The 72089-nt window shown below is 38.5% G+C and overlaps 2 protein-coding genes across 2 annotated transcripts; both read right to left on the bottom strand.

Annotated features, from left to right (window-relative positions):
- Window positions 1-1393: 1393 nt before the first annotated feature.
- Window positions 1394-8485, bottom strand: umps (uridine monophosphate synthetase). The gene is made up of 10 exons (XM_005801245.2): window positions 8214-8485; window positions 6436-6589; window positions 6160-6284; window positions 5867-6054; window positions 5046-5143; window positions 4816-4976; window positions 4624-4741; window positions 4351-4526; window positions 4162-4276; window positions 1394-3795 (listed from the first exon to the last, which is right to left on the bottom strand). The coding sequence occupies exons 1-10, from the start codon at window positions 8361-8363 to the stop codon at window positions 3617-3619; spliced, it is 1464 nt and encodes a 487-aa protein (XP_005801302.1). The 5' UTR covers window positions 8364-8485; the 3' UTR covers window positions 1394-3616.
- A 913-nt stretch (window positions 8486-9398) lies between these two features.
- LOC102230011 (fibronectin-like) lies at window positions 9399-41533 on the bottom strand. The gene is made up of 49 exons (XM_005801227.3): window positions 41233-41533; window positions 40387-40512; window positions 39232-39366; window positions 38822-38950; window positions 38466-38603; window positions 37790-37948; window positions 36595-36792; window positions 36263-36445; window positions 35923-36099; window positions 31999-32154; window positions 31772-31900; window positions 31116-31259; window positions 26960-27081; window positions 26673-26841; window positions 26363-26548; window positions 26140-26268; window positions 25966-26055; window positions 24891-25085; window positions 23531-23812; window positions 23163-23426; window positions 22949-23043; window positions 22227-22395; window positions 22046-22132; window positions 21753-21944; window positions 20744-21016; window positions 19943-20057; window positions 19760-19836; window positions 19582-19671; window positions 19200-19466; window positions 18997-19113; window positions 18347-18505; window positions 18091-18246; window positions 17779-17892; window positions 17425-17694; window positions 17083-17294; window positions 16670-16757; window positions 16390-16575; window positions 16210-16299; window positions 15028-15219; window positions 14832-14921; window positions 14049-14163; window positions 13713-13932; window positions 13112-13282; window positions 12886-13024; window positions 12622-12789; window positions 11861-11986; window positions 11657-11763; window positions 10851-10970; window positions 9399-10614 (listed from the first exon to the last, which is right to left on the bottom strand). Exons 1-49 carry the CDS (start codon window positions 41354-41356, stop codon window positions 10546-10548), a joined length of 7509 nt encoding a protein of 2502 aa, XP_005801284.1. The 5' UTR covers window positions 41357-41533; the 3' UTR covers window positions 9399-10545.
- Between the last annotated feature and the right edge of the window lie 30556 nt (window positions 41534-72089).

The raw sequence follows: 72089 nt of genomic DNA on the forward strand, positions 1-72089 counted from the left end.
ACATGAAGAAAGCTAATGTTAACACATATTATGATGTAAAGCTAAACATCACAAATTAATTATCAACTATCAGACTGGAAACCTTTATAAAGACATTTCTAAGGCTTTACGATCTTTGGCTGGCAACCCACACTGATAGCCATTACCCACGAATGAAGAAAATATGAACATTCACCAAAGGAGCTGGCCTACAAGAATTTCTCCAAGAGTTCAACAACTTATCCACGAGATCATAAATAAAGTCAGAATGTCTTAACCACTTGAGGTCACACTTTGCGCTGTTAAGAGTTCAGAATTCTCCAGTAAGAAAGAGACTTGGCAAGACTTACAGTTCCAAGATCTGAACTTTCTGATCTTAGAAAGTAGAAAGACCAAAAATAAAACCATCTTAATGATCCTAAAGGTGTTCAGTCCCCATTGGCTTACTGGACTGGACAAGCAAATAAGCAACAAAAAACTCAGTTGTGGCCATTGTCTTCCTAAGCAGTTGTTCTCAATTCTCATCTCCCTTCAGTGCTGAGTCTGGGATGTCTCCCATTGAGCTTGATTTCTCCAGTTGAATTTCAAATGTGTCAATCACTGAATAGAAAAATAAGTTCTGAACAATTGACAATGAGTTTTTGCAGTGTTTTAGAATTGTAGTTTGTCTATGGTTATAGTTTGGCAATGGCAGCAGAGGAAGTAAATTAAAACATTCAATCCATGTTTTCCACAATTCCAAATATTGATCAATTAAAGTTTTATTGCATGCAAAGATTTTGTGGGCCTTATCCACAAGGAAATGTTTACAGTCACACAGTTTCATCAAACTGCCGCGTTACATCCGTCATGGCCAACAGCATTTGGGTAAAATCAGAACCAAGCCCTTAAAACTTCAATAGAATCTACGTCTCCAGCAATCAATCGTTCTCAATAGACAAGGGTCCAGACTCTGTGAGGGAAAGCACTGAACAAGGTGATGGTTTTTACCAGTCTACTCAGTCAAGATGCAACTTACAAAACCTTCTCTTTTATACACCCCAAGACTGAAGGGTACCCAGAGCAGGGAGCCGTATTACTGATGTCAAAATGCACAACTGGCTACAGATAATTCTTCCACAAAAGAAGATCACACAGCACGCTCACCAGACAGCTAGTCAATAAGAGATCTGCATGTCTGCTGCAAATTGGCAGGTCACTCCTCTAATGTATGGGTTAGTGGGTTGTACATAGTAAGAGAAATGCATTGAATTAGAGAGTAAACATACCCCCAGGGTATTTTTAAAATTAGATTTTCTACTAAAGAGTAATTTGCAGTTTGAATTACAGGAACAGATATTGGGGGAAAACTATGTGAGGATAACATGAGAATAAACACATATATGCATATATACTTGTTATAATTTTTTATTTCACAGACATTTTACCAACAAAACATACAAAGACTTTTTTAATTCTAAGTGTAAATAAAATACCTTGTAACCAAATATACATGTAAATACATCATTTGTGTGGTGCCTGTGAGTCTGAAAAGGAGTATGATGAAATGTAACTTATATAATCATACTCCTTTTAAATTCAGTAATTCCTAACATAAATAATCTTCCAATTTCCCGTCTCCCTTCTAAAAGAAAAAATATATATTTCCTCAACCCCTCAGAGCAGCATCTCCTTTAGAGATGCTGGGTGGTAACTTGTAACAGCTTGCATTTGAAAAAAAAAAAAAACATCTCACACCTTAAAGTGAGGAGTGGAGCAAACTTTCCTTATAAAAATGCCACAAGCTTTCAGATGCCTAGAAGCATCTCAATTAGGTAATTTCAGCCAAAGTGTGTTACTTATTGCTTATTCTACAAAATGCATTTATGTTCACATTAGATTAGCTAAAGAGTAAAAAAATGTTAGTAGTCAATTGCAATTAATCCATTTTTGATAGCAGAGGTAAAAAAAAAGTAGATTAAACATCAATATCTGAGCATGATTTAGTACGGTACTCTAAAATGCATAATGTTTCCACAAGGCTTATTATATACAAATGTGAAATGCAAAAGAAAAGATGTTAAGATGCCATGAAAAACTGAATTTACTTATAATCTGCAGCAAATGACTCATTTGAAAAGCATGTAGAAATAAAATCTACAGTTTAGAAAGTTTTTAAACTTTTCATATATTTGTCTTCCAACTCAATTTTCTCTAGATTTTGCCAATCTGAAGAAATTTGTCTCTCTAGGTTACAAAATAATTTTTTTTAAAAAGAACAGAATGTCAAAAGCCACTCTGGTTATTTGTGGAAATCAACATTTATTCATTTTGTAATACAGTTTGTTTTTAATAGTTTCGTAGCTTTGGAAAGCAATTAAAGCAAATTGCAAACATTTCCTGTATGTATCAAAATCTTGAAATACAAAGATCCAACACCAGTACTGTAAAAATTAAATTTATCAAGCAAAGCCCATAGAAAAACACTGGCCCTGTACAGAAGCAGCTACAATACAAAACTCAATTTCTGTCTCATTTTACAAGCAGTTTCAATGATTTAATGTGTCGTAGTTTAAACACCTATCAAATCAGGTCGCAACTCATGAGCTGCCTAATTTTACGTTATATTATGAAGAATGGATGGCAAACATTGGTCCTCAATACAGCAATAAATCAGGTTCTGTTCACTTCGGCTCTTCAATCAATAGCAATTCGATGTCGTAAAGCTGTCCTAAAACACTGTTAGATTGAAAATACAATTATTAAGCAGAGCACACACTATAAAAGTTGTTCACATTTCTAGGAGTGTTCTTAGATATTTCTGATAGTAACCATGAAAACAAAACATTTTTGATCAAACACATAGGTGGCCAAGTTCCAATTTCATCTAATACTTTATGAGTTTGAAACACATAAAGTATTAGTTTATAGTTTTTGAATTACAACAAATACAAAGATGACAAAGGTTCTGCGTTTTAAGCTGCCATGATACCAAATCAATGTATAACCATAGTCACCTGTGAATACTTGTAGCAAATCAGGGTAAATCTTGTTGGAGCAACAAGAAATCCTACCAAAGGAAGGTGAGAGAAAAAGAGGTATTTTGACCAGCTGATCAAATACGAAAAAATAAAATAAAAAATTTTCCTAGTGATTGAATGCATCAAAACTAAAAACTTCCACCACTTTCAGAATATAAACACAACAGGCAAAATGCACAGCAATGCACTCTATTGAGGGATGTTTAGTTTGATGCACACAATAAACTCATTATTTTTTCAATTTAGATGGATTTAAAATGACTACATCTATCAAGCAATGTGCTGTAGAGGTTACAGCACATTAATACTGAAAATCGATATTGGCCAGGAAAAGCCTGATCTGTGATCTCTACAATTTTGCATTCCTGCTTTAGCAGCAAAGCCTTCAGGATCTTTCACAAAACTGAAAATTGAAGGGTGATACATATTTCACACCACTTGCATAAAATCACTCTGATAAAAAAAAAACCCACTTTCTTTAGATAGGCATGTTTCATACAAAAAATGAGATGTACCCATGTGTTAGCAATACCTGTTGGTTGAAATGTCCCTTGAATGTTTGCTGCCCACCTACACAGACAGTTGTAGTTCATCACAATGATGAAACTCCTGAGATCTTACTGGTCACTCTGACCCGATCTCCTCTTGTAGGCATCCCAGCCCGACTTTCTATACGACTCGGCAGCCTCGAGCCAATCAGACGCCTCCAAAATGCCTCGTCCCACAATGATGACGTCTGAACCTTTGTTGTAGATCACGTCCTCTGGGGTTGTGTACTGTTGGCCCATCAAATCCCCTGGATGACAAAAAAAACACAGGGAGATCAGGAAAGTTGTGAATAAGAAAGAGATGAATGACAGGGTCAACAAATAATTTCTAAAGCAACAGCACCACCTTGTGTTGGGAAAGTGTCATTAAATCTATCATTAAATCTTTGCAATTTACAAATACAAGACTAAAAACATTTTAAATTACCAGCAGTTAAGGTTTTATGATCATATAATTGTATAAACTACTAAAAGAAGTGTGAAAAACAATGCTATCCATCAAACATCTCTACACACCAGAAAACCTAAATCATGGTACCTGTTGAACAAAGAAATTCAGATCCTGGCAGTTTCCCACAACAAAGAAACAAAAACTGACACGAAGTGAAGTTTACCTCCAGCCTTTATCTGCACACCAGGAGTCATATGGAGAAATTCTGGCTTTTCAGTGATCTTAGAGCCACAAATGAACCCAATTACAAAGTCCGAGTTTTCCTCTGCCATCTTAACCTGGAGAGAGAAGAAACAAAGCTGCAGTAAACCCTGAAGCACCCTGAAGAAGACCTCAGCAGAAAGGTGCTTACCACAGCTTGTGTGTATTCACCAGTAGCCAGAGAGCCTTGGGAGCTCATCTGTGCAATGAGCAAACAGCCTCGGCCCAGAGGCTTCCCCACAGCACTCAAGCCCTTCACGACCCCGGGCCCCGGCACAGCGTGGGCGTTGACGATGTGGGACCAAGACGAGATCCGGAACACACCGCCTGGAGAGAACAAACATTAATTCAGCTCAACTGTGAAGATATTTTATACATCTGGTTGCTCTTTCGGAAAAGGAAGAACTGTCTAACATGATCTCACCCTCATACTGATGCTTGACTGTATTTCCAATGTCAGCAAACTTGCGGTCTTCAAAGATGAGAAAGTTGTGTTGTTCAGCAACAGCTTGGAGTTTCTGGCTGAATTCTTCTGTGAAATCCTGATGGTACACAAAAAACATGAGTTTAAGTGATTCAACCACATTCTTTAAGCAACAAAGTGCTTCTCTTCTACCTTCAGGATGTCACAGTGAGTCTTCAACATGCAGATCTTTGGACCGAGAGACTCGGCCAGCTGGAGCAGCTCCTTGTTGCTCGTCACGTCAGCGGAAACACAAAGGTTGGACTTCTTCTCCTCCATAATCTTGAGCAATTTAGATGCCAGGGGGTGAATTTCTGCAAACCAACTGATGTTAACATACCAAATGAGCAAGCCATTTGATTTAATAGATAGATATTACATACTTGGCAGCTCTGCTCTGTCTGCATAGCTCAAAATTCGCTTTGGTTCCACACATGGCTTCTTGGGAGCTGGAGCATCACTGCCGTTTGTCTTCTTATGCCTGAAAGACATACAATAAACATGAAGCTAACTCAGTGTGACTTGCAGAAGTATTTAGATTTTTATATCTTGCAATAAGGCAACCACTAGCTTCATTGTATTTTGGGGGGATTTTATGTGATAGACCAAAATAAAGTAGAGCATAGTGGAAGAAAGAAAATTATAATATTTTCAAATGTTTTTGCAAAAGAAATATATTGTTTTAAGTCATCTATTAAAAATTCTGGTTGATATATTTTTATTTTATATATATAAATATATATATATACACACTATATATATAGCTATGCTTTCCTATAGCAAAAAACCTGGTAGTAAATTATGTAGAGAGGATATTTTGAGTTTAACTGATGAAAGATGAAATAGGTCAAGTTCAGCAGCTTTTTGTAGCTTTAAGGCAAAAGCTAAAGGCATATTTTTTCCCAACCTCTGTCAGCTTTTTTAATCCATTTTGAACTATCTTCCCACCAAAAACAGCGCTACAATGCAACCATAGAACTACCAAAAACAGTGCATAAGAGCAATAAAGTCAGAACAACAAATCACAGAAGAGATTTGATGTTGCCAGCACATATCTCAAAATGAAAAAAACAAGAGTTAATTAAGCATAAATTGAGAACCGGAAAACTAGGTATATTTATGTTTTTTTAAGGCCCAAAGGTATGACTTTCTCAGTTCTGACAGCCACCCAGCAGAAAACAAAAAAAACAACCTTTTTCAGTACCTGAAGGTGTTGTTGTCCAGGATGAACTTGCGGACACTCTGGGCTGTTGGGGCGTCGATGCGTTCAGCTGCAAGCAGCACATCAAGCAGCTTAAACATGGAGATGATGGGCAGGAGGCGAATTCCCAGAGATGCTAACATCTCCATGCCGCCTTGCTCTCTGTCCATCAACACAATGGCATCTGTCACCTTGAACATGTGGAACAGAGACATCCTATAAACATCACTCCGTTTAGAAGAATTTATTTGAAAAAGCTTCATGTTGCAGTGTTCTAAACGTCAGTGATTGTTCACCTTCAGCCCCTCTCTATGGAGAACTTCTGCCGTCTCCAGGATGCTGCTGCCGCTGGTCACTGTGTCCTCAATGATTAAACACGTATCTCCCTCACACCATGACCCCTCCACCATTTTCTTAGTTCCTACAGGAAGATTACATAAGAAAGATGTAGGGATAAACTGACTGCCAGCTGGGCCTTGCTATATAAGAAAACTAACCAAAATAGTGTATTTCTGATTAGAAACTAGCCTGACTCTGTGTTTTAAGAGCTTGATAAATTGAGATGGGCTCACCATAGTCCTTGGCCTCTTTCCGCCTGATGAGCATGGGCAGTTCGTGTTTTGAGCAGATAATTGTGGCCAGAGGCAGGGCCGTGTATGGAACCCCACACACCGAGTTAAACTGAAGGTTCTCTTCCTGCGCTCGTTGGTAGATGACACTCGAAACCTGTGAAGAAAAGCGAAACAAAAGGTGTTTGGTGGCCTTCCCTAAAGCTGTATCCTCAGTTCTCCGATCTGCATATAAAGGTCCCACATCATTTTAACAATTGCTGAAATGTAGCTATAAGTTTCCTTCCTCCACAAACACAAGAAAAGCTAAGTGGAAAAGGTGCAGTCATAGGTGTAACACAGATCCCCTCTCATGCCTTCAAGTCATTTACACAAGTCCCTGAAAAAACCAGGGAAACTTGAATGTTTTAACTGCAGATATAAATGTTTAGAGTCTGTTTTTCTTCTAATTATAACCTTGTCCCCTCTTTGAGCTGCACTTTGTTCACAAGGATAGCGAGTTTACAATCTTTTTTGAGACTAAACGGTAGTGGTCATGGCCTAGGAACCTTGGTACTGTGGGTCACCTGGGTGATTAGTTAACTGCACTTCTTTCCAGCCATGACAAAATTAAGGAATCGCAACTAGATTAAATATAATGCATAAACTCAGACAACTTAATCGGTACACAATATCAGTACTGGTTAGATCCCCACTTGCTTTCAGTTTTCTAGGTATAGATCCAATAAGGTATCAGAAGCAAATTTTGTATCATATGGTTGCTGCAGATTTTTTTAGCTGCTCCATGTTGGGAATCTACAGTTCCACAAAAGGATCTGGACTTAGGTCTGAGACTGTATATATCCTGGTGGTTGCATCATATTGCATCTTCTGGAGCAGAAGATCCTTTAAATGCTGTAAAAGCAGATGTTCTGCCAACATCGTTGTGCCAGAAACCACAGCACACCTTCAGGAGTCTATTAGAGTCGGTGCCTGATGGGTCACATGTACACTGGTAGCAAATGGGGAACAAAGACACTGTTATGGTTATAATGTTATGTCTGACTGGGAAATGCTATGCAGAGCAGGAAAGTATAGCATCTACATATTAATGCAGCTTTTTCTTTATTTATATGCTTTATTTCAAACAAATACCATTCCATAGAGGACCTTTAATACAGTTACTGCAGCTTCTTCTGCAATTCAATATTTTGTTCATGCAGTTCAAATGCGTCACTAATTCAAAATGTATATTTTAAACAACAGTTCCACCTACCTTTTAACATTTCTCCATGTTTACTGCCCTTACAGAAAAAAATTACCATGTTGAGCCTATCAGATCAATTAAAAAGTTGCTGCAATGTAGTTTACAAAGAAGAACAGCTTTCAAAAATTATAGATTTTTTTTTTAATTTTCAGTAACAGTTTTAGCTGAACTCTTGATTATATTTCATGCATTTGCATAGATAACATTGCTCTCTGTTTCTGAACCAGATCAATACAAACAGGGTCAAGTCACCACTGATGAGCAGTTTCACAAATCCTTAAAGTCTGGAAGATTTCGATAAAGCCAGTGATTTACTGAAAACCAATCTATTAAGAGGACTTTGTCGCACTCGTGTAGACAAACCAATACCAACAAAGATTAATTTTGATTATCCTGCAAGTTTTTACCCTGGAAACAAAAGCCAGGCGAAGTTTTGTGGAGTTTATGCCATATTTTAATAGTTTCAACCCCAAGCATGCTCTGTTTAGGTAGGGGAAAGGACTCTACACGTGCGAAGGACTCTACACGTGCTTACCTGGTTCATCAGAGCAGGGTGGGAAACCAGAACCCTCAGGTCGATATAAATCGGTGTCAGCAAGCCGCTCTTTAGCTTGTACTCTCCGAACTTTACTGCGTTCACATCGTGCAGCTTCAGGATTAAACTGTCAATAGAAACATCCGCCATTGTTGGGTGTTCAAGAAATGCTTCTCTCAAAACTTGAAACTCCGGGGTCTTCTTCTTCTTCTTTAGATTTTAACGACAGCTTGCATCCATTTACGTTGCACTACTGCCCTCTATTGCCTCCTACCACCTACACCTCAAATTCTCTTAAAAATCCCAGTGTTTAACTCCGGGGTCCTCCCCTAGGAAACGGCTAAAAACAACTTCCGTGTCAGATAAAGTATCAAGAATATTCGACACAGTGAGCAGTAAGTAGATAAACTACAAAATAAATTATGCTGCGTGACTAAAGTGTTTATTTTTTTTAGTATTTTACGACCTATATTTACAAAACCTACGGTTGTCTCGTCTTATACGATAAATACTAACAATGGAATGGTTGTTTGTATTAACACTCAGGATTATTTATGACACTATAACAATCAAAAATGGTAGAAAGGAACATCTTTCTCAAGTCCAAAATAAGCTTTTTTGAAACATATTTCAAGGTGCTTGTTTTATTCTGAAAACCTCTATGCTAAAAATATGACGCCATCTTGCTCAGGGCAAGAATGGAGCGAAAGACATTAGAACTCCGAATTATGTACTAGAACCCTTGATTTAAAGTTCTCAGAGTCCGTGTGAGCCTATAAGAGTTAAAAACTAGCTACTAGCATAGCTACTTTAATTGCTCAATTTGTTATTCAGTAGACTTTCTACTTTTCCCTTATTGCTGAGTAGAATTAGTGAAATCAGCTTCCATTTCTTTTTAGATAATTAGGAATTAGATCTTGTACTAAATAGAATCACTTAATTATTTTTAGTTTAACAATTTATGTTAATATATATGCAAAATCTTGCTTCTTTATATATAATGAACTTTAATACTCCAAGACACGTAAATAATGCATCCTTCAGACAAGGAATTGGTAAAAAATGCGATAGTTAAAAAAAAACTGATTAAGACTACATTAACATAGCATAATCACACCACATACACAGTATCTATCTGTAGTCTGCAGCATGTACTAATTTTCTAAAGAGAAAATGACAACCACATTATTTTCTTTTGGATTTATTAAAAAGGTTCGGTCCACAGTAGTTCAGAGTCTGGCAACAACATAATTAACAAAACAAAAGAAAAACCAAAAACAGTAAATAAAAATAAAGTTTACACCCCAAAAATAGCACTGAGCAAAATGCCTAAGTAGAAAGGGATAAATAGAAGTAAAGACTTTAAAAATACAAACATGGAATTTAAACAGATTTCGTTTGCAAATTTATCAACACTTTTGGTCAGTGAGCTTTGAGTTTAATTTTTTTTTAAAAAAAAAAGGTTATTTCCTTATTTTAAGAAAATACTTATTGTCAGCTACAGATAATGTCCACATCTGATGAATTAAAAAAAAATGTACACAGTAAAAACGGCTGGTAAATATAATACCACATCAAAAGTAACAGTGCTTATTTTTTAAAAGGAAGTTTGTTTAGTTCATTTTTTTTCTTTTCATTTAAAAAGCAGAGTAGGCAAATGAATTCCTAAACTGCCCAACAGAAAGCAGCACACTGACCACAGAAAGACAGAACACCTGAAAGTAATTTTAAGAAACACTAAAATACTGCATGGCTTTGCAATTCTTTTCATAAAAATATTTCTGATTTGGAAATATTTTGGCATTTGAAAAATGCAAGTTTTTGTAAAATGTTTTTTTTTTTATATTGAATTAATTTGTTTCAGTGGCACAAAAATAGGCAAGATGTAAATTGCTAAAACAATTTAAAAATGTTTTTGTATATTTTTGCCTATCTACAGATATATTTTTGTTTTAGCAGGACAAATAAAACTTTTAGAATTACTCCAAAACCCCTTGTTTCTGTGTGCAGCGCAGTATGTTTTGTGAATGCGAGTTTAAGGTGACGTTGCAGGAGTATTTGTGCTATGAGAGATTTGTGTAAAAAATGTAAAAAAAAAAAGTGTTAAACATTCTCCACTTCTGCTGGAAATTATAGAGAATCAAATCGCTCCAGATCTTTGATAAGGCACAGAGTTCTTTAAGGCACAAAATGTAGGTGCGGTGAAAATCCTTAAAGCACAAATGTGATGGAAATGTTGTTTCTTGATGCACCAGGAGGAAACTTCCTTCTTGAAGTGATGACATTTTAAAGGGTTTCACTTCACGATTCCTCCTTTCTTCCCACTCCTTTTCTACTCTAAGGGGCTTTGCGCATCTGCTAGCAGCTCTGGATTTAAACATTCAATTGGACACTGGATGTTCTGAAAGAAAACAAGAAAATGGGTTTGAATGCTATCTGGGATGAACAGAATCACAAATACATTTTTAAAAGGTACACAATGCAAACCTTTTTTAGCTAGCATACATATTTTTATTTTGCACTAAGCATCTAAGAAATGCCCAAACCATACATATAAAAAGTTCACCAATCATCAGAAAATGAGTTCCTTTATAGATAAACTCAATATCCCTTCTAAGAGCAAAAACATCCACTGACCAGTTTACGTAGAGCATTTTCCCGGTAGCGCTGGAAGGCATCTAAGCCACCAGGCTGCAAGACCTCAGCCTCCACATTGGTTTGTCCTCCAGGCCTTCTGCAGTTCTCACATCGCCAGCCCTTTACAAGGAGTTAAACAACACAGTCAACACAAAAATAAAAGCTTTCAGGCCATCAACTGTATAAATGTTATGATGGAAACTGAAATCAAATTTCAGGTTGTCCAGCCTGATTAGTGACCAGCTGGTGCCTTTTTGTGCATCCAGACCAAACAAAGTCCAGCAGACACAAACAATCAAAGAAAAGTTCATACAGTTTCCTTTGAGAGTTTTTTAGACAATGCTAAATTATGCACATGAAAATGCAAGATTAAAGAGTGCTGTGAAAGATTTGAAAATAAAATTTTCCAATCAAAATGTACACAGTAATTGCTAAGAGGATGCTAATAAGAATATTCTTTTTTGGTGTGGACACTTACAGTAAAAAGCAGCCATGATGAAAAAATGAAAGAGCCAGACACTTTAAAAATGCTGAATCATTGGTTGCTTTAATGATTCTCCCTTTTCTGGAGAGCAGATCTTTGACCCAAACTCTTTTTTTCAGACAAAAAAAAAAAAAATTATATTTCAATCAGTACCTGATTGAAATTTTTTTGTCCTTTTTTGTATAACTCTAAAAAGCCATACAGTTTTTATCAAACTGATCGGGGAATATAAATATTGAGCTGGAATAAATCTGTTACATAATAACAAGGCTCAAACCCTTTGCATTACCACCAGGACTAAGGCATTACAGCCTCATCTCACCTGTTGTCCTCCATAGCAGGTACAAGTACAGATGGCACCCATATATTCCTTCTGCCACTGGTTCCCAACTTGGTACATTTTTCCATCATCATAGCAAGTGGACCCATCTGGAAAATAAAGATCAACAAAAATCAGTGTACATAATAATAAAGCGGGATTATATCATAATCTGAGATTTACAGAGTTAAAATTCTGAGTACTTACGTGGTTCGCATTTGAACTCTCCTTTGCTGTTGCCCAGACAGGTGCAGCTCATCATATGACCGTTCTCAGCACGACGATCCCACTTTTCTCCAATGCGGTAATTATTGCCATTGTCATGGCACCACTCTGTGAAAGGGAGTGGTGGCAAACAAAGGCAGAGAGATTTAGAAAAGAGAGAAGGAGAGGATATAGTTGGAGTGAAGAGGCAGATAAAAAAGTCCAATACATGTGAGAAGACGCTCTTTAAAGACAGCATTTATTTATATTAAACAAATATAAAACTCTCAGTGAATTAGACAATTGTCTAATTGTAGAATAAGCTTTTTTTCCCCCAGAGTAAAGTACCAAATATAATCCAGTGATTCTGAGCCGTAAATCGGCAGATGATCCCAGTTCCTGGTATTGTCATGTTAGCTGTTAACTGTTATGGACAATACAAGTAACGGAGTTCTGATGCTTAGACAGAGCAGAGGGTTTGGCATGGGCAGCCTTCAGACGCACTCAAACATCTAAAATCTGTTCAAAACACAAACCACGCATGAATATCTGCAGCACATAGAGCATTCCTCTGTCAGCTTCTATGGCATTTAATTCACAGCTAAGGAATTTATACTGAGGATAGTATTTCATGTTTATTGCCAGCATTTAATCTCAGTTGGCCGAGCAATACTACATTAATAAATTCCTTTTGTGTAAAAATGCTGCAACGAGTTATTAAGTGTTTGCAAAGCACTGCAGAGATGGGTTAGTAAGCCACTCACTGGATGAATCACACCTAAAGTGACCACTGCCGAGCCCCAGGCACCGGCACCACAGCTTGAAGCCCGTCTCGGACATGCGCTCCCATTCAGAGCCCATCTGGTGGTACGTGTGCGTGAATGTGTCGTAGCACACGTCTCCAATGGTGGTAATAGGATTGTCATCTGGAACTTCAAGAGGAATACAAAAAAAAAAAGTGAATTCATACAGTCTTGCTAAAAATTTAGATGAAATGTTAACATGGAATTTAAAAAAAAATTCTCTACCTGCATTGCCAACAGTAACAACTTCCTCCAGAACCGTCTGTTTGTCTCCATCCTTCACAGCCTCTACGACAACATTATAGGATGCTCCAGAAGTCAGTCCGATCAGGGTGGCGCTGTTGGAGGTGCCTGGCAGGCGCATCTGAGTGTCAAACAAGAAGGAGGCTTAGCTGTGATCACTACTTTAGATTTCATGTATATTAATATAAAGAAAAATGTCCATGGATACCTGAATGCCTCCTTCCTCCAGGTCTGTAATTGGGCTGCAGGACACCTCATACTCAGTGGTTTCAGGGACAGGTTGCCAGGAAATGGCTGTGATTGTCTTTGCTTCTTGGGGTAGCTCCGTTTCGTTGTCAGGGAAGCCGAAAGCGAGACCAGGCAGTGGGGTGTCGCTCACCTACAGGTTCCAAAATAGGGCACAAAGGCAAAGTTAACTCATTAATGAACAGAAGACAAACAGTTCCAGCCACATTTCATTTCTAAATATTAAAAGAAAATACATATGATCGTACATGGCAATAATAGTCATTACTATGAGCAAATCTTATGCTTAACATATTTGACCTTAAATATTTTGCACCTTAGAACTGAAGTATAGTTCTGATTAGATAACCAATTGCTGTTAGAAAATGCTTAAGGCTATTTAAAATGTAATCTTGGTCATTTAAAATAGTAACACAACATTAGAATTTTCTAAAACAGCAAGTCTAAGTGTTTCATCTAAAAATGTGTTTTAAAACTAAATTCTTTTAGGTTGATTCTTAGTCTTGGTTGACTAAATATATATTATGGGATCAGATTAGGAACGTAATACAAATATTACACACCTTGACCAGGGGTACTCTGTTTCCATCAGGACCGGCTACAGGAATATAAATCAGGGGCTCTCTGAGTGTGGGTCTCTGGCCTTCCTTGGGTCCACCATAGGGGCTAGGAAGTCCAACATTTGGGCCCAAGTTCTGATACTCTGTATAAATGTGCTGCCCCTGCTGGCCCGGTTGGTTCTGACCACTTGTGCCAGCCAGATGGACATAGTTAGAGTCAAAACTGAAAAAAAAGAGAAATACATGCAAATGAGAACAAAAAGTGTACTGAAAGGTGTTTTAGAATAATCCCAGCTATATGATCAAATCATTTTAATAAGGTTCTTTTTTATGCCTCACATCTTTTCGTTCAAGGTCTCTGGAACATCCAAGATGTCGGTGCTGGGCCGATGGGGAAGTTGTGGCAGTTCAGGCACCAACATCTGATGAACAGTGGAATAGTCTGCAGCTGGCTCTGATTTTACAAAGAGACACATAAACATAAGAAGGAAATACTTTAACCAACTTTATCTGAACAACATTAAAAGCTAATTCTGGCCTAAACTGCTCCAGTAAAAATAGCGCAACTAAGTATTTAAGATATACAAACATGTAAGATATAGTTAATCTGTCTTTTTCATTAAAAAAAATCTGAGCTATCCATATGATTCTAATACGCCTTTCTCTTTTCTTTTTTTGCTAAAGTCATCTGCTTGTTGTGTCGTCATTTTGGTCATGACAATCTGGAATTTCACTGCCTTTTGAAGATGCAATTTCAAAAACCGACTAGCTGCTTAAATACATTTTAAATATAAAATGTTAGATGGAAAAAATATTCCATTTTATTTGTTTAAACACCACTTGTTTGTGTGATTACACGGCAGAAATCACCAAAAAGATCAACAGTTATTCTAAACCACTAGAGGGCAACACCAACTAGATAAAAAATACACTAGGTTAAACTACAAATATAAGACAAGACACCATTAAGTTATGTCTATTATAATGTTTTATTTATGATTTTCAAAATATATTTACTAATAACAATTATGTTACATACACAACAGAAAAGCTACCATCTTGCAAAATCTAAAAAAACTATAAAAACAAAAAAATATAAATATTGAGCTATGTTGCACTTACGGGTTCTGGCCTTGCCCACAAGCGGTGTGCTTCTCAAAGAGTTCTGCAGTGCCACAATCTTAATGACATACTCCGTTCCTGGTTTAAGACCTAAGAACAAATCAAAGCACATAATTAAAAGTTTTTTTCAACATTTGCCAAATTTAGTGAAATATTTATAGAATTTGTATTTAGCCTTTTTCATTAGCCCACTCACCATCGACGGTGGCAAAGCTCATGCCTGCGTGAGGTCTAGGAGTCAGCTCGCGAGGCAAACCCCCAGCCTCCTCATAAGTGACATAATAGCCGGTGATCCTCGGACTGTGTGATGGCTCCCACATGAAGGAGATGCTGGTAGGATTCAGTGAGGTAAAGCGAATGTTGGTGGGAGGAATGACTGTTGGTTGAGCTATAAATCAAACAAACAAAATATTACTCAGAAAAACTTGTTTTCTCATTAATTTGAACAGCATTTCTTGATAAACAGCTGACATCTAATCATGTTTTGCTACTTATCAATGTCATCTTCCTGCAACTGCAACAACCTAAGATTTCTACACTCTCTATGCTATAAACCCACAATCTTTTAAGGTCACAAACAAAAATAATTTAGATTGAAAAGTCAGGATTAGTAGAAAGTAAAAAAAAAAAAAAAGCTAACCGAAGATGTAATAACACAGCTGATGTTTTATTTTTACAAAGTTTCACAAATACAGAATTCACACACTAAGAATTATAATCCAAAATAGACAACAGACAGATCAGTAAGACTGAAGATGAAAGGACTGAAATGCTGGTTAGTTCAGTCCTGGAAACATTATGGAGGACAAACTGTTTGCATTGCAGACATCCTCAACTGCATAATTCAAACATCAACACCTATCTTAACTTAGCTTTCATGGTACACTGTTGAAATGAGACTGCTGACAGAGTGGTAAGAATAAAAGCAGAATAATTGAAAGGCTTTTGGCGTAATCCTAAATGTTCCTGTAAACAATGACCTGTAAACCACCATTTTCAAACATTAAGCTGTATGTTTTTGTCTTTATTTACCAGGTAAAGTCACGTGGAGTTATTTTTAAAGCTGTACATAAATAAATGATGTTTTCAGGGCAGCTAACGCTAGACAACAAACCTGACAACCTCTTTTGTAAACATAGAAACAAACTGGAGATTTCTACCATGCTTCCCTTTCTCCCTTCAAATTTCCAAGTTTCTCAACAACTCTACCAAAACAAATGAACAAAACTGACAGTTGGAGAGAGGTATTTCCTCCTTAATTTATTTAATAATGACAGATTTATTTACAGCAACAATAAAATTTCACTGTGGAGTCATAATTAAAAAAATGTAATTCTGAATATTTCCTTTGTGTAATACATCACAGGTGACTGATTACCTGTGGTAGCAGTAAGTGTAAAAGGTATGCTTCGTCCATTGCCCTTCAGTGTATAGAGATTGACCTTGTAGGTGGTACCAGGCTCCAATCCTATAAGTGGAAATAAACAAGTTATCAATGTGAGTCTAAAACCAAAATTAGAAGCTTTTTTCATTCTTGTGATTTGAGAAACTTGTCTACCTGTGAGAACGTATGTGCGTGATTCAGGCCCGATTGTCCTCTGAATGGGAATGTTGCTTGGAGAAGTGGTGGTGGGCGTGGCTTCGATCAAGAATCCAGAGATGGTGTCGCCCTTTGTCCTCCAAGTGAGGGTGATGGAGGAATCTTTAACTTCGGATATACGCACACGTCGAGGCGGGCTGATATCTTCACGAGAGCGAGTAAAAGAATAAAGCATTGCTTTGTATAATGTTACACCAAAAACTGTCAGTCTTTCAAAATGTCAAAATTAGAGACTAACTTTCCAGAGTGGTGACCTCTCCTTGAACTGGTCTGCTGGTGAGAGAGTTCTTCAAAGCATACACATAGACTTCATAGGTTGTTGCAATCTAATAAGAGATAAATGAACAAAATAAATTACAGTAGAGACTGAGACAGTTTTGTTTATGAACCTGTTTAGTCACAATAACAACTAACTGTGCAGATCGCCATCTCGTTAATTATTTTGTATGCAAGCAGAAAAAGATGAAACACTTCACATTAGAAACATTTATTTTGTAAAGTAGTTTGAGATGATATTTGTTGTGCATTGGTGCTGTACAAACAAAGTGATTGAACATTTTTATCAGCTAGCTCACTATAGTTAAGCATTGTATTCATGGCAGACCCTAAATACATTTCAAGTGACTTCTAGTGGATTTCAGTCACACTCACCATGAGTCCAGGGATATGGGCCTGAGTGGTATCTGGAGCCAGGTTGATCTCTTTGGTGGGTCCACTCTTCTTCTTCGGGTTTACTACAACACGATATCCAGTGAGGCCCGGAAGACCAGTAATCAGATTTCCCTGACCGGGCGCAGTCCAGCGCATGGTAAAAGATGTTGGACCAACATCAGAGAACTGGAGGTTGGTGGGAGGAGAGATGGCTAGAAGGAATTAAAAAGAAAAAGAGTAAGAAAGAAATAATGATCTCTGTTTCATGAGCCATAAGTTTTAAAAGAAAAAGATAAAACAAGAACTGCAATGCCGAATAAAGTAGTTGTAAAAATGTCCTACCTGTAGCTTGTGTACCGATCAGAGGAGTACTGGTTGTACCATCATGCATGGCAATGACCTTCACTGTATATTCGGTTCCCGGCTGTAGTCCTCTGATAATGGCTGACTCAGCATCTCCTCTTGGAGATGGATACAATTCTCTCTCGCCTTCCTCCGAACTTGAGTACAAGACACGGTAAGATGTGACAAATCCCTCTGGACTATCCCAGGTGATCCGCAAGGAAGTGGAATCAACGTCTGTGAAGGTAAGGTCCTTGGGACGGTCCACATCTAAAAAGGTCAGATTTGGGGTTTTATTCCTGTTTGTGCATGGTAAGTAACAGTTATCGCTTCTCTCTGGAGCAAAAGACTTACTTGTCACAGCATTCACCACCAAAGGAGAGCTCTCGCCATTTTGACCGAGGGCATTCACACTAAAAATGTATTCTGCAGTCGGCATCAGGCCTGAGAAAGTGAACTCGGTTTGATCTGAAGAAGAAAGCCAAAACGTAGCAATTAAGTCTCAACTCATGCTAAAATAGCACATACCATGCAAAGGTATTTCTGGAAGTTTTCCATATTTTGTCAGGTTTGTGTATTTGTTATGATGTTAAGCAATAGGCAAACACAGAGTCTTGTTGCAAATACATTTGGTAGGTACTGAAAAAGTGAGTTCAAACACTATACCTGGAGCCACCACTTCAGTGAATGACATCCCTTGTCCATTTCTAGGGGCCCCAGTCACCCTGTAACCTTTGATTGGACCCTGAGCCGGACTCCATCTCACTGTGATGCTGTTGTCATTCACATTTGTCACCTCCATTTCAGAGGGAGAGTCCACGCCTAATAAAGAAAAAGAAAGAGTTAAAGAAAGAAAGACAGGGCCTCAACCACAAAAAGCTTAATTGCCACTCATGTTAGTGTGTCTGGTGTGTGTGCATACCAGTCCTGTGTGTAACGTAGATGGGAATGCTAGAAGCAGGGCTGTCTCCTCTACCTGTCACAGCATAGACTGTGACAGTGTAATCAGTACCAGGCCTTAAATTGCTGATTGTAGCAGTTGACTTGGTGCCAGGCACAGTAAACTCCTTAGTGTGACCACCTGAGGAAAGCAGTGAAAGTGTCAGACAATTTTTTTAAAATATGCAATTTTATCTTCAGACCTTTTTGTCAAGCATATAAAAAAGAAAGACTAATTAGAGACGTTCATTTTTCCTGATTAAATCACTTTTAGGTATGTTCTCTCATTTGTTTAAACATTTCGAACTGTTGTGAATTATAATGAAAACTGATAGTTACTTTTAAAAAGTAGAAATGTGTAACACCAGTAACTGCGTTTATTTTAAAAGACTTCTCTCAGTAATAAATCAAACTCAATTTTTACGGCAAAATAAGTAGGTTACATATTTGCTGCCTAAATACTGGCCTGCTTTCTTCAGTTCTTGAGAAAAGACAACTCTTTAGAGCCCTAATCCAAGTTGGGTCTGAACTCTTAGTTTTTGTAACTTTATTCCAAGTGTGAGACCCCAATCAGCATCTCTGCTACTAAATTAGTTAAAATATGCAATCTGTTTTTAATCAATTAATGGTCACCTGACTCTCCGTGAGTAATCCTGTAGTAGCGCACTGTGACTGGTGGTGCGGCCCAACGAACAGTGATACTTGTCGGGGAGGAGTCAAGCACTTCCAGGTCAGTTGGAGCATCAGAAACTGGACAAACAGTAAAATACTACTATTAACATCTTTGTGGCAATGTGACCACTTAAAATATAATAAAGTACATCCTGGATCCATACTTGTTTTCTGTGTCCCACTGAGTGGGAGGCTCTCTTGTAGTCCGCTCACAGCATAGATGCTGACCAAGTAGTCAGTATCCGGAGTGAGACCAGTCATCGTAAAGTGGTTTCTTGAAGGTGGTAACCTCTCATCCTTGGCTCTTCCACCACTAACCATCTGATAGCGAATTCGGTATCCAGTGATTCTGCTTTGGGGAGGTTGCCAATGGATGGTGAAGGAGGTTGTCATGATTTCAGAGAAACGCAGGCCAACTGGTGAATCCAGAGCTGAATACAACAAAGGACGGATGGAGATAATAAGAAAAAACATGTCCATTATGCTTATGCATAAGACAGGACACAAAGGACACTGGGAGTTTATTTTTTTAGAATCTCAAGTTACCTGTTTTCTTGATACCAACAGCAGGTGAGCTCTCTCTCTGCTCGTAAACACACACCACTCTCACCAGATACTCTGTGTTAGGCAGCAAATCTAAGAATAGCAAAAAGATCAAAATTAGAAAATGCGTCCACTTCTGTATTTGCATGTTCTTGCATCATCTGCGCTCAAAGCAACTTACTTCTTAGCACCACTCTATTTGTATCGCCTCCAACACTGGTTTCTGTAATTTCATCTTCATTATCAATGGGGTGGTATCTAAATAAAGAACAGTACAGTGGTGAGGGTACAAAAACAAATGAAAAGGCCTGAGATATGGTAAAATACTGTTCAAAAATGCTCAACGTCTTATTTATTCTCATACCTAATGATGAAACTGTTAATGTCGGAGGTGTTTGGAACTTGAGGAGAAACCCATGTGACCTCAAGACTGTCTGGTCTGATTTCACCAAAATTCAAATTAATGGGGGCTGGTACAGCTATTAGAGAGAAAGATCAACTTAATTCAGAGTATAGCAAAAAAAAAAAAACCCAAAGTGAACACAGAATCTGTTGTTACCACTAGTCAGAAAGTTGTGTTTTTAAAAAGTGACAACAAAAAATGACAATAACAAAAAGAAAATGCAAGCGCAAGAGTGAAACTATGACATTATCATATTTTGTCATATGAACAACAGAGTTTATGTGTGAGTCTGACATTTAACAGCCTGTTTAAATTTAAAGACCAAGAGGTAATAAAAACGTTTTAATTGAAGCCAGATGGTTCACGCGTACATAGAGACACAAAAGCTTATTAAACTAACAACGCAGCATATAAAGCATATAAAGCAATTTCCCCAGAAACTTAAAAGGTTTTTCGTTTGAAGTTCCAGAAAATTAAAGCTGCCTAGAACATATTTCAATCTGAATATCTATTACTTTTAAAAAAAATATTGTTCATGCTTAAATATAGTGCAGACAATTATTTTCTGAACCTGGAGATTATATGTTCACTAAGCTTTTGAATGACAGCTCAAGTATTTAATATTACAAAATGGGCCTTGCATAATTTAGACTAAAGTTGGTAAAAAATTATAGTTAATGTAACAAATACTGGATTTAGAGAGAAAATCTGTCAAATAGGCAGAAAAATCTGAGAAATCAATACATAAGCAGGAAATCTTACAGGTTTGTTGAGTGAACGTGGTGGGTTCACTCTCGCCATGCTCCGTTACTGTGGTAACGCTAATGTCGTAGTCGATTCCAGGTTCCAGTCCATACACCGTGTACTGGCCAGTGGTAGGCGTGACCATGTCTTCAAAAATGGGAATGCTCTCACCAGCTGCAACGACTGTGATCTTGTACCCCCTAACGACAGTGGTGTCGAGCGGCGACCAACGGAGACTGATGGTTGTGTCAGTCACTCCTTCGAAGGTGAGGTCGGTCAGTTTTGGGACTTCTGGGTGGGTGGGAAGAGGATTTCGGAGAGGGAAAAGAGAGAGCCACAAACAACAGGACAATACAACAGGCAAACATAGACAAAATGGGAGAGATTTGAGAAAAGGGAAAGAAGAGAGCGCAAGAAGCGGAGGTTAATGTGAGTATCAGATATTCTCTGCTTCCAGCATTTTGATCCAGCAAACAAATCAAATGGATGGAAGAGCTAATGCAAGTCAGCTTCTCCTCATATGTACTAATGATGCAATGCAATTGCCTCGGAAGTCGGAATTCAAATCTTGGAGAAAAAAATTCCTCTCAATCAAAATATATTTCAGTTATACATCCGAAAGCCAGCAGAAGTGGTCATTTATTTTGTTCATGGCTAACTCCAGTAAGAAAGGCAAGACATTAGCAATGCAATTCTCAGAGTTCTGTGCATGGCAGCCATGTTGGATCTTGAGTTTGGGGATTGTAATTAACCTCAAAGTCTCCAAGCCAAATTTTTAACTTTATAGACATTTCACTTCCTAGAAATTCCAACTTCAGAGGATAAATAGAATACATCATTTATCCTTAAGGCTACTCAATGAAATAACTTCATTGAACATGTAGTAAGCAGCTTTTATCGTGTGTTAAATGAAAAGGAAGTGGTATTTTAATAAATCTTGCAAATGAAAAGAAAAATAGAACTTAAAAGAAAAGGTACTAAATTCTGAGAAAGCTTTTTAGGACATAAGGAATTTTTAGAAACGGACCTGGGGTAATGACAGTTGAGACAGGAGTGCTTTCCATGTCATCCTTCACCGTGACAACACTGACATTATACTCCACCCCAGGACTCAGGTTTTCCAGGGTGCAGGAATTCTGCCCAGCTTCCACAAATTCCTCCAGGCTGTTTCCTTGTTGCCCGCTGGTGGGAGTGCATTTCACTCTGAAGCCTGTGATGTCTAAATGGGAAGAAAGTTAAGTTCATATTTGGAAACAGATCTTAAAGCATGTTTCTCATCTGACCAATTGTTGGTTTAATTTCATGGTTTTCAGTGTGTACCTGGTGTGTTTGGTCCATTCCACTGGACGGTAATGTCACTGTTGGCTGGGTTGGACTCCAAGTTCAGATTAGTAGGAGGAGACAGAGCTAGATTTAAAGGGAAAAATATGTTTAAGTAAAATAAAATGTGGTAGAGGAACACAAAACAAAATTGGAAGAGTAAAAATTTACGTATACATACGCGTGACAACATGTCGAGTGATTGGGGTGCCTTGCTCTTGACCATTGAAAACTGGCTGGACACTGTAGGTGTACTCCACTCCAGGAGTCAGACCAGAAATATAAATACTTCCTGATTCAGAGATGACGTCTCTGGGAGCTTCCCCTCCCAGACTTGGTCGGACTGACAGCTGAAAGAAAAAATGCAACAGGAGTCAGGAACACAGAGGTTAAAGAACCAAAGGTTGGGGATGCGAGAGGTAAAGGTCAGAGATCAGCGCTTTCCCAAGCAAACTGAAGTCAAATAAATATTCTCATTTCTGTTGTAACACGTTCTGACCAATCAGATACATTTCTGAGCTCCAAAGCATTGTGATGTAAAGATGATTGCAGTGATAGTGATAACTGGACTGCACTTTCCAAATGTAATCTAAAGCCTTTATATATATATAGTTAACCCCAAAACCTGTGGTTGTTTCTAAATAAATGGAACAACAGACTTCTAAAACTTTTAATTAAACATTAAGTGCTGTCCATCATATATAAGTAGGATGTATCCAAAAATAGATATTCGGGACGCCCTAATATTTTTTTAATTAAGGAAAGGTGGACATATTTCAGCTAAATGTTGAAAAATAATGTACATCTGCTTTTCTATTTCCAGTCATTCCGCTAAATCTTGCACCCATTTAGTTGATTTTGATAAGAAGTAAACTGAGCATTTTCTAATAACATGGCAAATACCTTGTATCCGATGCGGGGAACTGGAGACCAGGAGATTACTATGGAGGTATCTGTGACATCTGTGTTAAACTGAGGGGCATTACCCATTGCTGAGTCTAGAAACAATCAGAAGGAAAGTTTGTTAAACCTTTATTCAGATATGATGAAACAACAATAGTTTACATGTCAAGAATCCTATCATTAATGAAACAAATACAACATTTCCAGTACTTACTAGTAGTGAAAATGGCAGTCTCTCCAACACTCAGTGTATTGTCTTGCTCTGAATGCAGCGTGACTTTGTACTCTGTGTCCGGTCGCAGGTTAGGGAGGGTGTACTGTGTCAGGTGGGCAGGAAGGCGGAGCTGTATGGGATTTGAACCTTCGACAGTCAAGAAGAGAAGATATCCAGTAATTTTGGCGCGCGGTGCATACCACAGCACTACTGCTCTATTCTCTGTAATGTCGTTGAAGTGAATGTCTGTGGGGGCATCGGGATCTTAAAAGAGAAAAATATGAGATGTCTGTAAACATTGTTGGCTTTAGAAGCACGGATTTAGATGTCTTTCAAAAGTTTTTCTGAGTATGATTCATCAAACTCACTGGTGGCATGTTCCCCAATTAGTGGTACGCTCTCCTTTCCGTTGTAAATGGTGTAGACAGTGAAGCGGTAAAGTGTGCCTGGATTTAGGTGTGTCACTTCAATGTAGGTGTTCTGGTGCACAGGCAAAGTCATCTCACTCTGTGGAGAGCCTGAATCATCAACAGGCGACACAGTAACCCGGTAACCCGACACGCTTCCGGTTGCTGGACTCGACCAGGTCAGAGTGATTTTCTTGTCAGACACCTCAAAGAACTGCAAGTCAGATGGGGAATCCACTTCAACTGTGAATTAGAAAAACCAAAAAAAATGTTTTTGCATTTCCCAATCACATAAAACCCTGCTGGTCTATTTCTTAAAACAAACCATTTGCAGTTTTCCAAATCAACTAACACTTGTGCAGTGACACAGTGAGTCTAAACCCTTAGCTTTAGATGTACTATTTGTCGTAGAACATTTCACTAATGGTTTCACTAAAACAAGTTGCAACACTGGTGAATTTGCACAAGCTAAATGATTTAAATTCTTGTTCCATACATGATATCACACTCTCTCAACTAGGTCAAGGATTCTCAGTGCATCACACATACAAGCATTTTCAAACTTCTTCAACATCTGGTCCAAATGCATGTTCAACTTGGCAGACTGGAAAGTTTTACACAAATCCATTGAAGCTGAACAACCATGGAACAGCTGTGAACTCAGTGCCTTCTCTTTGCATTTTAAAACTCTTCCCAAGTCATGTCCTGACCTTAATACTTTACAAAATAAATAAAAAAACAGCCACTAAACAGACCACAGAATAGACTGCAGATTGATCCAAGAGCAATAAATCACATTTACAGTTTTTTAGACTCCCCTCTGTGTATACACAGGAAAGACAACATTCCTTCACAGTTAAGCATTTTTGGAAACGTCACACTAACTTGTGTTGAAAAAGAAAGATTAACAATTTTCACCATAGTAAATTCATTTAAAATACTCAATGTGTGGTAAGGACTTTCAGTGACCATTTGTAGAGAAATTAGGACTAACATCGGTATTGGCCAATGCCAGTCAGTTTTAAACACTTCAGTATCAGTCCCACAACTAAAACTAACCTTATATTACTAGTATTTCTATCTTGTTGCAATTATCAACCATTAGAACATTATTATGATATTAATATTGGCCAAAATCTTCATAATGGTGGATCCCTAACAAATGCTGAAATGGAATTTAATTGATTGATGCATATTTGGAGGGTCTTCGACCCATTTCATTTACAATTACACAACAATCTCATTTTTCACATATAGAGTGATTTCTAGCTGTCTTTTAAACAATAATTTTAAAATTGGTAATACATCGTGTTTTCTTAACCTGGCAGTGGTTCCCCAGTAGTGTTGACTTGAACAAAGAGAGGTTCACTCTCCAAACTGTCTTCCACAGCATAGATGCTGATGTTGTAGGAGATTCCTGGCAGGAGGTCACTCAGCGTCACAGACGTCGCAGTATCAGGAAGGGTCAGCTCTGTGCTTTCACCCTCCTCTGATGGCATAAACACGACACGATATCCTGCAAATAAAAATAATATAGTTGATTTATGGTAAGAAAACTGACCCACAGAAAAGTACTAGACTCAATGAGGTTTCAAGATGTACTGCAGTCTTAAAACATCATGTTTAGTTTAAAACCATCACTATTGCAAATATATACATAGATCTTTCTTTTAAATACAATTTTTTAAAATTATCTTCTTGATCACAGTTTTCTGTTTTGCTTTCTATAAATATTTGGTACTGTTTGTAATTAAATCAAGATTCTCAAGATATTCACAGACTAATGCTTTTTTTTAAATTAGGATGCACTGAATTCATCTTGAAAGCTGGAGCTTGAATCTGTAAATGAAACCAGACCTAAGATGAGCACATTATAGTATAAAAACCAGCTGTATTGTTTCGGTGCCAACTGCTGGGATCAGCACAAGCCAATAACAAAATTTTTCTCTGTTTCATGTGTTTCATCGCTAAGGGAACATGAACACAAATAGAGCTTGAACTGTGCTATGAGTGCCTCTAGTTTAGAGAGATACTTACTATCAAAAGGGCTGATAAAACATATCTGCAGCTTTCATTGTTTATATTAAACAATCAGCCACACTGTGAGCTGAACTGAAAGACCTCAAAATTAAGTCAAATTTCAAAATCTATCTTCATTCTTGATGCATGTCTGGGAATTTGGAAATCTGTGTACAAATATACGGAATATCTGAGGCTGATCTTAAATAGTGAGAATGCCTATATGTGCCATTTGCTTATGTTTGAATCAAAATAAAAAGTGCAGGAAAACAGTTTAAATATTATTGTAGTCATATTGAAAGTCAATATTGTAAGATAAATGTTCTTAACATGTAATTCCATCAGAACCTCATAGAAACCCATGCCCTATAACATACCAGTGATGGGAGCCAGGGGTCTATCCCAACTGATCACAATGGAAGTATCTCCAACCTCCTCTACTTCATGCTCCTTTGGAGCATCAGGTGCTGAGTAATAAAAACAAATCCTTGACAACCTGATATATATAAGATCTGAAAAAGATGTCTTGCATGTTGCCTGACTCTACCCACCAGTTGTTTGTGAAGTAGTAAAAATGAGGTTAGTCTCTTCTCCCTCTGTGACCTCGTAGACGTTAACATTATATTTCCTCCCTGGCAGAAGCTCATTAATGTTTACTGAGGTGGCTGAACGGGGCAAATCTGAGGGGAGGGAAAAACATATGGCAGTGAATTAAACTGGATAACTCTACCTTGAAAGGGTTTTAATACAAACAAATTTTGTCATTCCACTTACCTAGGACAAAAGGTTGTCCAGTTCCTTGACCGTGTTCAATCAGCTCATACTCCACCCTGAAACCGGACACGGTGTCGGAGGCAGAAACCCAGGAGACAACGAAGCTGTTGGAGGTAATTTCTGTCACTGATTCGGAGAGCTCAACTATGGGGGGAGGAGGGGTGGCTTCTCCATATGATGGAATCACTAAAACAGAAGAAAAGACTTGTTTAAACATTATTGTGGCAAATGATAAATAGAAACTAAAGAAAAAAATGCTATGGAGTTTTACACATTCAGTTATCACTGAGATCCATCTCCTTTAACTCACATGATCCATAGGTAGTGGTGAAGTCGAAGCGCGTAATCTCTCTGTGTCCAAACCGAAGCACACTGATCAGCTGGCCCTCATATGTGATCCCGGGTTTGAGGCCAGAGATGGTGTAGGAGTTAAGATGACCAGGAATCGCAACCTCCATCCAGGGGCTAATTGTGTCTTTCTGTATTAGAGATATTTTAATCACAACCCCAAGTTAAATATATTTATACGTAATCAAGCCCATTAGGTTATGAAAGTTTATTTTTGTGATTTCCTTTGCTCAAATGGAAGAAACTCACCACTCTCCATTTCAGGATGTACTGGGTAACATGTGCTGATGATGGGGTGTTCCACTGGACAGGATGGGAATTTTGTTGGCCTCCAGACTCTGCAATGATTACCTGAACAGGACGATGGCCACCTGGGGTAGGAGGAGTGCACAGAGAGGTGTAAGCAGAACTGCTCTTGTTGTTAAAATACAAATCAAGAGGAATTACCAGCGACACATAGGTAAAAAAACAGTAACTTTATGTAATGCAGCTAAATCATATTAAGACATTAAAAAGGGGAAAATCTACTGTATAGTGGTATCAGTTAATGTCAAACACCAATCATTTTACTAGACTGCAGTCAACACAGAGTCAACCAGTGTGCAGCTGTGTTTTCCTGAACAAAAAAAAGTAGCAGGCTCCCGTGAGATTCCTGCACAGATTTCCATTCCTGGAGGAGAAAAAACTTCTGTCCCTCTTGTTCTACTTTATCTATTTGGAAACACAGATCAAATGAGAAGAATTATATCTAACAATTTACGATTTGAAAAAGGAGTATTTTTAAAGCTTGTTCCTAATTTTTTTTTTGACGCAATATCTTTACATCAGACTATTTAACTCATACCTTCTGAAGCTCATCAATCAACCATTATTCAACTATTATTCAACCTGTGATTATTTATAGCACTAAAACACATACATATTTCAGAAGTTCTTGGGGGAGGAAGTTTCCAGTTTATCTATGTCCAACTTGCATGTTAACTCTGCAAAGAATTGTTGAAAATCTATACCAGAAAGACATGTCAATATTCGTAGGCTTTTCAAAAATGAAGTTGTATAAGTATAATTCTTTTATTTAACTCATTGAGATTTAAAATCCTGATAATCTAAGGATGATCTGGACAATATCATCGGAAGCAGAAAAAATGTAAGAAGCTATTTATTAAATTCATTCAGGATGCTACTTCTAAAATAGAGACTTTATCAGATAACAGGAAGATCCTAATGTACAACTGTAAAATGTGCTGTATCTTGTCCTTTCTAACTTAAGTTTCAGGCTTACGCTAAGGATCAACATCCTCTAGGAAAAACACACAAAGATTGATGATAACAATTGCTAATGTTAACCACACTAAAGCGTTGCATAATATCCTGAAGACAGTCTACCATGTCAATTGTGTGATTCTGAATCAGTTTTCAGATACAAAAACATAGTAAAAGTCCACTCTCTCAAATGTCATATCAACTCTACTTTAAATTTATGGCCACATAGTTTTCAATCCTGTTAATCTCAAGTTTTGAAAATAAATCTGTAAGACTGGAGATAAGAACTAAGCCACAGCACTGATTGGTGTGTCTTTATTGCATAATTTAGTCTCTAAGTTCAAGCCAAACAGACCTAAACAGCATTTAACAGCTTTTCCAACAAGGAGAGCCTGTGGGAAAACCTTTTAATTGTTGGTCATTATTCCACCTGATAGCACTCTGGAAGGATTTGTGGTCTGCTTTCCAAAACAAATGGCAGACCCAGCTAAGTTGACAGAGGAACCAACTTGGTCAACTTGATATCCCATGATATCATGTTTCCTCTTTGGATATAAGAAATGAAACATGATATGAGAAGCAATTTCAAAACTGCAGCCATTATGAATAACTAAAAGGGTATCAACTTGCTTTTAATGCAAGCAGAAGTCATGTGTTCAACAGACTCCTGACATAAGCTGTACAGATACAATCTGGTAGCTTCTATAAAGAACTGGGGTTTTCTAACCATTTTTCCAAACAGCAGACCTGTAATAAAAGTTTTTGAGCAAGTGGCTTGGTTAACCAGATGCTGCTAGCAAATACACAAACCTCAAAAACAATCTGGGACCAATTACTGCCTATTACAGACCCACAAAGCCACTGGCCAGGGTAAGGGTTATGCAGAATCACATGGAGGACGGCCATTAAAACAGATGCTTGCTTGCAGCTGAGATACAAAATTTCAGGCACAGTTTCCCAGAGTTGCTTGTTGTGCACACCTTTGTAGTGCACAAAGATACACTCTTTGCATCTTCACTATCCTCCTGTAGACAAAACATTCACCCTTGATATTCAGGCGGATGAACAGCGTGCAATGATAAGGAGGCAGTAAAAGGAAGCGTTAACGGAAGTCATCCTGATAATAAAAAAATGGTTTGAAGATTAAAACCACCAGAGGCACGAAGAGAGGAACAGATAAAAATCAGCAGAACATTTTAAAGAAGATTGTATCAACCTGCTCAATTAGAGGCTTGTAAAAACTTGCAATGTGAAATAAGAAAAACTACAACTTTGGCTTCTTTTTTTTTTTTTTACCTTTTACAGTGTTTTGCTTTCTAAAGCGACCAACTTACGGTCTGGAAATCTTGCTGCCTTTAAATCTGCCCATGCTGTATTTTCCTTTGTAGCACACACACACACACACATACACACACACAAAAAAAAACCCACACACAGCACAAATTTACAGATGGTTGCTATTATGGCCACTTGTGACAGAGAAGTGGCTTACATTTTGCATTTGCCTTCAACCTGTTTCAGCAAACAAGTAAATGTAATATTTCTTCACTTAAGACCCAATAATTTAAATCTGAATTTGCTTCTTCAACTTTTACTACTTTGTGTGGTATTTCCATTTTACTCACACTTTTGGAACAATTTTGTATATCTAAAAGAATAAATCTATACAACAAAACAATCCAAGCATCTTCTTTTTTACTGTCAGGAAATATGTATGATAACATGGACAAAGCTACCCAAACACTGAGAAAAATGTTAGAAATGTAAGAAATCAAACCACGAAAAAGACACTCTAAACTGAACTGTGATACTTGAGATTCAATGTTATGTGACTCCTGAACAAATGTGTCGATATTGAAGATTTGAGGGTACCACGTGTGGTGTGGTTATATCCAGAGTCATGGACTGGGGCGTTTTAGTACAGCTGTGGCAACAACACAGGCATTGAACCACATGCTGGCAGGAACAAAAGCTCAAAGTAGGGGAGTGTACTTGTAAAAGAGGAAATGACACCCCCCTCCTATAACTGTCTGCTTCACATCAAAGTCAAGGGGTTCATATTCAAGGTGGCTGAGACAAACATTTTTTCTGTGTTAGAGTTCAGTTTGCGAATCTGGAAAAGAATTGTGCTAAAGGTGACTTGGGTAAAATTGTCTGATCTGTCCTAAACCATTTCAAGAATGACATCGAGACAAGTCAAAATAAGTAATTAATAAATTAATTGCATACAAATTTAAATGAGCTTGATCATTTCCATTAAGATGACTAGCATTTTTGAAGGCCAATTTTATGTGCAGAAACATCATGATCCCAAATAATATTTGGGATATTATTGGAGGAAACTGAAATATCTTCCAGTTCCAGTGTGGAACTGGAAGATAGTTTCTGTGTAAAACTATTTTTGGTTTATTGGTATTTGAGAGGGCGAACTTGCATTATTATGTCATTATTAATAAACCAGTTGAAAATAGTCTGAGACCAATATGATACATTTATCACAAGAATTTCTAAGAAAATTTATCTTCCAGCAACGCTTGTTATTATGACATGTCTTCATGCGTATGCATGTACGATTTGATGTTTTTCTACATTTTCATGTACTTCATGTCAGAGCATGCTTTACTGCAGATGTGCTATTGCAATTAAAAAACTAAAAGGTGAAAATGTCCGAGAGCAAAGAGCTACAACAGTGTATGTCTACACAAATGTAGCTGACAAGAGAGTGACAGCTGCCTCATGATGTAGCATGACATGTAGCAAACTAACCCACTTCACACCTATTCGTCAACTCAGCTTAGCAACACAAGCTGACACATCCTTAGAAACACAAAGCAACAGCAGCAGGTTGACTTTGAATTACAATGCACCCCCCATTGTCTGCATACATCACACCAAGTCAAACGAAAGCATCTCAGCATGTAAACATGAAAGCATTACGCGACAGAGGTAAGCGACAGAGGTAACTCCCATCTGACCGTCTTACTACTAAAGTTTAACCAAGTAGAAAATCCTTGCAAACATGACACACATTTGTCTTCACTGACGTCATCCCCACACAGCATCTGAAATACATTACAGAACTACAGTGTGTGTGATAAAGTGTGTAAAGCATAATTATAAGGCTTTGAGAGAAATATCTTACCGGGATATGACAGCTGGGGCTCGCATCCATGCTCCGCAACACCGTTGCCATAACAAATGCATTTATACATGACGCCTTGGATAACTTTGTCCCAAGACTCTCCAACCTGGTAGATAGTTCTTGTCTCTGGGTCCTGGCAATGGTCTGAGAGCAAAATAATAACAATCAGCAACCAAAGTAATGTTGACATCCTTTAGTTCTACAAAGAAAAACTGTATTCTAGTCTTTTGAAATGAACTTGGTACTTACTCAGTTTTTGATGCTGTTGCATTGCCTCAGTTTATTTATTTATTTATTCCACTCAACTCTGATTTATTCATTTTATGATTTAATCTGTATAAATTAACAAATGGCAGCAGACTGAAAAGATAATAATAAAAAGATTCCCTAAAAATGTTATCAACTGAAAACTTGACATACACTGGATCGCTGGACTTTCCATGTTGCTGGATTTAACTTTCAGATGCTCCTCATTTACTATCCTGTCAATGTTCCTCTTTTTTCCAGTGGACAGTCACTGAGCACTATGACAAGGTATGTCTTTAAGAATTCCTTTGTTGCTATTTTGAAACCAGTTATGTCCACCATGTTGACTTATTTATTAATTTATTAGGTAGCAAGTTGCAGAACCTGAAACATTAAAGTACTAAACCCACCAATTGCGTCACACTTCCAGCGACCGCGGCCCTGTCCAAAGCAGGTGCAGTTCATCATGTATCCTTCTTCATGCTCTTTGGTGAAAGTCTGGTTAACCTCGTAGGTCACACCATCCACAAGACAATGCTCTGCAGCAAAGATAAGCAGTAAATTGACGTAACCAAACACTTTTCAATGTGTTTTTTGTTTGTAACTATGTCCATTCAGAAGGTGAACTGACCCTTACCTTTAAGCTGGGAGTAAGCGATACAGCTCCATTCCCCTCTCCCATTGCCGACACAGGTACAACGCATCATGTGACCTAGGACATCATGTCTCTTGTCCCACTGGTCACCTACGCGGTACATCAGCCCCTCGCTTGTTGTGCACACTTCTTCATTTGCTAAAACACCCAAATAGCACAAAATACAAAATCAATCCATATCTTCAAAGATCTTCAGTAAATATCACGGGAAATATCACCCCATAATTATCACAAAGAGTGATGTAAATACAACAGTAATAAAAATGCCTTGGCACAGAAAGGAAAATTTGATTAAAAGTTAGAAACAGCTGTCTTGTCTTATCACGTGTGACTGACTGTGTGTGTTCACCACATGGGTTCGGTTAATTAATAGAGTGAGTGTCAGAGAGAAAGTTTCCAAGTGTGGCTACAACAAGCAGCGACCTGCCCTTAGGTGTGTGAGTCCAAAACTGTGTTATTAAAATGAAGTTGGAGGCACATTGGCTTTATTTCAGTTATATTGTGGATCCTAGATAAAAGAAGGAAAACATAATTACATAATTACATAACACAAGAATTACTGAAGGAGAACAAAGCGTTCATTGTTGAAACTTACTAATTGATCACATGTTTAATTTCTTTGCAGCAGGGGAAAGAGCAGACAGAAATTAAATAAGGATATTAATGAGCTTGCCCTGCCCGGACCAATTTGCAGAGAGATGTTTTATATGGCAGTAATGTCATCAATATTACTATATGATGACTCATCATGCAGCAATGAAGCCCCTGATGGGTAAATAAAAATAATAAAGAAAACAAACTCCAAAGAGAAAAAGTGCTTTTAGAAAATTAAATAGACCAAGTTTGTAGAATTCATAGCATTTCAACTTCTTCTGGCTATTTACATAGGTATACCTCAGTAATTTTTCACTAGCATATAAATTAACTTGGAGATGTAAAGAATATGGATTAAAGTTGCCAAAAAAATTTCTGGTGATATATCAAACATATTTTTGTACACAAAAGGTATTTTAATGTTCTCTGTGTTATGAATGAGAACATAACGTTTCACTAACTATATTTGACGTGAATAATAACCCAAACTCATTGCTATTCGTCTATTAAACCTCCCACGGTACAAGCGCGACACTCAGGAGGTCAGACAAAAAACATACCAAAAAAAACCTTGTAAACACGAGGTCAGTGCGACCTCACCAGACTGCGCACAGAGTGAAAACCTTGTGGGGACCCCATTTCCTAAGACTGAGGGATGGTCAAAAGCGCCAATTGGTTTGTTTTTTATACATTATCATTGTAAAAGCATAAACAGCTCTCTTTCAAATGTTGGGTTTTATGTATTAGAACCAGAACCACGAGAAGAAAAGTTCTGTTCTTTGAAAGATTAATAACTCTAAACCTAACTGTGTCTGTCCCAGCAGACTGTGCAATGCTCAGAGAAATTGCAAAAAAAAAAAGAGAGAAGAAAAAAAGGCTCCTTCTCAAACTCTACAGGTCTCAGTTAGCCTGTTAAATTTCAGGAGAAAAAAAATATTTCCAAAAAAACATCTAGTTCTAAGGAAAGAGCAGCAAAAGCTATAATTTCCTTTCTAAAACAAATCGGGCAGAATGCTTTAGGTTCAAAGTTTGAAAAGCATTTGAATGAACCTAAAAAGATTTGGAACAATGTCCTGTAGACAGATGGGACCAAGGTAGAAATGTGTAGTGAAAACCAAACATGATATTTCAACCATGATCTCCTCTGTGTACCAAAATGCTGCAAAGTCAAATGTGAGGCCATCTATGCAACAGTTAAAGCTTGGCTGAAGTTGGGTTATGCAAGCAATGACATAATGTACAAAGAAAAGAGAGCCAAAAGTCCTTCTAAATGATGAGACAACCTGGTAAAGTCATACAGAAAACATCTACAATCACTGCTAAAGATAGTTCCCTCACATATTAAACCCGAGATTGAATTTGTCCTTACCCAAAGACAAAATTCTCATTTTGTATTTATTTGTATTTAATGAACAACAATAGTGTAATATGTTTTGAAATTAAATAATTTAGAAATTAAAATTATAACAACTTAAGAGAAATTAAGAGTATCTGATCATTACCACTTATGAACCTGGTAATGATCAGATTATTCTCATTATATCCTTAAAAAATAGTGTCATACTTTACATCATATCTACTTCAGACAAAAGATCTTTTTTTAGTCTGAAACTTGACGGTTCTCCATACACAAAAGTTGTTCATTGCAAATAACTGTGAAAACAATGAAAACATTGAAAACAATGAAACATGAAAACATTTTTAATCCAAAACTCATTTGAAGAATCAGAAGACAACGTTGAACTCATATGCATTTTAAGGCACGAGCAACTACTTAGGTTAATTTAAATGACTTAGTTATCTGTTATCTGATACTGGCTCCTAATGCTGATGGTGACGTAGTTCCTGGCTTTGGGAGATAAAGCCCCTTCTATTCAACACTGCTATTCCAGTGCGAAACCTGAGAAGCAGATAAGACGAGCTTGAGGATTTAATCAAATAACGTTCTTCTCCTGAGTGATTAGAATGGGACAGAGAGTCATATAATGTAAATGACTGAATTTACATTATGGGATTGAGTCCTGGATGCTAAAAACACACCTGGCGACTGCTTTCTGGCTAGATCACAGGGGATTACCAAACCACCTTTAAAGAAGCTTGAGGAGAAAGCATGAACTCCTGGTAAGTCCAAACAACCCATTAACATCTCTAAATCCCTGTTTGTTTTGACAATGGCTCAAAAGTGGGTAATTCTAATGTGAAGACAGCCTGCTCCTTTCAGCAGAGGAATGGGTTTACCTCACACAAACAGCACAGACAATAGCCAAGGTGTTTAAACAGACACCCCTCACCAGCTGTTGTTAAAACTTGACAGGATAATTTTAACAACTTGGTGTCAGCCAAGAGGTGGTCCCATTAGTGAGAATTTCTAAAGGAACTTCACATCTGGATGGTGGAGATTTAAAATCCAGACATATCCACTAAACCTGTTTCGGGTCTGCTTAAATAATTTCTTCAGCACGGAAGGACCATTTGAACTATTTCATCTTTGCTATACGGAGTTTACCGTAGGTCACTGACCTAAAGTTGTCTGGAAGTTGCCTGAATTTTTGGATGCTAATTGGGGAAAAGTTCCACATTTAAACAGCGCCACCAAGACACCTTGAATCTGCTGTAATTGTCATGCGAGTCCACTATACGGCGCTGTGATTTTAGCAAGTCATCAAATCAATGCACTTTTCACCTTTAGCTTTCACCTCACTTGGAAAACATCCACCTCCGATGAACCATGTGCTCATGTACCACAAATGCATTCCTTATTAGAAGTTATGTTAAGCTGAACAGGCGAGGAGTGTTCCCAAAACGTTTCACTCCGAGACCCGGTTTCTCTGACCACTGGAGCCGTGTAAACATATAGCTAGGCACGGGTGACATCAATGTAAATTCTGCAATGTTGTTAGTATAGTATAAACGATTATATACCAGCCAGGATTCCACTCTAACATCACCCTGATAAGACGACTCAGTTTGGGTTGATGATAAAATTCACATGGGGCTGGGAGAGACAGGACAATTAGCAATGTCAATCAAGTTTGCTACCATCTGGAAGGAATCGTACTCTGCTACTTTAATTTGGTACCAATGCAAGATTTTGAGCCCAGATCAACCCGACAACTATTCATGAGGCAGAAAAAAATGGCTGCGTGGGCATTTGGGCAGACAACTTCTTTTTCACTCCAAAAAGTTGGGTACAAAATAGCCACAACCACAAAAGTATAAAAAGATGAATGGGTGAAATGGTTTGCACTCTCTAGTGATAATAAAACCCAAAAAACCAACCAATAAAATACCAATCCGGCTTGAACTACTTACCAGTCATTGGACAGAACCCAAACCGATGGTCTGCATCATAGTTTGTTGTTGTGCCACACCACTTCATGCCATCCCTTCGACCATCTGAGGTACAGTCAGTGTAGTTTCGGCCATTGTAGAGGAATGGAAACTGACACAGAGCCCCGTTGGAATTACCACCTCGTGTCATCAAGACCACTGATAAAGAAAAGGAAATCAGACATTTGAACTCCTGGAATTTATTCCCTACACTTGAATAAAATGTGATTCTTGTAAAGTTTGGGTATGAATGTAGAATGCAAACAATCTGACAAGAATTCCTTCCTATTGATAATTTCCACCTTTAATAAAAATTCCTCACCATTCTTCTCTGTACAGAAAGAATATTTCTGGTCTTTGTCAAAGTCAGAAGAAGTAGAACACCACAGCTGTCCATCGCTGCGGCCCTCAGAGGTGCAGGAATGGTACGTCTTCCCCTTGTGGACAAAAGGGAACACACAGGGAAGACCTCCGGAGTTTCCACCATACACTGGAGCTGGTCCATCTGGATGCCGACAAGAAAAGTAAAGTTACTCAAAGTTTGCTTTTGTCTTTTGAACATTATTTTTGATGTGTTTCAGTTGACAGAATGCCTCTCCTGGGTGGCACGAACAAAAATCTACCAAAAAAAGTCTGGAAAAGATCGTCTCTTACCCCACTGATCGCAGCTAACTCCATTTTCCATGCAGGTACAGATCATCTTTTTATTTCCCTGGTTCTTGATCCAGCGCTGTCCATTGAAGTACGTCAGTCCTGAGTCAGTCTTGCAGGGTCCCTCCAAGAGAAGCTCCGGTACAACGACAGGGTGGTAGACCACAGGCTGCATGTTGGTTACCACATGAGAGCCAGTGCCTGTAACACAACGTGTGACTCAAATTAGATGTCGTGTAAAGAATATCAGCTTTGCTCAAACAGAAACTACTGCATGATGTGGCATAATGGAATATGTGGCGCATTTCTGCTTTACACAAAAGTTTAAAAAAATGTCATTACTAATTTCTGTTCAAAATTATAAACCTTAATTTTTGCATTCGATATTTGCCTACAAAAAAGACAATGGTTATTTGTAAGGCAGAGCAACATTTCATAGAAACTAGCCAGTTTGAGTGAAATTCAAAAATTATTTAGAACTTCTTACATTTTGATCAGTAAACTTTACAAACTGATTGGACTTTGGCGAGTAAATCGCATAAATTCTACTCAGAATTTAACAGTGAAGTAAAATACATGTAAATAGTAACACTAAATTTACTGGCTAACATCTAAAAGTGAGCAAACCAAAACAAGAACATTTTGATACATCTGGATAGAATTAAAAAAGAAAATTATTAACCGTATTTTGTAATCACTATTGAAGATTAAGGTGAGGACTCTTTACTTAACCCACAAGATGAAAAAAATGCTCAAAACTTGTTTGATGTCTTTTGGCCACACTTGAAAGTCAAGAATACGCACACTAAAAGAATTCACAGAAAAAAAATGAACAATTATCTCAGATAAAAGTGATAAATCGCTGCTCATTCTTTTGGTTTTTACCGACATCGTATCACAACAACCACATTTTTCTACATCACTCTTCATAATCGCTTCAATGAGAGCCTTTTCCTCTTCCCATCGTTCCCATGTGTATTTTTCTCACAACATCCCCCACTTCCCACACACAATCTTCTCATCTCATGAGGTAATGATCTTAGGTTCAAAGATACGTCATTCTCACTTCGTCACTTGGACAGTTAGCACCTCATATCTCTCACTCCTTATAACATCTGTCTTTGGTAGAAATTCTTCTCCACGTGGAGTTTAGGGGGTACAGGGACAAAAAGTAAACATGGACATGATCAGTTCTCACCCAGGCTAGTGGTGTGAAGTGAGGCATGTCGTTCACACTTCATCTCCCCACGGCCGTTCCCGTTGCAGATACACTGGAGCTGGTGGCCTTTAGGATCTATCTTGGTCCATCTATCTCCAACACGGTATGAGGCCCGAGTGTCCTGATCATTACAGCGATCTAGAAGAAAGAACTTTAATTAGTATGGAAGTGATAAAAACTACAAAACTAAATATGGTGCAAGTCTGGAAGTAAGAAATGCTGTGAACTAATGACCTCCAGTCAATAAAAAAGTCTTTATTGCCACCCAAAATTCCTGCATGTAATAACAAGCTAATAATCTATAAAATCTATCATCAACTGTTGCATCAGACAGCATAATTTGGGATAAATGTGACTGTTTAAAATGATGAGACAGCTGTAGAACATTTTCTCTTTTTGAACATTTCTGTCGTACTGATATATTTCATAAACAGCTCACCGGAAATACCGGTACCTAGCAAAGTCTTTTTCACTCAGTACAAGCATCTACACTGAAGAGTGTAATTTCCATTATGACCCAGTTGCATTTCCGCATGGTACATTTACTGTTCCTAACAAAATTTCTCTTTTACATTTCTGGTTTCAACCTTAATTTACAATGATTAAGGTTAGCTACCGGGAAAGAAAACACAGAGGAAGTAAGATAAATAATTACTTCTGGATGTGCATGTGATCAGTCCATTTCCCTCTCCCAGACAGATGCAGTCGATTATCATCCACCCCTGGTACTGCTTCTCCCACTTCTCCCCAACAACGTAGGATGTTCCAACCGCCTGATCAACACAACGCTCAGCTGCAAAATGAAAAATCATCTTTAGATTTTTTTTTTCCCAACTTGCTAGTGTCCCAGTATCAACATTCAGAACAGCCCTAAAATAACGTTAATAATGTGAATAGCATTCAACTTTTTGGCAGAAATAAATAATCCAAAGTCAGACAATTCTAGCAAACTAATTCAAAGTTTCCTAGCTTTATAGACTAAATAATCAGTTAGCTATCTGAATGACTCACCAACAGGTTTACAGGTCCATTCTCCCTTCCCGTTACCCAGACAGACACACTCCAGCATGTAGCCTCCTTCATGAGGTCTCCTCCAGGTGTCTCCGATCTTATGGGAGGCGCCACCATCATGACAGCGATCTGGTTAGACAGAGAGAAAAGAGTAGATTTAAAGATTGTCTGCATGTCTGTGTAAATGTAGTAAAGAAGAGGCACAGGAAATTATATAACTCAAACATTTGCACCATTATCTAACCCTTCAGCTAACTGCAAGCAGCTGCATGGAAGCTGCTTTTAATCAGCTATAAGGAATACAGAGTTTTAGAAGTTTACTGCAGTCAGTCTGGCACACGGTGGCAGGAAAAAAGAACTACCCACCAAGCAGAGAGGTTGTGTGTAGAACCACAAATAACAACACATACTTGCAATGGTGCAACTGATTCTGCCTTTTCCAGATCCAATACACGTGCAGTCCCAGGTCATGCCATCCTTTGAGCTCTCGAAGGTTTCTCCCACGCTGTAGAACTTCTGGCCGAGTTTGTCGTAGCACCTTTCCTCTGTCATAGGTAAAATAATAAGCAAAATAGTTTTGAAGTTAGTTGGAAAAATTATACAAACATTTCAGGCAATGACAAACTTCCAGTGATTTTACTAAATTTTCAAATCATAGACCAACACCAAGTAGTGCATAATTGTGAAGAAAAAGGAAAATTGTATTTGATTTTCTAAATTTTTGACAACTAAAACTAGACAAATGTGCTATTTATCTTCAGTTATTTATTTTTAAGTCTCAAATTATCATTTAAATCTAGGAATATTCTAACGCATGAATAGGTTTTGTTCTAAACTATTCTATTACACTATATTTATGGTATTTGTCCTGCTGGAAGTTGCCATTTCTTTTATAACCTCTACCAACCTTTCTTTCAACTGCACTCTGACCAGCTTCTCCGGTCCCCACAGCATGATGCTGTCACTACCATGTTTCACCACTGGGATGGTGTGCTAAGGATGATGTTCAGCAGTGTCTTTCCCCCAAATGTATACGCTTCACATGTAGGCCAAAAAGTTCCCTTTTGGTGAACGCACCTTCTTTTGTATAGTGTTTGGAAGCTGCAAACAGATCTTGTTGATTTCATCAGAGGCTTTCTTCTAGCCACTTTCTTTTTGAGACAGATTTGTGGAGTACAAAACTAACAATTGTCAACATAGGTGGGCAGTCATGCCTTGTTAGTTTTATGTTCCCATTTTCAGGCCCCGCCCACATGAGGGCATTTCCAGAAATGTTTTTGTCCACATGGAAGAACAAAGAATAGCACAAAACACTAATTTTACTCCCCTAGATTTGTAAGTGGCCCGGAGAATGGAGTTCTGCACAAACTATAATTAAGTTATACACAGATAAACCGTTAAGTTTGGTAAGTCAAGAATTAAATTGGTTGCAGTGCATTTTATTTAGGCCTATCAGAGTAGAGGGAGCAGAACACAAATGCATGCCACACTAATCCAATTTTTGTACATAAAACAAACAAAAAAAAAAACATACATATGGGTACTGTAACAGCATACAAGCTAACCTTCTGGTTTGCTTCTGCACTTAATCCCAGCAACTCCTTGGCAGGTACAGATCAGGGTGCCACTCAAATAAGGACGCTCCCACTGGTCGTTTACATTATATGACTGACCGTTCTCTATGCAGCCATCTGAGCAGAGAGGAGAGAAACAGATAAGACAAAGAAAATAGTACAAAACACTGGTAAAGACTTAGGGAGCAATACCATTCCTGGACAGTGTTTTCTTTTTACCCACAGCTTCACACACAGATCACTATCTCTGATTACACAACCAGCCAAACTCTTTTTTGTATCAGAATAACTGATGTCTAGATTAAACATTCAGATACCAGAATGAAACTCTGCCCTTTATGTTTTTGAACATAATCCAGCAGTGGTAACAAGGCTTCAAAGGGACTTCTAAACTGTCATAAATCATTTGCACAGGGTGGAGAAGAATAGTCATCCTCTTTTTCTCCCCCACCAGGAACATTCTTTGTACAGAGCTCCCTATTTCCAGAGCAATTATCTTTTCCCCCTTTAATCCACTTTACAAAGTCTTCTTTTAATTTTGTGTGAACTTGGATAGTTTCAGGTTTCATATGAACGAAGATGATGTAGGACTTGAGCTAAATGTTAATCCGGTAACCTAGAGAGCAGAGGCTGGTGAAGGCAATTAGTGCTTGATGTCATCATTAGGCAGATAACATTAAATGCAACCGCATCAACACATACGCGTCATCAGATCAGCTAAACTAATTTATAGATTCAAAGAAAAATATTTTGATAACGGTAAAAAGTCAAAAAGTACCCAAAAGTAATTAAGGGATATCAATTTAGAAAACAAAGGAGAAGATAAAACCATTTTACCTGGAGAGACCGAGGAGGCGCGATACAGCTGCGGGTTATTGAGCGTCCCCTGGGGCATGGAGTGCACCGCGCTCCCGATGCACAGAGCGACCAGCACCCCGGCTATGGTGCTGTGACCGGACATTTTGTTTGAAATCAAACCCACTCGGGTGCTGCAGGACGAGGGCCACAGGTGCTCCCAGTGAGATTTTCAGTCTGTGATTACTTCTCCGCCGCTTTGGGGTTTCCAGCACCTCTCCACTTTCTGCAGCTCTCCAACCTCCCCCGTCTGTCTGCGACCCCTGAGTGGAGATTCCCTCTGTGCTGGGAGTGATTTATCTGGGCATGGCTTAGTTTCAGACGGCGGAGGGAGGTCCGACAACGTGAGAGACGACCCACGCAGCGTGTAACAGAAGCAGAAAATCTTCTCAAACAAGCCCCTTTCTCAATTCCCTTCTGAATTCTGGGTGCTCCTTTTGCATCTGGCACGCAAAACGAAGTATTATACAATGCCCACGCTACAATGTAATCCGGAAAATGGTCCGTTTTAGAGGTTTTTAAAATATGGAAAGCATCCCTAACCCTCAAAATAATAACTTTATTCTCAGTGTAACTAATATATAGAACACACAGCTTGAACTTTTCTGTGTTTTGCCTTGTTTATGTGTCAGACTAACTCAAAATAGCGCATAACTGTGAAGGAGAAAGAACACCTTTCGTTTTTCCAAAAGTGGTGCAAGTTGTGTTCAGTGCCCCTTGCCTCGATGCCTCGAAATAAAGAGTTTAGTGAAAGTTTGTTTGTTAAAGAACATTAGTGACTTAGTCCCCTTCCAGCAAGGCTATAAATACAACCTAAACATAGAATCAGAACTTAAATGGAAACCATTTTTTTCTATTAGAAGGGCCCAATCAAAGTCCAGTTCTACATCCATTTGGGAATATGTAGAAAAAGCGGAAAACTGATATTTGCATACATTACCAGTGCATTTAAAAGAGCTTAAGTTACTTTGAAAAGAAGAATGGACCAAACAAAATGTGTTCACTAAATGTGAAAAAATGTAAGAAACATATTTTTCAAAATGCATATAGATATAATAGCAATAAAGAGAGTACTTTCATTTGTAAGAACTCAGAAATACGTGTAATTTCTGTCCACTTCCTAGTTACACTTGTACAATGTTAGTCTATAACAGAAAATCCAAATAAAATACACTGCAGTTTATGGTTTTAATGTTACACAATGGGAAAAGGTGTGGTATGAATACTTTTACAAGGCACTGTATTTAGGTGTTTGTGCAGCACGGTAAGACATTGATGCAGTTCTCCACACATATTGGCCGTCACTTTTACACACTCAGGAGCAGTGGTCTGCAGAAATTAGGTCACATGGCGTCACTGCCTGGAAACTCTCCAGTTGTCTAACGTTTCAGTGCCTGGAACGTTTATGCATGACCAGGTGTTTTATTGTAATGATTTTTCAGTAATTTAAGCTGTTCTGCATTTGTAATCTGGAAATCCAAGATTCAGTGTTTACGTTTTACTGTCTCTTTTTCAGGCTCTCCCATTGCTATGTGTTCAACAATTTTAAATACATTCATATTTAGTTTACCACATGAATTAAGATTAAAAGAAATCTATGAGGAAACAAGCAGATTACATCTATACTCTTTTACAATTTGATGTATTAAATGACTATAAATCTTCTCTATTAAATATTTGGGATAAACCAACTTTCCTAAAATGTTTGTAATCCTTTGTGCATATTTTTCAACTCAATCAATATTTATAATTGTGATCTGCAGGTATGTATGATGCAGTTACAGCAATAAAACCCACTCACTCATGAAAGTCCATCAATGTTAAACATAATCCTGTTTGACTTAAATGTTATTTAATGTTTTGTGACCATTAGAATCCTCAATAAATCAATTCTATGATCTATGAATGATGTAAAATTAATTCAGGTTTAATTTATTTTTTACTTTGTTTTTAATGAAGTAAGACACACATTGACCTTTGACATATAGTTCATGTTTAAAACCCATTAATAGTGTGAGATAACCCTGATAGAAATTAAAAACTGCTAATTTCCTCTGCCATGTCATGAGCTCAACTATTACAGCAGTGAAATGGATTAATCTGCAGTCAGCTGCTACATGAAGCCAATCAATCTGTAGGGAAAATGTGAGAAAATACTCTCTAACTACTGTGTTATGTGTTATGGAGTAAAGAAACAAATCCATAGCATGCATGGAAACATTATTGAGGTTTTATTCTGCAATCATTTGTGACATCTGTCTTAACACTTCATTCTATTTACCACTTGCCTCGCAACAGTATTTGTGTATTTGATTATAGAGAAATCTATATATCTGAGAATAAAGACTGTCTATTGTAAATTTGTTCATACAAGGAAAATGTTGCCTGTCATGCAGTTTTTCTATACTACATGTTCAGGTTTGGCTGTTTCTATACATAATTTACAAAGAAATTACCAACTAAAGCTGATGTGTCTTTAAGACAGATGTGGATGATATCACAGTTGGCTGGAAGGGCCAAATATGCGCTTTAGACAGTTGCTGTTGTCAATCCTCTGAATCTGCAACACTGCACATCATAAAACACAGTAAAACAGAACTATTTAATCAATGTTCAGTTTGTCTGTGTAAGCAAAGACAGAATAATTACAGCATTTTTTATTTGTTACAACAGCATAAACTCTCAAATCTGTGCATTTTACAGTTTACACTTTGGTCCATGTGAAGCTCTAAAGCGTCCTTGTGTCTTGTATTTTTCATATGTTCCAACTGTTTCAACACACCTGAATCAAATGAAGTCATCTGCAGTACTTGATTACATACAGAGGAGACAATTCAGGTGTTAATTAGGCGGTAGTAGGTGACATCATGGAAACATGTAGGATACTGGATTTTGAGCGCTAAAGTTGACCACTAACGTCTAGACGGGTTTTTATGTAAACTGCCAAGATGTGCAATTTGGAGATGTGTGTGCTTCTCCTCATCTGGGAGTGTAATTTCATTGGGACTGCACTTTTGATAGTTTTTAAAATGTCTGTAATGTCTGACAAAAAAAGGAAACACATTTCTTATGTCAGAACAGTCATATTCCTTTGTTCTTTCCCCGACTTTTACATCGTTGATGTGAGGCGTGTCACAATTCCGCTCCAGAAGAAGCAAGATGCAATAAATCCAGACACAAACAATGGCTGAAGGAAGTGGGGATTACAACGAAAATAAATTATGAAAGAAGTCTGTTAGTGAAGCGCATCACATCACAATCCCACCACTCCTGGTTTTAACTGTTCACCCAAACAAATTTCTCTACAGAAGTTGCATTCAGTGCAACACAAAAGATGATTGCTATTAGTTTTTCTGATGTCTCTTTCTTTGTCTTGCTTCTTTCTTTGTCACTTCCCATTGCTCAACAACTTGATTATTGATCAATAAATGGCAGCATCCATTATTACTTCCTTAACAGTGCTCTGCTGTGTAACATCTACGTTTTTCTTCTGCACATCCAGGTCAGTTTGGGGTCAGAAAAAGTCTGATGCGAAAATATATTGTATTTCAGCAAACAATTGGAATTGAGCATCAAGACCTGCTGTGTGAAAGAAACCCAAGCATAGCATGTTTTTTTTATTTTTTGCAAGTAGGGATTAATTGTTTCAATTTGCTAAAATCGTTGCTATTAGACTAATATTAGCAACCCATGCTCACAACAGCTGCATTGCCTAAAGCAAGCCAGTAGATGGACCTGTCATGTGAATACACGTTTAACCAGAAATTAATTGCATTATGAATGTAGAGATGTTGTTAGTCCATCTGCTGTGTCTTCAGCAGACGGACATTATAAGTAAGCAATGACAGTGGTATCTTTCAACTTAAAATTTTGAATTCAGATATTTAAAAATAAATTATTTAAAAATAAATTTTATCAAACGAAAACAACATGCACATTTAAAAAAAAATAGTAGTCAGATAATCGTGTCAATACACTGCATTGAGATAGTTACACTTTGTATTGCAATGTGATTTTTCTGAAGTGAGGTCAGCTTTTGGAAGCTATTAGCAATCCAAATTAAAGTTTGGATTACACTGTGGTGTAGCTGCTTCCAGTTCTCTTTAGGCTTTTTTATTGAAAGATTATCTTTCTTAATTCATTCAAAGCATTGAAAATGGAAACAAAACATGGCAATTCCCCCCCCCCCCCCCCCCCCACTATATCCTTTCTCCCTTACTCGAGTGGTACAGACTACATTCATTTTTGTGGTTTCCCTCTGTTAACCATGCCAACTACTGCAGAGCAGTGACCAACGATGATGAAGCTGCTAATCCCTGTTTAAAGACTTTATTGTGCAACCTAAGTGCCTGATGTGGCTTCTTGTATACATATACAAGCATTCTTATTGTTGACTGGAATAAATTAAAGTGGACATTTTCCATTTAAAGTGAATCAGACATGATCAAAATGGAAATTAGACCAAAGATTTTCATTATACAACATGGAAACATTAGAACAACAAGCTTAGAGAAGGTACAGACAGTGTTTTGCTAGACACGTTATACATTTTGAAACTATTTTAAACATGTTGATAAATTTCTCAGACAGCTGAAAAAGTATTGTTTGCAAGAGAAGAAAAGAGGAACTTGTTTGGTTGAGATGAATAATGCTAAAGCATTTGGGCAAGGAGTGGAAAGTCAGAGAGAATTGAGAAATTTAGGTGGAGCAAGTTCACTACTGATTTATCAAAATCATGCTGTATGTTTGTGTGTTAAAGGTGATGCAAGGAATGAGGCATGACATGATGTTCTGCATGATTCCTGATGCATTTTTCTCAAATCCTCCTGTTTATAGTGCTCTTGCGCAGTCGTGAGCTGAATATTTTTCATCAAACAAAGAACATCGTCAGCATTGAGGATCAGTGATGAGTTTATACCCACATTTTCGTTGTTTCTGTAAATTACTTTGTACAAATTAAACTGATCTCAGAACTAAATATTGTCAAATTTCTAAAATAATGCCCAAAGTCATTTTTTGAGTTTGGAAAAAAAAAGAAAAAGATAAACACCACTTCTTTCTTTACAAAAGATGTTTTAGAAAAAAAAATTACTTTTGCCTAAAAGTGACTTAGGCCATTATTTTAGGAAGGTGACATATAGTTGAGGTAGGTCTTTGAAAATTTCACCTCACATTTCCAAAATGCTTTTTTTGTAAAAATATTGATGTCTTAGTCCAACAGCTACCTTGACCTATAACCCCAAACGCATCAGAGAGGGCAACATCAATGGCAAATTGTGATTGCGCTTCAAAAAGCGCTACACTATTTTTGTTGTTTTGCTTTATTTTCTGCTAACCTTGTGTGGAGATTTTTGGGCATGACCTCCATGTTTAGCACCACTTCCATGTCTGGGGGGATTTTTTGTTTATCTTAATACCCCAATAATTGAGAACAGATGCATCAAAATAGCACTATAATTTATCTTTTTCTTCCTTGAATGCTGATTTTGGACAGGAGAGCAAAGAGGATGATGAGTAAGATGAATTGTGGATAAACCAATAAAATATCTTTGCTTGTAAAGTTGAATGAAATTTTCAAAGCTCAAATGTTGTTGAGTCTGTATTTGCCAGACCTATTGGATATCTACAGATCTTGTTTCTACACTAGTCCAGACCATTTGTTCTTGGAGCACAATACAACCTACTTATCTTGTTTGAAAAAAGAACTCATACAAAAAGAAAAAATGTCTCTTATCCTCTCCTGTTTTCACTCCCGGCTTTGCCTTTGGCTCTTTTACCTCTATCGTCACCGCTTCATGTCCTCCAGGGAGATAAGGTCACAGTCTGAAGAAAGATGAAGTGATAAGAAGAGCAGCCTCAACACTTGTATTCTGAATAGTTCTATCTGTCTCCAAATCTCATGACCTAAAATGTTTCACTAAAGTTGAGTAAGTGAAGTAACTGCCTTGTGTTTGTTGAATCAGTTGCTCGAGGCAATTTATTCATGCCTTAAAATGTTGGCTATCCAGAAGCACGGAGCTGTTTTTTCTTGCATGTTGTTAGAAACTAAACCCTGCCTGCAGGCTATATTGTGTTTTCCTCATTTTCTGAGACAAGTTTCATTATGACCAGTTTTTATTGTTCTTGATTTTGATTAAATGTTTGATTATATCACATCTCATTGTACATTTTCTCCACTTTGAGTGCAGAAGCAAATTTAAAACCTCATAAAATTTAATTTCCTTTTATGCTACTTTTTCACCTTTGGGTCACCTTTCACAGCCATTAATGTGAGAGAAAAACAGAAAACCCAGGAGACTTTGGAGGCAACATGATTTCAGCCACCTCACTAAGCGTGAATCACATCTGTAAAAGTCAAGTTAGCACGTAGGTCGGTGGTGAATGTGAAGCAGGATGTGTCATGCACACGTCACCAATTCCTTCCAAAGTTATTTTCATTGGAATAAGAAATGTGTTTCCTTTTTTTACTCATGGAAAGTTTGATTCGGATGTTCTTCATTAAAGTCACAAAATCTGCTGTACTATTCCGCCACCGGAAAAAGATTACGGTACATGTAACGTCATTCTGAGCTGGTAGTCTCTTACTCCTTGCTGGTGTAGCTTGGAGGATAGCTTTTGAAGTACAGTTTATAATTCTTGGCCAAAATTTTGATAAAGTCAAAAGTTTCCCTGTTTTTGCTCATAAGTTCTCATATAGCAAACATATTGCTTAGATGTCACATTACATAAACTGTAATCTGTTTTTGACTGAGCTAAATAAATATGACTAACATTCAGTAACAAAAATACATTTTGATTATACAACTTAACATGTAGCATTTTCTTGTCATGTTCATTTACCACAAACTAAGTTGGAAATATATGACTGAGCATAGTTTATTTTGTAAGCTCTACAATTAAAAGATAAAAGTGAAAGATGAAGACGAAACATAACAGTATTTTTTCTATGTAACAATGTTTTTAGATTTGCTCCTAAAACAACCTCTTGTGATAGGATGCAGGATGCATTCTATCATATAAAGTTATATGAATTTATTTGGTAAATAAATTCATATGATTTGTGCTTAATTTATCAAGATCGCTACCAATATATCATGTTAATAGATGGAAAGTGAAATTCGATGAAAAATGTAAAATTTTTCATCCTTTACTAATATAATAAATGCTTTTATATTACAAATTACAAATATGTCTGTTTACCACCTGCTTTTGGCATTTGTTGAGTTGTATTTTCTTTAAACAATTTCTTTTCAGACCTCTATTTATACCAGAGTGAGCGTTGACATTTCCGTTCTCTTTAAGGAATAATACACAGATCTAAGCAGAACTTAATTGAAAAACTTGCAGACTAAGTAGCAGCGCTCTGAAAGCAAACAGGCAGTAAAGTCCAAACAGCAAGTGTTTAATTATTCAGCGAGTCTACTGGCTAAGCAAACTGGGGAGGTAAAAGTTTTCCATGCATCCTGTTTCAATCTTTTTTTTTTCTTCAGCAGTTTCTGATTTATTCTGTTTCTCAACACACAGATTTCTGGCCTCTCCCTCTGTCTTTATCCTTTCTTCCTATTTCCCCGGGGACACCCACATCCCCCACCAACAAGCAAACAGACAGATGATGCCATGGCTGCAGCATTTGGTTTATCTCATAGTGACAGACCAAAATGTAACGGGCTGTTGGCCCCCCACAGGGATGGGAGGAAGTAAGGAGAGTCTCTCAGGGGTATAGTGGTCTGTGTGTGGGTGGAGGTCTGTTTCAGCCTGACCATCTCACAGACAAATGCGAATCTGACCAACTGACTGAAAGCTAATAGCCTGAAGGCAGAAGCTTTGGCAAAAACTGCATGCAGTATTTCTTCTACTTTTCATTTGTACTAAATTTTACTCATAAGCAATGCATAATTTCAGTAAATTTGAGATGTTTTCAAGCATGTTTGACACTTTTTTAAAAAGAAAATGCCATGTAGTGTGGGCAACATTACGGCAACAAACCAGAGTATCAGCTTGTGATGTTTTTCAGGAGTGCTATTGTAAGGGCTGCAATTTAACGTTTTGGGATGGCCATCTTGGATTTTGTTGGAGCCACAATGAAGACATTTAAATCATAAGGTGTGTTGAGTTGTCAATTTGTGGAGTGATATGATTAATTTCAATCTGGAGAGACTGACACGGAGAAGAAAATAGCAGTTAAAAAGATTTAATGGTACAATTTCTTTGGCGCTCGGACCCGGCAGAAGACCGTGAGCCGAGGATCGCCGTGAGCAGGCGGTCTGCTCGGCGAGCTCGGGATAGTCTTCCCCCCCGGGACCGAAACTGGTGGTGGAGCGGAGCTTGGAGAGGAAGAGCACAAGGGATCCTGGAGGACGACCCTCATGGTGAAGGTGGAGAAGGGGAGGAGGTGGGTCGAAGCACGGCTGACGAGCAGGAAGACCCCAGGGTAGCTTGGACTTTTGAAGGTGTCTTTGGACAACGATTGGCTGGAGCGGCATGAAGCTCTGGTCCGGATTGGCTGCGATCGGGCATAGTGATTAGATGATGTGGTGAAGCTGGTCGAGTCTCCCAGTTTGAATTTTCGCCAAGGCTCCATTTCAATCTGGAGAGACTCACACGGAGAAGAAAATAGCAGTTAAAAAGATTTAATGGTACAATTTCTTTGGCGCTCGGACCCGGCAGAAGACCGTGAGCCGAGGACCGCCGTGAGCAGGCGGTCTGCTTGGCGAGCTCGGGATAGTCTTCCCCCCAAAAGAGGGAGCCGGGCCAAGGCCTGGCTGGCCTGCAGTCAGATGACTGATAGGCGCACCACATTGGTTGGGGCCTGCAGTCTGACAAGACTGATAGGCGTTGGTTGGGCCTGCAGTCTGACAAGACTGATAGGCGTCGGTAGGGCCTGCAGTCTGACAAGACTGATAGGCGTCGGTTGGGCCTGCAGTCTGACAAGACTGATAGGCGTCGGTAGGGCCTGCAGTCGGAAGGGACTGATAGGCGTGGGTCGGGGCCTGCAGTCTGCCGAACTGATAGGCGTCAGTCAGGGCCTGCAGTCTGATGAGACTGATAGGCGATAGGGCCCACATGCTGGCGGGACTGATGGCGAAGCAGCGTGATGGACTGCGAGGCCAAGCCGGCAGGGCTGAGGGCCTGTTAGGCCCTGCTAGCTTCCCTAGGTGTGAAATAAATGTTAGAGGTGACTGTAGCGGCCTCTCGGAATGGACAGCCAGATGCAGGGAGTTCCGAACGGGTGCAGTTTAATCTTGACCTTTCTTGTCAGACACCGTGAAAACTGTAGCATAAATAAAGGATGCAAAATGTATAAATAAACATAAATGTTCACAAAACACAATTGCGCACATTCCTACCTCATTCTGCTTTCCAAGAGCGCTATTTTACAAATTTTATTTTCTTTTTCTTCAGGCTCTAACGCTGACTCTGCGTGGTTAGCGAAACAGGAAGTGCCTAACACAAAATACGCAAAGAAGAAATCTACCGCTCTTCAAAATAAAGCACAAATCAACCACTAAGTGTCACTGTGGGACCAATGAACAAAAAGAAGAATTTCACCATTTAGTAGCTATTTACGGTGACTAGGGTTCCACCACCAGTTATTTGGAGAGATGCTCACCTGCAGACATTGCATGTGGAGCTTCGAGCACAGCTGAAAGATTTGGTAGGATATAGGATGAGAAGGCCGGGGATGACCAGCGGCCGAGCTGAAGAAGAGAAGCTGAAGGGACGCCTGGCGATGGCGATGTGGCAACGCCTATTCTAAAAGAATGGCCCGAGAAGTGGCAAGGGGGAAGATTTCAGCTGAGATCAGTCTGAGGTGGCAGATGAACCAGGCAGCGGTTGTAGTGGTCAGGGAAGAATTTAGTATTGGAGTTAGATAGTCTCTAACAGATTGAATACTTTAGATGCAGATGTGAACTCACTCTGTATCAGAAATCCATAGAAGGCTAGGAGGAAAGCCATGAGTGGAGCTCTGACGTAGGGGACGAAGGCACCGGATTGGTGTGCAGTGATGAGATTCCCAAGTGATGGGAATGAGATGGGTTTCCAGCTATCAGGATTAGAGGAGCTATGCTTAGAAATCCCTTGAGAATCCCTTCGACTAGACTAGATGACCAGTCTAGACTAGATGATGTGCTAGGTTGCTAAAGCTTAGCGTGAAAGTTGCTTCCAGCGAGCAGACTGCGGATGTAGGAGAGGACTGAAGAAGGGAAGCTGTAGGAATGCTTTGCACGGAGGCAGATGTGGGAGTTATAACTGGACCTGGAGGGGCAGACTGGCTGCCTGTGATCTGCTGTAATATGATTAAGTTGTACGGATATACGAATCCCGCTTAACTAATTAATTAATTAATGCAACTACGGATGAATGCATGGATGTAATTCTCGAAATCCTGGAGTGTTTTTATCTTATGCTGGGGGCAATGAGACGAAATTGGATCGCTAAATAACAGGGGCCTGTAAATCCCCCAAAAGCTCTTTAGAGAACGCAAGGAAAAGGGTAGAATAAGTCAGGATTCCTACTGCGCGGTAGACTAGAGCACGTACACGAGACCGAGAGTCGACGTCGGGCCGGAGTTTAGTTTCCTGCCAATGAGGATCGCCATACGTCCTGCTCCAACGGCTGGTAGCGACCGACAGAAAGGGATTACCGAAACGCTTTTAGGTAATCGGCCACAAAACAGGGAAGTTAGATCTTTGTAAGCCGTATTGCCAGCGACGGTCCGGCTTGGTGGTAAGCAGTCGGATTATCGGGGAACGGGAGGCTTGTTTTATACGAGCGAGCTTTGTGGTCGGCTACGACTAGCTCCAGCGGTAATTACTGACCATTCATTTACCAGAAAAACGTTGGCTGGTTTTATCCCGTCGCGTGTATCGAACTGACGGCTGTACAGATGACGCTGACCACCTAGCGCGCATGTCTGCGTACTAACTGTGTGTATGCCTCCTTGATATGGGTCGGAACCAATGGATGACGAGGAAAGAAAGCTGTCAGAGCGAGCGGCGTTGTGAACTATGAATCACTTGAAAAATGACTCGTGAAGTTCGGGTCGCTGTGCAGGTGAAGCTGACTGTTCGAGGGTGGAGGTTAAGATTGACGACTGGAAAGTACGCAGATGAGATCCGGTCTGCTGGCTGCAATGAAGCTGCAAAATTAGAGAGCCTACGAGCGGCTTCTGATGATCAGACTACTCGGGGTGCGACATTGGCCCGACTGAGGGGGAAGGAGAACCATCCTCCCCGCTTTGTGCACCAGGAGCGGCCCCGTGATTGATGGAGCTGCTAAGGTGTGTGTGCGTGACTGTTTCTCCCCGTGTATGTCGGCGCCTGAGTGGCTTGTGTTCCTGATTGCTCAACTGAGATCATCAAGCCATCTACGGTCAATGGCTGGGATTGCGGTTGTTGTGGATGCTGGACCTACTAATGAAGCCATTCGTGTGTTCCTGCAGCGTTGTTACGCTTCCACCTGGTTCACCAGATGATAAGCGCGGATCTAGGTAGGCTGCGTCTCTGCTCTCGGGTAATCTACCTGCTGGGTCCATAGTTAAGGTATTTTCTCTTTCAGACACCTGATGACTGCAACATTTTGGAGCTGCAGCGCTCGGATGCTCTGCCGTCTGTGTGGATGGGCTGCTTGAATGGATCTGGAGTAGAAGGGGGGCAGTTGGGTGGGCAGCACGGCTTTTTTTTTTTTTTTTAACCAGAAAAGAGGAATTGTAAATAAAAGATTGCCCATAACTCCGTTTGTTTTCAGGTGCGTTTTATATGGAACTTTAGGCGGATCCCCTCTACTAGTCATGAAAAGCTTAAAGAAAATGGTGCTGCGATTAGGAGACCAGCGGCAGCTGGGGCGGAGGCCAGAATGAGCTGAAATGCAAACTGGAACTACTGACAGAATTTGGAGCGATCTTAGCAACAGAGGGAAGAGAGGGCTACGGCGGCCTGAGCGGGAACTAACGGAACGAGCTAGTCGCGACCCTGGAAATGCCAAGACTGACCGGCGATAGGAGGCGTGGTAAACGTGAGTTAAAGGCACTGGTACGCTGACAGAGACGTAAAGCGAAGGGAAAATGAACAAGTCAGGAGCAGGTACGTCTTACCTAGACGACGCCCAATGGGCGCAAATGAAGCTGCGGGTTGATGAGGCTGACAAGCCAGCTGCGAGCCGAGATAGGTGGAGGTGAGCGTAGCGGTCTGATGCGACGTTCTCTCGGAGGTGAACTGGGAGAGACGATCGGGCAACGGATCAAGTCCATGGTGGGACGAGCAGGAAGAGCCGACGTGCGTCGGTGCAGCCACGGCGGATCGTGGAGACAACCAGCGCTTGCTGCGGGGGACAGCGCCAATGAGCCGCAGCAGCCTATGGGGAGCCGGAGCGGGGAACCGGGCAGATAGCGGAGGACTGCGACGTCAACGAGAGGAGGACGGAAAATTCCGGCTCGTCGTCGCCGATGGAGGCCGAAGGAAGGCGTGATGAGGGTGGTTAGATTGGTGAGGAGTAGCGGGGAGTCGACAAGAGCGCAGCCGGCCGGTGAGGGATACTCCCTGGATCCGGGCGGACGGAAGGCAGCTGAAACTTGTTGACTGAATGTCGGAGAGGTAGGAGAAGCGTTCACGTAGGTTCGAAGCACGGCTGACGAGCAGGAAGACCCCAGGGTAGCTTGGACTTTTGAAGGTGTCTTTGGACGACGATTGGCTGGAGCGGCGTGAAGCTCCGGTCCGGATTGGCTGTGGTCGGGTGTAGTGATTAGATGATGTGGTTAAGCTGGTCGAGTCTCCCAGTTTGAATTTTCGCAAAGGCTCCATATTTATGATTGCACTTAACCTTGGACCGTGTACATAAAGGGAATGGATGGACATTTATTATTGGTGAGCCCAGGTCCAGTTCTCAAGAGCTTCCATCCTGCATCTTTTTGTTACATCCTTTCTCAAATAAATCTGAATCAAATTGCTGAATTCCCTCATCTGCATGTCATTTGGCGATGCAGAGTCAAGCAACAAGCCATTCACAAGAAAAGATATGACAAAAAATAAGCCAACCACCTGTTAGAGTCTTCATCAGTTTTGCTCTTACAAATCACTCGTAGTCTTCTGGAGAGAAATGTTGAGGACACAAATGAAGCTCCTTTAGAAGTTGTGTTCAGCTCGTTCCAATTGTTCTCTTCTTTTTTTGTGGGAAATAATCCAGACTTACCTCCCTTTTTTTTATTACAACCAACAGCAACACAGTGTGGCATATGTCACCAGTCAAATAAAAATATGATAAACAACTTAGGTAAAATTAGCCTTCCTGTGTTCACTCTGTAGATTCCAGTACAGAATGGAACCAATCACGTCATCAACCCAACATGCATTGCAGGTGAAAAATATAACAAAAGACATACATTTTTTGAAGTATTATGAGTTCTGACATATCAAAAACAGCAATTATGTAGTTAATTGCAAAATTACAACATATTTAGGCCAACATGTTGAATGGTTTGAGAGTTTTAAAGTGAGGTTCTGTTATAAACATTCCAAGCAGTTTATATGTTATTTACAGCAGATTAATATCATGGCATCTACTCTAACAGTTCAGGAGTAAGTAAGACAAAAACAAATTTCTTCTTCAGTTTCAAAACACCATCATGGTTTATGTGAATATGCTGTCACATTTGGATTGGGTTATTATTTAAATAGGAAATGTGTGAGGAAGTGTGCGTAATAAAGTGAACATTTCAAGGAAAAGCAAAATAGGTTCCATACTTTCTGTTTTGACATTGTTTTACTTTTCTGTGAAGTAGTTATTCTGACTGGAAACACTTCACTTTTTATCTTATCAATACATGTCTTATCCAGGAACAGCGGTCTGGAATTCCATGTAAATGTAAAAATGTCAGTGTGGACGTCATCTTTCTGGACAACCTTAAAACTAACTCAGATGTATGAAGCATATTCCAGGAAATTTAAAAAGCAAAAAATACATTACTTCCTGTAACCATTGAACTGAGAGTATATCTTTCAATCTGCTTGGCCTAAAAATTATTTGAAGCAAGCACCTTTATCATTTAGGATCTTTTTAAAACTTCAAAAATTATCAACAAGGGAAACACTCTGTGAAACTATGTGCTTGGATGGAGTTAAAGGATTTTTTTTGTAAGGACATCACTTTAAAAATCTAAAGGCCTTGTTTTTTTAAGGCCAGCCCCTTCTTCATGTTGTCGGGTAATCAAGTCATTTCTTGGGTAGCTTCCATACAGGATGTTGTTGTTTTTTTTCTTTCTGAAAATTATTTTCAGAATATTGACCTGGTCAGGTTAAGAAACATTGCTGTGTGTCACTAAATGAAAAGACAAGACACTTTTCACTCACAAAACAGATGAACTAGCCAGAAAATGACCTTCAGTGGCTAATGCCCTCTCTCTGACCTGCAAATAAGATTCTTATTTCCATGTGCTGGCCTGCTGGTTTATGGAAAATGAATAGTCAGTATTTTACAGCAAGTACCGGTAATGTAATGTAAAAAATGTTTTTTGAATTGTATTTCTGCAATTGAAAACAATATAAAAAAAATTTAGTTGATGGAAAAAAAACTTTTAGAAACTGTGTGAACACAGAGACATCTAAGTGTGGTTTCCATGGTTTCCTCATAACATTGGGGAGGAATTTCAGTGTCAGAACTCCAGAAAAGAGAAATGCAAGAACAAGTTTTGTGCATCTCAGTGGAAAACTGGAACTGAAACGTTCCAGTTTTTGTCACTTTGCAAGCACAAAATGCAATATATTTGATTGAAATTTTATATGACAGACCAACACAAAGAAGTGCATATTTGTGAAAAGGAGGGAAAATGAAAAGCTCTTTTCAACTTTTTTTCTTTTACAAATTAAAACCTGAAGAGAAAGTTTAATGAATACTTAAGGTCCATTTTCTCTAACACCTTTAGATAAATTCAAACTCTTCCCAAAGGCATTTAGTTAACATACAGAGTCCACCTCTGTGAAAAGTAATACAGCAGAGATAAGATTGTAGAGCAGTTTAAAAACAAGTTTTGAAATAATAGCAACCCAAGCTTTAAACATATCACACAGCATGGTTCAATCTGTCATGTAAATCCATTATCCAAAAATGGAAAGGGTCTGGCACAACTATAGTGTTAAGGAGTAAAGGAAGTCCTGCAGAGACCACAACTCATCTAGGACAGATGTTGGCTGGACAGATATTAGTTGTGCAATCGATAAAACCGTTTTTTTTTTAAAAAAAGAAGAAAAAAAAAGAAGAGAGCTATTGTTGAAAGAAAAAATATCATGTTTGTAATTTGAAACACGTTTTGTAGCAGTGACAGCAACCATGTGGAAAAAGGTGATCTGGTCAGATGGAACAAAGAGAATCGTTTTGTCCAACATGCAAAATGAAATGTGGGGAAAGAACTACATCTGCATATCATCTTTAACACAATATCTCACTATGATGCATGGTGGTGTCATCATCATCCTGAGGAAATGCTTTTCCTCAACAGGAGCAGATAAGCTGGTCGGATGACAAGGATGTAGATCTAAATAATGATGTTGACAGACCCTCTGCATCGAATCTGACTGAGATTTTAATATGTTTAGTTGTGCACAGCTGGTATATACGTACATGCCTCAATAGATTTTATATGTATTTGTAAAAATATTAAAAATAATCTGTCATTTTTTTCCCACTTCTCAAAATTGCCTTCTTTGAGTTGTTCTAGTACATAAAATTCCAATAAAATACATATCAGTTTAAGTTTGTAACATGACAAAATCTGAAAAAAATGCAAAGGGCTTGCAGACGTCAGCAAGGCGCAGTAACTTTGTGGGTTTGGGTTATGAAGGGAGTAAGATGATTAAAAGACAATAGAATGGGAACACAAAAAGTCTTGACAATAAAAGAAGACACCCTACAATGTACAGCTGCTTGAATATGTTTTGCCTGAGTCACTAAAGTGCCAAGGAAAAACAAGACAGAGTGCATGGAAAGTGAGGAGAGCTAAGGAAATGATGCCTTCCCTCAAGCATCTGACTCATACTTATTTTAAATAGAGGTACAACTGCAGATGCAGATGTTTTGGAAGAAGCGCGTGCATGCTTGTGTGTCCTGGACGCTGTGTATTTGTTGTTCTCTGTGGGCACCATTAAGTGCAGAGCATGCCACCGACATCATGGTTTGAACGGTTTGATAAAATGTAGAGGAATAGCTTGACTTTTTCACATCACATTTCTGCTTTTCTATTTTACAAGAAGCATGGGAAAGGGAATCAAACAAATTAGGAACAATTATAGAGTCACAAAAATATTTAGATCAGGGGTCAAACCAGAGATTATTTCCATTTTCCATTTAATGGATTTTTTGGTTATTCAGATGTAGCAAGGGTTTGACAGTTCTTTTTTTTTGTATCTGTATTATAATCAGTGCTGATCATTAAAAAGCAATAAACGACACTTTCTCTTTTAGGATTGGTGCTTTCCAACAAAGCCTACTTTTAGGCATTAATAGAATATATATTTGAACAAATTTAGTGCCAGAAATAATCGTTACTCACCTCCTTTCATTTTTATTGGAGTGGCGACAGAAGCTCGAGACTGCATGGAAAATACCTCTAAATTTAGTGAAACCACAGGAGTATTGTACGACTTTTCTTTACTAATCCATAATAATGTCTGTTTTTCTATGTCACCTTTTATATTGGGGTTTTGTGTGAAATTGTGCAAAATGAAAATATAGTTCTTTTTCTTTGTGATTTCTTACATCATAACCTGAGTGACTCCACTGGGTCTGAGAGGAAACCAGACACTGGAAACAGACTGGGAAATGCATATAGACCTGCACCAGGAGCTCAACAGCCTTGGAAAAACATCTGTTCCACTGACCAGAGTACAAGGAAGAAAGAGATCATGATGTGATCATGGTGGTGTAACAATAAGAGTTAGCTTAGCACAAATGAGAGTAAATGCATACCTGTTTTGTGAAAAAAATTTTTCACACTTTTGTTTGCACTTACAAATGACAGTGATATTGTTGTTAGGTTACCAAAGCAACATCTGGGTTTGCACTTTAATAGTCAGAGAATCTTTCCATGGTAAGAAGGAAAACACTGACCAGACAATAATGAAAAGATGAGACGGGAAGAAGCAAATTGAGAAGGAAGGGAAAATTCAAGTTATGTAATATCTGGATAATGTTCTGGCTCTTTTTACATTTATTTTCAACAAAGTATGGTTAGAACTTAGCTAAAAGGATTAACACTTCATATATGAAGAAACGCTCAAGAAAAGACTTAAGGTTCTTTCATGTCATTAGTTGAGCTACGTTATTAGAAGAGGCCAACCTGTCCACTGAAGCGCAGCAGATAAATGAGGCCAGGGCCTTTGATGTTGTGCATTGAACTGCCCCAAAATATCTGTTCTGAACAGAAGAGCGACTGTTTTACTTATGGCATGTAGGCCAATCTCCTGCAGACCTTTATTAATCCCTCGACGATGCATTATTGCCAAAAGGCAGACAAAATGATAAGTGAGAAAGATCTTATTGTAGATTATAAAAATACAAGTCATCAATCTGACATAAAAAAATTCCCACAAGATGTCTTAAACCAAAGTTTTCGTCATCTAAGGTTTCTTCAGTTGCACCAAAAGAAAAACATCTCTATGAAACATCTCTAATATATGTAAGGACATCAAGTTCTTCATTGCTTATTCTATTACAGTGCCTGTAATGGGTGCTAACATGGGTGTTATAGTAAAAAGATGCTGAAAGCCGGGCTTGCTTAACCCATTTGACCAACCATATTTGGAAGTCAAATTACATCTTTATGTAGGCATCTTTTTTTTACTTTTCAAAAACATTTAGACTTTTTAAAAGAGGTTTTTGTGGGACTGGTGGCCTTTATTCAACATGCCTCTTCACTGAGTCATGTGGCGCTCACATTTCAACATTGTTTAGGTGGAACACATCTTTTTAGCAACATTTTGCTCTGTAAGATGGTAATATTTTTCCACCAGTTTATAGTCTTTGGTTTATATTGGTATTATAATGCAGCCCCATCTACATTCTCTAAACTGAAAGGCTCCCCTTCTGTGTTTACTATCCATATAAAAGTAGACATGGGACCAATACAATGTAACATTGAAGCCAGACCCAATACTGACCTCATTTTTGGATATCTATCAACATTTATGTTTTTGAACTCTGGTGGGTACAAAAACCATTATTTGTGCTTCTGTACTAAGTTCAGATGTAAAGATTATGTTGCCTCAGAACTCTTCCCGTTATTGTTTTGTACTTCTCTTACCTCAGAAAAGTCCCATCTTAAGCAATAATAGATGATTCATTTTCTGTTACATCCACTTAGTCAGTCTTACTTTTTTTTTATAAGTTGCTATGTATGTGCAACACATGAGCGAGGCAGAAGAATAAAAACGCCATTTTGTAACTGTTTTTGTGTCAGGCTTACCCAACATCAGAAATGAAACAGGATAAATGTGTTACAAATATGCTGATGAAAAACAAATGTACCCCACTCACTGCTCCAAATGGAAGAAATGTATTATCTGTATTGAATAAATACTGGAGTAACTCCATGTTTTCTTTTGGTTACAACATATGAGTTCATTTTTGATGCTTTATTCTAGATGAAAGAACTTATTAGCCTCCGGAGTGTTTTTGGGAAACTGGATCCTATGGGCAACTACCAAATTGGGTAGAAGAACAAAAAAATTGTTGTTTATTTTGTCCCCAGGGAGAACAAAAAAACTGTGATTCACCACTTTGCTTCACATTCGCTCGACTGCAGGACCTTTTTCCCACCATAGAAGGACATAGCTTGCTGCCGCTGCTGCTGCTGAGTGTGTGCATGCCTCGGACATTTCAGCCGTAACATTTTGTTTTATGAAACAACACGTCCAAAATGACAGAATCCAAAAACAAATCTTTAATTTTGTCTTTGATATATGGTTTGCAAATGATTTCACCAATCGAAAACAAACCCACATGCAACAACAATGGTCATTAGGCTTGGATCTGGTAAATGTTAAAGACTTTTTTATGTGCAGTCACATAGTCTCAAATGAGAAAGGAACAACAGTACCATGATTTGAACTTTCATTTTGTCGCATTGCAACCACAAAATTTTGTGTATTTTACTTGGATTGGATGAAAATAGTGTATAATTGTAAAGTGCAAAGATAATTACCATCTTTACTTTTTAAGTGACCCACAAAGCTATTTTATATAAATATATCACATAAAATCCCAATAATTTAATTTAAAGTGACAAAATGGGATAAAGATCAAAAAGCATATAAGTGTTTTTGAAAGAAACTGCATAAACTGATCTGCAGACGTGATCTTACTTTTGTTTCCTCTGGTGCAAAAAAAATATACAGCAAAAACTTTTCAAATCAGTACTGGAATAAATGTAATAAAGAAACAGAAAGCAAATAATACAAGGCTGTTACTGATTTACTGGGGGGATTTTCTTACAAGTGTTGCAGACAACCCCGGTCTGAGGGTCAAGTACTACAGAAGCCTTTGAGAAAACAAAAGAGTTGCAGCTCACAAGTGCAACCACTGGCTGTAACAGCTATTACTTAAATAACTCTCACTGTTATTTTCTCAAAGAAATTTCCCACGCAACCCATTTCTTGGTTTTTCCATGTAACTTTCCCATGACTGGTTCCCTGCTTAAAGTTGCAATGTTTTCTCTTTTTCCAACTACCTTCTTTTCAGCAACTACCCCCAGTTAGGTCAAAAATGGCATTGGCTACTGCATCGGTGTATATATTGACATTTTCCACAGAGGTGTTGATGTCTGCTTTCCACTTTTTCTCCTTTTTCCATTTCTTTCGTTTATTTCTTCCATATTTTTTTCTTACTTTCCTATTTATGTTTCATTTCACTTCTGGCCGGCCCCGCCCTTTCTTCTGTCCATTGTCTTACTTCGTTCTTGTCTGTAATCTTCTTCCTCCTCCCCGCATGGATGACCCAAGCTGATCCAAGAACTCCAATGTTTTTATTCATCCCTCGTCTTCACCCTCTAATCACACCAGCCAGTTCCTATAAAAAGAGATGCGTTTTGTGTTTTCTTACATGTGCAGCACTCATGTGTTGCCCATGTTTGTGTGTGGGGATGTATAGGCATGCGTGGGGGGGGGGTGTGCGTGTGTGTGTGTACTGTCCCCCACAACTCTGTGTGTCAGTCTGCAGGTTACACCCTGATAATTCATCATGATAACAACTGCAGGGGGTCTGAATGTGTGCATGTGTGCTAGAGAGACGGTTTCAAACAGGAAAGCCATCACCTCATGAGTCAGGAATTAGAACTGTAGATAAACAGTTAATTAGGCTTTAGCTGGGGTTGCTAGGCAGAAAACAAATTCCCCCTATGGGAGGTTTTCGAAACATCAAAGAAGACCAGATGCTGTCCTAATTTGTCACGTTTTATCTTCTGCCTTCCTTCTAATCTGCTCGTCAACTCCCCTTTGCTTCAGATTTCTGTCTTTGCTGTGCTTAAAGAGACAAAGACAAATCCTCAATTCAACCTTTAGTGCTATTTGGATCCCTAGGTGAAAGCATAATCCAGTTGTCAGTTATGTTTCCGCTACATGATGGTTAAAAAGAACAGAACTCAGCAAATAAGTAGGAAATGATCAAAGCCCTGGTTTCTCCCCTTTTTCCAAGAATTGGAAGTTTACCACATTTGGCTGTCGTCCACAATCAGTGTATCAGAGTCCCTCCTTCCCCTCCACTACACGTACCCTTTCATATGCCTCACTTCCTCCTCTGCTTAGTTTTCCCTTTTTCAGACATCTATCTTATCCCCAAGTGACTTCCTCTGCTCTCACCTCCTCTCCTTCCTCCATCTCCTCTCTAATTTCATCTTCCACCCACCCCCATCGCTATCTGGTCACCCTCCTCCTCCACAGCGAGCTTTCAGACAATAGAGTGTGTCCGTAGGAAAACATCTGCCAACTTTTGATATGTTCTCTGGAAAATGTTGTTGTGCACAAAGCGCCACTGTGATAGATTTTGATATGAATGATAATGGCTCTCCACCAGGGAGGCAAATCATGGAATGGGAATAATTGTAACTATTAAAAAAATAGTTTTCCTATTGCTTCTTTACATGTTTACACACATTCTGTTCACAAGGGGGAGTGAGAAAATGTTAGGTACAGCAGGCTAACTAATGACACTGAAGTTGGCATCTGATTCAAGCTGCAGATACTGTGCTAAATTAAAGGTCAGAGATTTATTTATTGGTGTCTTCAAAATCAAAAAATACATGCATTTCCTCAGTATTTGGTAGAAATACTTTTCAACTGGATGACTTGGGTCAAGCATTTTGGGTTTCTTTCCTGAGGAAGGAAAGCACAATAGTTTGCTGGAGTTCTGGGCCATTCCTCCTGACAGAACTGATGTAACTGAGTCCATGTTGTAGGCCACATTTCTCACACATGCCTTTTCATTTATGCCCTTAGCTTGTTTCTAGGTTTGAGGTCAGGACTTTGTTGCCCTTAAGCTACTTTGTGACCACTTTGACTGTATTCTGAAGGTCCATTTGGAAAACCCATTTGAACCTGAGCTTTACCTTTTCTGCGAATGTCTATAGATGTTGCTTCAATATTTCCACGTGACTTTTACAGGCATTCTTCTTTTTCTCCACTTGCAACAGTGGTAATTATTGCCAAACATTTCCACTTTAGCTTCATCAGACTACAGGACGTGTCTCCAAAAGGAAGCTTTTTGTCTACATGATTCTGGATTTATGTTTCTTTTGGAGTAATGGCTTCTTCCTTCTTCCATGTCGGTACAAAACATGTTTTATTGTGGATGATGGTACTGTGTTACCAGCTTCAATCAGCATCTTCACAAGGGCTTTAGGTTTTGTTCTGGGGTCGATTTGCACATTCTGGACCAAACCACGTTGATCTCCGACATACAGATCCTGTCTCTTTCCTGAGTGGAATAATGGTTGGACATTCCCATTATGTCTGTACTTGCATATTATTGTCTGAACAAATTAATGCGTCAGAATCTGGAAATTGTTCCCAAGGATGAACCAGACGTGTGCAGCTCCACACTTCTCTTCCTGATATCTCTTTTGACTTTTTCATTGTGTCAAACAAAAAAAGCAATGTGGTTCAGATGTTGCCTTAAAATACATCCAATATAATCACTTTAGTAATTCTGACTGCATGACTTTTTATTTAGTGTATGTAAACTCCTGGTTTCAACGTTATGTGTTCTAGTCTGAATATTTATTACTGAGTTTTTAATAAATAGTTTGGAATTTATGAAATAAAACAAACAAAGAAGGATACAAAGAAGGGACATGCCTAAGGCAAAATTGATGAAAAAACCACTGGTAAGCACAAAACGGAAGTACTAGAAAGACAAAAACCAGAAACTGCATGCCTTTTCCAGGGAAGGATAATTAGCTCTGAGCTCTAGTATCTAAGGTTCTGTAACAAATTACAGAAAGAGCAGAATAAAATAGGGGGACCAAAACCAGCTGCACCTGTTTAAGTACTAGAAAAGTTTTATTCTTGGTTTGTCGAGGAAAAGTACAAATCATCATGCAGAATGAAATCCAGTATTTTACATTTTATTGCGGATTCTCAACTTTAATCTTTTTTTCTACAAGCCCTTGTAAACTTTATCTCTTCTTAGCTTGAGTCCAACATCATGTCAGTGAGAATGTGAGATCTATGTGAGGGGTCTGGAGGCTGTCATGGTTCATTTGAGATGCTAGAGGTTTTATGAATCAAAGCCAGAAATAACAAACCAAAGACTCCCTCTGCTGTGTTGCCTTAAACACTCAGATCCCTTCGGGGGTTATTACGGGGGTGGGGGTTTAGTTTAGTACGTGCAAGTCTTGTATCAACACCAACCTGAGATTTTTATGGGGGGTAAGAAGGAGAAAATTAGTCAGAGAATAGCAACAAAACAGATTCAAATGCTAAAAAGAAAAAGAGCGCTTACTCAACACATTAAGCTCAAGGAAATTTTGGATTCTAGGCAACCAAATGAGTTGTCATGAGGTTTTCACATGACAGACACACAAAGTCAGTAGAAGAGGTCATTTTTCCATCTCTGTCTATTCATCTTTGTTTTCCTGTTGCCGGATGTTTTACAGTTGCTCCGTCCCAGCACTCATGTCCAAGCAGCTGACTCTACTTTCCTCTTTCCTCCGTTCGCCTGCCTAACCGCTGCTGAATTCATGCTCTGTCATTTAACCATACCACACTGGGAAAAGCCCTCTTTTTGATGGGTTCACCTCTGTGTATGTGTTGAATGTTACTCCCAGAGAGAGGGGAAGACCAAGCTTTTTTTGAGTCAGATAGGATGTTCAGCCGTTGACCGTGCTAGTAAAGAAAACATAAACAAACGCTCACAGGGGAACTACAGACTTTAATATTACTCACAGAGAACTGGACTCACTTTGCTGACTTACATTGTTTTAATGACCAAGCATGGGCAAACAAATCAAATACTACAGCAACTTTTAATTACTATTTCATTTTTTAGAGCCAGATTCTGGCTCTCAGCTTGAGAAGATATTTTGCTCCCTTTGAATCAGCTTTATATCATGGTTATAATGTTATTCCCTGGAGTTATTACGTGGAGTGTTGCTTTGATTCCTTCATGCATGTTTTAGAAATACTTCAGTCTCCAGTGGCAATCATTCCAGGATGACTAATCACTTGCTCCCACATATTTCCACAAAGCTCCTTCTTGGAGCTGCATTCTCCATTCAAGCATCTGCCTCACAGAGCATCCCTGCTCCATTCGGCTCCTCCAGAAATCTATATTTCTGTACATCTATTCCACTTGATTGGAACTGCACTTCTGCTGAGCCTATCATTGCAGCTATTTCTCAGTCTGACACTCCTAAGAACATTGTTAATGCCTTAATGGAGAAACATTGTTGTGATTACGTGTTGCAGTGTGAGTGTCGGAAAGAACAGAAGCATCTTAAAAAGACAAAGGCCCAATTTCAAGGTGCCAAATTCAAATTCAAAATTCTTTTAAGTTATATTTTACTTATACAGCATTTTTCTAACAACTCCAGGTAACATATTCCCTTATTTGTCCTATAAAATGGCTTTATGTGCTGGAAATATACATAAAACCTTCCCTTTAACTCTATTCCCTCTGCTTTTAGGCTGTTGAAAATGGACAATGCATAAAAGTTTTTTTGTTTTTTATTTTTAGCTAATCAATCTTTTGCCGTTTAGAAATCTCTAAATAAAGCATCAAAATCTACAGTATGTTGTAGCACCAATCTGATATATATCATTTCACTAAACGAAAAGAAATCCAGTTACAAACAGAACAGGATGTTTTAGGTATAGAGAAGACCCCAGACAAGAGGACAGACAGGCAGTGAGACATTCAAAGTTTCCTCCCTTGTTTGACCCCTGTGAGGGAATTGCAGCTGTTTTTCAATGAGCTCATAACGGTGGAAGCCCATATTTGTCATGTCTGCTTTATGTATGTGGGTATATGTGGACGCAGCAGAGTGGATTTCTGGGCAGTGAGTCACAGAGAGGAGAGATTGCAGACTCAGGCAGATGCATATCCCAGTGTCCCGGAGCAAAATATAACTGCTTGCCACAGAGGCCAAATTCACCTCAGACTTTAGGTGTGGATACTAGTGTGTGCATGAATTGGTCTCTCTGCTAGCTCTTACTGTAAAATATGTCTCATTTATGTCCCATAAAAGAACCCATCAATTAAAATGTTTTAAACTTTCAATTATTGTGTGCTGTTAGATTAACCTTGTGAAGATGACTCTGAAACCTTACATCTTCTAAAACAAGTTTTTATATCCTCTTACCACTGCTTTATAAAAAGAAATTCAAGCTTGTGCTCTTCATCATGACATCTCCAACATGGAGATTCACCATAACACTATTTTCCATTTTTATGAACTCCACCTCTGTTGATTTTGTTAGTGCAACCATTTACATAGCATACATACTGTACCTTTTGATCTTACTACCATGTTGTATACCATTCCTATCTTTCTGTCCTAAATTACCCGTGAAACTGTTTTTTATCCACTCCACCCCTCTGTTCTCAAACTTTTCTTGTGAAAAAGCAGTGGCTTTGATGTTTGACTCCAGATATTTACACTCAACCACTTTCAAAACCTTAGTGCTTTGTAGATTCACTGGTTCACCTTGTTCCTTCTCATTTAGACAATTATTCTGTCTCTCAAGCCATCTTCTTTTCTGCCCATTCCTCTTTTCTGCTCATTTTCCACTCTCTCTATAGACCACAATGTCATCTGCAAACCTCAAGATCCATGCGGACTTAAGTCTGACCTTACCTACCAACCTGACAATGATTACTGCAAACATACATTGTCCCTAATGTAATCCCACCCTCATGTTAAGCTGTGTCACTTCTACCACACACCTCACCACTGTCTCACTGCCCTTTTATGGTGTGTCTTGCTTGAACCTCACATATGTCTCTGCAACATCTGACTTCAACATACTTTACTCCGGATCCAGTTTTGGTCTTTGACCCATTCCAATCTAGATCATTAAAACCACAGTTTAACTCCATCTGACCTTCATTAGAAGTATCAATTAATTTTTTCAAACATTCTAAAAAAGTTCTTAGTTTACTGTTAACATAAAAGTTTAAAGAACCACCAATCTACTTATTTTAACAACAAAACACATTAGCATTATATTTTTTTCTGAATTAAAGGTGCTCTTGGTGAAACTACAAATTAGAGGTTTGTGTTATTAGGGACTGGAATATGAGAGACACTGGCTCTGTATTTACTTAGTATCGCACAGGACCAGGCTGCCCCCAAAGACATAAGCTGCAAGTAACAAAATCAAACTTCTCTAGGACATGAGGTAGCAATAATACACCAATTAGCTAGCTGCCAACCATCATTAAATTATAGAAAGACAACAAAACAAGTGAGAGCAGCAAATGTGACACGCTGAATAGGTTTTTACCTTCAGAAAAATGGCAGAAAAAAAGAAAGAAAATGTATAGATGGAAGGAAAGGCCCTTTTTTACTTCTGTAAAAGTATAGTCAGTTATTATAATAATATTATTTACCTGTCTTACATCATTTACCAAGCGGTATATGATCACTGCAAACATAAAGAGTCTCAGACCATATCTTGTGACGTTCTCTATGTTCCTCCATCAACACTTTCAAACATGCTGAAGGTCTCTCAGCTCAACACCTGAATTATAAAGGACTCCCTTATGCTACACTCAGAAGGTTCTGTTTACTTAGCATGAATGGTCAAATACGTATGATGGTGGCTTAACAAGAACTTTCATTCCACTTATCACAACAGCTGCTCCCTCTGTTTATAAATATGACTCAGATATATGTGGTAATATGAATGAGGAAAAAGTCTCATTTGTGGTCTCTTCTTTGAAGGATATGGTTAGGGCTGACCTCTAAATCTGTATTGCTGTAGGACCTGTGATGCTTTTGTTAGGTCATAGATGTTCTTGAAATTCACAAGCCATTGATGACTTTACAGTTTTTGTTTATTTGAATGATTTGAACCTTATGTAAACAAGTGATACAATTAAAAAATTGGATCACTTGCATTAACACATTTGAAAGGGTGTATTTTTTCCTTTTCTTTGGATATTGGTCTTTGTTATTTACCAATGTTTTCAGCACTACAACTACATAACCCTTTCTAGTAGTTACATTTTGCCTGTATAAAACTATAAAACAATGTGTTGTAAAAGGCAAGAGGAGTGTGGGAGATTTTGGAGAAGTTATAAATGGATAAAGCTGCAAATGCTCATTGCAAGATTTTTTTATTAATATGTTTTTGATCCTTACACCTTTACCCTTTCTCTGTTATCAGTTCTGATGAACTGCATCAATATTTCACAAAGTACTGAGTTGAAAACTAAGCCATATAAAGGCCTGACTATGAAGTCACTGTTCTAACCAGGGCTGCTGAAAACTGGAATCATAAAATCAGAATTAGAAAATTAGTATTGCAGATCTGTTTCTGTCCACCATCACAGCTGCAGCACATTTATTTCTTGTCATACACACACATAAATATATTTGGATTTGATGCATTAAACACAGAGCTGGACTATTTTAAGGTATGAACACCATGTACTTATACTGTATGTGTATACCCATGTCTGCAGGCTCCTGCCAGTGCCTCTGCGCAAAGGAAAATCAACTCTAACCTACGCCATTATTACATGATGTCAGTCGAGTTAATTGTGGAAAGTAGAATGCCTTCATCTAAATTTCACCTGGATGCAGCTCATATATTATGAATGCAACCTGACGATCCAGACTCTGATTCATCTGATTAAAACAGTGAGTGTCTTTTGGTCTGAGGCTGTTTTATTTTTGTGACTGCAGGCTACATAATGATGAGTGTTGATAGATAACCCCACCAGGTGAATGAATCACCGTCTTTTTATGTCCTGAAAAGAAAACATAGTTGTAGACGACAACAAGAATCGTTACTGTTAGACTTTCATAAGTCTTTCAAAAGTTTATTTTAATTATAGTCAACTACACTAAATAACATGAAATCTAGGAATAATTTGGGTATTTTTATTTGTCATGAGGCAACATCTCAAATGTGTTCCTGGAGATTTGAAGACTTTCATTTCTGTTGGTCTTAAGTAGAATGAGTCCAGTGCTGTAGTATCCACCCAAGGTAAACTTCACAACTGCTTTTGTGGAACATTAATTTTAATGGAGGCAATGAGTGTTTAAGAGACTCCAGCCTAGAGATATAATGTAAGAAAAAATTCTTTTTTGAAATAGTTCTCATTTTAGCCTTCCCATTTTTTTTACTTATCTTGCTTTAGTCCATTTTCATTTGTTTTCTGCTTAGAAAAAAATGCTGCACACAGTAAACTCATGTTTAACTGCAGGGACAAAGCAGTTTGAGTTCCAGTCATGCATTTAGGGTTGGACAAATCTGCCTAAAAGGCAGACATTAGTGATTTTGGATGAAAAGGAAGGAATCTCTTGCTCATCACTAATCAGAGGACGAACACGTCCACACATGTCAAAGAGTCTGTTTGGCAGTTTGGGGAAAGCCAAGGCCTTTACAGCTGTGTGAGATCACTCAAACATCCCAAACCACATCAATGAATGCTGCGACATGTGCACACAAACAGCATGTGCAGAGCACACATCCACAGCTGCATCTGGATGGATCCCGTACTCCAGTGTCAGTTATTATTGGTCCAAACAGTAACCTACACAGCTTATGAGAATCAAATGTGAGTATTTAAGGTTAGATTTAAACCTAGATCACTGATCCTGTTTAGCAGTCCTAATGAAGGAAGGCGAAGATGCACCAAACAGTCTGATCACAGCTGTGGAACAAATGCAGTTAAATGAATAACAATTAAATTTAACCCTATTATCTCGTTTGATTGTGTTCAATTTGAGGGAAATAAATCAAGATATTTCAAGAGCATCGGTGGACTTGTGTAATTACTCTTCCACCACTGATGACCACAAGCATGCTGCACACACCCTGCCCTGCCTGCAGACTTGCTTAACCAGCATGTCTGCGTGTGCATGTGTGTGTGTGTCTCTGTGTTTCTTGATTATCATCTTCTGGGTGACCTAAGAAACTAAGAATGGCAGTAATATGCAAAGCAACTTGGTTTTTATTACTAAAGTGAAATAATTTATTGCTGTTCCTTGATGTCCAAGCAATATTTCAGAGCCAAAAAATCTATTTAATAGTATCTGTTAGGTCTTTGGGCAGAGGAAGGCTAGCAAAGTATTTACCATTGTAATACTATAATTTGTAATAAGAAAATTTAATTAGTGTGCAAGCCTACTATTGCTACTTCTATGTGTAGACTGAGAGTTGAGCTTGGTTAGTAAAAGCAGGGTTTGGACTTGCAAAAGAAAGCTTAGTGTTGCTTTTTCTGAGCGGACCTCTGATTTCTGGCCAACCATCCGAAGTCAAAGAGGTCAGCACATCACCGTTTGGTTTATTTGTTCGCTTCTCTAAACATCCGTTATAAATTGCTGTCTGTGCACACGAACTTATCTATATGTCTGCTACCGTCTGTGTGCATGGGCGTAGCAGTGTCTTATCAGAAAATACCCGGGGAAATAAACAGTGGAAGCTTTGAGAGTTAAGAGAGAGGCATCTGGAAAACCATGATGTCTGGCCCATTAAGAATCAGAGTTAACGAGTAAAACCTGTAGAGCTGCCTTTTGAGCTAAAGGTTGGAAATTCATTTAAGCCAAGGGACCACCAGTTTCATAAGCCTCCATTATAATGAAATTAAATCTTTGAACCGCTTGCTTTTAAACTGTCAGAGACTGATAAACTAAACCACAATGGGTACCGGTAACTTTGCTTTTCTGGACTTTTCTGAAAACAAGGGATTTGATAGTTAAAAATAGGGAAAGAAGGAAAAATACACAAATAATGAGACACTGGATCAGTTTTCATATCATGTAAAACCAATGTCACCTTAATTACTGTCTGAATACAGCTGAAAACTGAGATGCTAAGACAACATTCTTTGAGGCCATTATTGGTTTCAATTTGTAGATTAAAAAAATAGCTTTTTCTCAACTGCAAGTAATGCATTTTTAAAAATAATTTACTTTTTAGGTTGATAAACTTCATGTTTTCTCTGAGTATATTTGTTAGATGACACAGAAGCTCGTGTAACAGTTCATTTGACTGGGTTTAGCTTTGATTTGCTTTTGTTTGCCTGTCTCTAATGCACAAATTCTCCAGCAGCACTTCTTCAAAGATTCACAATGGAGTTGAGGTTTGGACCTTCTGGACTCAGGATATTGTTTGCCAATTTAAATGTAAAAATGTTCAGCAGACATAAAATTAAAATTTTTCTTGGCTGTATCAGCCCCTACAATAAGATTGATGGTGGTGGAAGTTGAACCACCTCCTGTCCAAAAAGACAAGAGGTGGTTGGATCATGTCAAAGTTGATATTCATTAAATCATGAACTTCCAGTGAACACATGAAAACACCCAGTACGATAGGAGAATGGCAACAGACACTGAAAACCAATGAAAAGGGTTGGACATAAAGGTTTAAATTCTGGGGAGGTGATTACTGGATTGCAAAACCGATGAGTCATTGCAGGCAGATTGCAGCTACAGGGTAAATGAGGGAGCAACAGTCATCTTAGAAGGGCTTTGAAACGACACCAAATGAATACACAGGGAAGTTAACTAAACAAAGCACAAAGGGATCTACAAAAATTTAAAAAAGCAAACACAAAGGAAGCCCTAGAAAAAAGTAAAGTCTATGTGACCCCACAGACCTGAATGCTTTGGAAAACTTGTAGGGGTGAGCAAAAGGGCTCATAATGGAGGACCCAGGACTCTGGACAATCTACAGCCGAGGTGGACAGCTCTGGTCCTCAAGGCCAATGTCCTACGGATTATAGTTGTGTTCCTGCTTTATCTGACCCAATCCAAACTGTTGAATTATCACTATAACTCATCAACAAGCATTGTAGGAGCTGCTGCTGACATATTCAGTTAAACCAGATGTAGCTAAGGACATTGAACTGACCACAGTACTCAAATTAAAGGTTGGATTGGGTTTGACATTAAAAAAAAAAAAGATATATTGAGTGTAAAACGTCTTACATATCTTTGCCAGGAGGGGTTATATGTCCTGAGGTGTGTATAAAAATATAAATATAATAATTATTTGCTCTCAAAGTAGTTACAAAAATGCCTAAAGACCAACCATAAAGTGTGTCATTACACAGGCTTTAAAATTTATCAGTATAAACAATTAGTCAGTGTTACTAAGAACTCTGGACAATGAGTTATATATAAAAGC

Source organism: Xiphophorus maculatus, chromosome 7 (assembly GCF_002775205.1).
Source record: "Xiphophorus maculatus strain JP 163 A chromosome 7, X_maculatus-5.0-male, whole genome shotgun sequence".
NCBI classification, from domain to species: domain Eukaryota; kingdom Metazoa; phylum Chordata; class Actinopteri; order Cyprinodontiformes; family Poeciliidae; genus Xiphophorus; species Xiphophorus maculatus.

Excerpts from the sequence above, each read along its gene's own strand:
- umps (XM_005801245.2), bottom strand. The coding sequence starts at position 8,363 with ATGGCGGATGTTTCTATTGACAGTTTAATCCTGAAGCTGCACGATGTG. Across the intron at positions 6,285-6,435 it reads GAAAGAGGCCAAGGACTATG|GAACTAAGAAAATGGTGGAG; the intron begins GTGAGCCCATCT and ends ATCTTCCTGTAG. Across the intron at positions 4,977-5,045 it reads AGACAGAGCAGAGCTGCCAA|AAATTCACCCCCTGGCATCT; the intron begins GTATGTAATATC and ends GTTGGTTTGCAG.
- LOC102230011 (XM_005801227.3), bottom strand. The coding sequence starts at position 41,356 with ATGTCCGGTCACAGCACCATAGCCGGGGTGCTGGTCGCTCTGTGCATC. Across the intron at positions 31,260-31,771 it reads CTGGAAGTGTGACGCAATTG|ACCATTGCCAGGACCCAGAG; the intron begins GTGGGTTTAGTA and ends TTTTGCTCTCAG. Across the intron at positions 19,672-19,759 it reads AAATAGAGTGGTGCTAAGAA|ATTTGCTGCCTAACACAGAG; the intron begins GTAAGTTGCTTT and ends TGCTATTCTTAG.